The 72089-nt window shown below is 39.8% G+C and overlaps 1 protein-coding gene across 1 annotated transcript; it reads left to right on the forward strand.

The window, feature by feature from the left end:
* The first annotated feature begins 4027 nt into the window (after nt 1–4027).
* Nucleotides 4028–44351, forward strand: LONRF2 (LON peptidase N-terminal domain and ring finger 2). Its single transcript, XM_014067539.2, has 12 exons — nt 4028–4829; nt 20292–20410; nt 20976–21098; nt 21803–21964; nt 23744–23963; nt 24718–24817; nt 27823–27937; nt 28743–28864; nt 36192–36350; nt 36908–37070; nt 38625–38774; nt 40802–44351. Exons 1-12 carry the CDS (start codon nt 4067–4069, stop codon nt 40958–40960), a joined length of 2355 nt encoding a protein of 784 aa, XP_013923014.2. The 5' UTR covers nt 4028–4066; the 3' UTR covers nt 40961–44351.
* Nucleotides 44352–72089: the final 27738 nt, after the last annotated feature.

A 72089-nucleotide genomic window follows, 5' to 3' on the forward strand; every position in this document is an offset into this window, starting at 1 on the left:
CTTCAGGAAGACAGGTGTTGCCTAAGCCATTTGGAAAGGCAGATCAACAATGCATGTTGCCACTGTTTTCCATTCATGATGCAGAAATAAGACAGGTGATTGAAGTTCAATTCCAAGCAAAGAAGCAAAACCGCCAGCCTAACTCCAACAGTCCACTATCTTTCTAGTGACCTGAATTCAAAATTCCATGTTTTCACTGTTAAATGGTTCTTTTTTTCGGCTTAGGGATACATATCAGACTTGATAAATGTGTTATAAGGGGTATGAATGAACTGCTTCAAAAGTATTGATGTAATGGAAATCTCAAATCATAAAATACGCAGATAGTAAAGGTTAGTGAGAAGGATACATCTTGTTCTTAGTCTCCCGGGAAATACCCTCTATCAAAGTATCTTACTTTGTTGTTTTCTACAGCCTTCCACTGAAAGTACAGCCTTTTTTTTTAATGCCAGTGGGGGTTATATAGGGCTCAGAAGATTATTTGATGAGATGTTTTGAAAAAAATAAAAAGTTGTTGAAGAAAGTAATGCTCAGACCAGCATTCTTTTCATACTTAGGACTTTCTCAGTTGCCTTTTCAATAAAGAGAATGTGCAACCACTCCAATAATAGATGGTGGAAGGTAGACTCAGTAAGAAAACATTACACGAAATCCCAGTATATCATGGCCAGTACAATTATGTTGCCTTGGGTGCAGTGGAAACCATTCTCATAACGAAGTACAAAATAGGTTGTCCTTGACTTACGATCACAATTGAGCCTAAAATTTCTGTTGATAAGTGAGACATTTTATGACCTTTGTTGCCACAGTTATTAAGTGAATCACTGCCCTTGATAAATTAGTAACCCAGTTGTTAAGTGAATCTGGCTTCCCCATTGACTTTGTTTGTCAGAAGGTTGTAAAAAGTAATTACATGACCTTGGGAAACAGCAATCAATAGATTGCATCAGATTGTCAAATTGTCCATCATATGGTCAATCATATGATCGTCAAATCAAATCTATCATATGGCCCTCTGCAGCCTCCTCACATTCACTGTCGAACTGCTGGTTAGGTAGGGGCTCACTTACCTAAGCGTCTTAAGTATGATTCACTGAACTGTAGAAGGGATTAGCCACAAAACGACTTAAATATTAAAATGTCAAAAATCCGGTTTTGAGTACAGATGTCTATGATGCTGTATTAAATTGTATTGTCAAACAAATAAACCTTCCCTTCTCAAAATAAAACCATGAATGGAAGATATAAGAAAGAATATCTAAAATGGAATTTCATTGGCCTGGAATGGTCAAGTGCATGCATTATAGTTCAAAGTCCCTGGTTCAAAGTTTACTTTAGTCGATAATATATATTACCTAGCTTTTGATAAGCCAAACATCACATTTTAGTATACACCATAACACAAAATTAATACCATTCTAGATTTTGATGCTGCAGTATAGCTATTTCAATAAAATAAAGAGCTTTCATTATTTCCATCTTTCAAATCAGTTTACCAGATTAAATCTATGCTTCCACCTTTTAGTTTAAAACTACAGTATTTTATTATTTGGATTCACCACTAGATGTCCCTAACAAACAATTCTTATTAAAACAGAATTTTCAATATCTTCTAACCAATTTGGCAGTTGTCTATTAAACTAATTATTATACAAAATTAAAGGCATACAGGATGATTTTGTAGTAGGGATAATATATGAAAAAATCTCATCCCAGAGATGTTTTGCCAGGTATCTTCATGGTCCAAAGTTGTGAATAAATGGCTGGAAATGACTGTATTTCCATTGATTAACTGTTAATGTGAAACACATAAATATATTTTTTGTCTATCTTAGAAAGTCCAGAGAATTTTTTTTATCACGTTTTGAGAACTGTACTGCGAAATGTATCTAAAGCTCAATTTTATTAGTTTCACAATGAAATTCTTTATGTGACTTGGTGAAAATGTTTTAAGTGGATAAATGATAAAATACACTGTCTATTTTTAAAAAATCTGAAGATTACTTTTCAATACAAATTAACATTCTAGATAAGAAAGTGCTCTGTATTTAAAACAAAGATGACGGAAATTGTGATTGCATCTATGCAGGAAATTTTGCCAATATTACAGAAGCAATTTGTCTTTTACCAGGATTTTTTTTCAATTTCTCACTATTTAGTCTAACTATTAATCTTTTCTGGTGGTTCCATTACAGTAGGGTTTCTCAGACCATGGCGACTTTAAAACTTGGGGACTTTAACTTCCTGTCAGCTTCCCATGCTGGCTGCGGAATTTTCTAAGTTGAACTTCAGGTGTCTTAAAAAGTTTCCAAGATTGGAAAACCCTGCATTACAACATTTAAGAAGTGTGCAAATGGAGAGTCAAAAAACAAACAAACCAAACCCTCTTCCAGTTTAACCTAGTTAAAATGTGTCTCAATGGGATCACAATTTCTGACAATTATAACAGATTCATGCAAACTATAAGCAGACTTACAATGCTCAAATTCTGTCAGTACAATGGAAGGACTCAAATTGATATGTATAATCATAAAAACATTTCCCTGAAGCTGATGAAGTTTTCTGTCTGGCATAGAGGTAAGCATGCTTAGGTCCTCTGGCTATTTTACATAACCACTTGCATTATCCCAGATTATTAACCATGCTTGCCAAATGTATCAAGTTTTGACTCTCCCAGCCTAGTCAATTCAAATTGTAAGAAAATACGTTAAAAAGTGGGGGAAAGGTTTACCTTGATAACCTTGGATCCTGATCAATGTAAATGTCATGTCTAATTTTGGAAGCTACTATTCAACACTAATGTTTATAATAAAATATAATCGTTTTGATACTGAGGGGAGAGAATAGGTTCTTGCATAAGAAAAGAATGATAGAATACCCATGTAGTCTTTGTGAATATAATGCAAGCCGTTCTCATGAAAAGGTTAAAAAAAAAGGTTAGGCATAGGTTAATAAATTTGAGTAAGCTTGAATCTTGACTTTAGTGCAATTTTTAAACCCAGTGTATTTTGCATGGTATGATTTGATTCAGCAAACCCGGCCACAGTTGTGTATTTAACACATTATGCAAGCTCTTATAAATTGTCATCTTTTGTTCATTTCCTGCTAAAAAGTAATCTAGACTAGATTAAAAGTAATCCAGCATATGTTGAATTATTCGTCGAGGATCTCATTTTCATTACGTTCAATTTTTATGAAAACTGAATGGGTCCCGCTCCCATAAATGGATTGCAAGAACTCCGCTGTGCCTGATAACGCTGCTGAGAAAGTTGCTTTCGCTTCCCTCGGACGTTGCAAAGGAAGGCGGAACAAATTCGCCGAATACCTTTGTTTTCTCAAAAAAAAAAAAAAAAAAAAGCAAGCTACGTAAAACGTGTCTATCAAAATACGCCAGATTTACACCCAATGGTTGAGAAGGAAGTTATAAAAGCGCTGGGTAACTGAGACCGCCCCGTGGAGCTCTTTCGAAATCGATGTCACCTACCCAACTCGGCGAAAGAGCACAGTGAGCGGGCGAAAGAAGAAGAAGGCCGGCCAGAAGGGAGCCATTTAATTACCTGCGCTTCCCTTCCAGGAAGCCTCCGGACGGCGGGCCGACCTCTCTCCGGCCACGCACGTGCGCTGCGGCTGGCGGAGGGCATGTGCGCCCTGCTCACCAGGCTGGAGACTGGGCGGGCTCAGTAGGGCGGTGCTGCCCTCCGTCGGGGAGGATGAGTTATACAACGGCTCGGAGTTGCATAAGCGCCCGAGCCCAGAAATAGTCGCGGTCGCCTGCTCGAGTGGCTCCAGGGAGGGAGCGCGCGCCGTCCGATTCCTCCTCCCCCTGACCCCCGTCTCCACCGCCGGGGACCGCCCGAAGCAGGGCTGGCGGCGCTCCTGAGTGGCCCAGCCCTCTAGCGCGAGGGTCCGAGGCCGGGCTGGGCCGTGGGCGGAGGCGATGGAAGGCTACGCTGGGACGATTCCCCGCGCCGCCTGCCTTCGCGGAGCCTGACTTCGACCATGGAGCCATAGCAGCCGCAGCCCCCCGCTGCCGCCGCCACACCCACTTGGCTTCCTGGCAGCGACAATGGAGCTGGGGCCGGCCGCGCAACAGTATCCCCACCATCCCCAGGCCCTGTCGGGCGGAGGTCCCTGCCCGGAGATGCTGCAAGTGGCCGAGGAAGCTTTCCGAGGCGGGCAATTCGCGCTGGCGGCCGAAATCCTGAGCTCGCAGCTGGCCGATCTGCCGCAGCCTGAGCGGGGCCTGTGCCTCCGCCAAGGGGACGCGCTGGCCCGCGCGGGGCGCATGGCCGAAGCCTTGGACTCGTACAGCGTCGCCGCTAGATTGGCCCGCTTGCGTCCCGAGGAGTTACGCGAGCTAACCGAGAGTTTCGCCCTCCTCGTCCGCGACAAGGAGCTGCGGCTGCCTCCCTGGCAGGGCCCTGGAAACGGCGGGGGAGCCTCGGAGGCGGCTGACCCGCTGGGGGACCCCGCTTGCTGCCGCCCTCCGGAGCCGCTCTGCTGCCCTTCGTGCCTGCGTCTCCTCCACGAGCCGGTGACTCTGCACTGCGGGCACACCCACTGCAAGCGCTGCGCCCGGAGCGGCGGCGAGCAGTGTGTCGGCTGCGCCGTCCGGCGTCCCGTCTCCGCCTGTGCCTCTTCCGCGGCCCCCAGCGCGGCCGGACCAGCCCCCGCCGACCTCCGCGTCAATGTGGTGTTGGGCAGTTTGCTGGAAAAATGGTTCCCAGCCGAGAACAGAGCTCGCCGGCTGTGTGCCGAAGGGGATGCCTTGCGGGAGAAGCAGGATCTGGCGGCCGCTTTGGAGAAGTACAACCAGGCCCTTGAACTCGGTGAGTGTCCGTTCGCCTCGCCCCCCATTTACATCGTACTTGTCTTGCTGAGTTCCCTCGGTCGCCGGTATCAAGCCAATTTTAGAAGAGACTAGCGTGACATTTAAACCTCAGTGCTGTAACAGTCATAAGACGACTTTTTTGACTCACAAAGAACGGAGGAGGGGGTGCTGAAAAAATAGGCCAACTTGTATTATTGCATGTTTGCTCTTAGCTAGGAAGCAGGTTAGTGGGGGAGGAAGCACTGTGTACTGTAATCAGTCTCCCAGAGTGAGGTAGTATATCTTCTTAGACAACCATACCTTGGATAGGTAAAAGGCAGACTTGCAAAGTGTTAACAAAGTTGTTCTGTTACTCTGCTTCAAGAGTCTGCATTTTGGTGTTGTGTTTCAGATATAACCATTTCTTACAACTATTCTATACTGTTCTGTGAACCTCTGTACACTGTTGACTATTCTGTGCTCCTCTGTGTTAATTGCTGTAATTTAAAAGAAAATCCAAAGTTAGTTTAGATCACTTTTCCTGCAACATAGTATGATGAATTGTATTACAAAAGGGAATGCATCAGATAAATAAGGTTTCTAGTGCAATCCTGCTTAGAACTGTGACACAGATCTGAAAATGTGACATGAGAAGTTGATTCATTCCATCATATTTCACAATTCAATGACATTGGTAATGTTTTTAAAAATTTGAAGTGGGGAAGAGGTAAATGTGATCTTTTAAATTACGTTTACTGAATATCATAGGAGCCAGCATAAACTGATTTGCATTCTTCCACATACTACATCATAGAAACAGCCAAAGATTTTCCTAGTTATGCAAACAACTCTCTTTAGTCTGACGGTTGCAATTGTAGAATGGTTCCTTGTTAAATATAGTGTAAGGAATGTGCTGCTCCAAAACAGTCATGAACTTGTGTGTTATTTAAGCTGAAATCTTAAATCTTGTGTGAGTTGTTACATTTCTTGGTGTAGGTGATAGTAAGCTATTCTGGGTCTGATGTGTGAATTAAATGTGAATTAGTAAAAAAAAATTCTATTTGTATATTTGTCTGTTATATAAAACATAATTTTAGTACTGTTGTGAGAATTTTAGTGAAACAACACTGTGGAAAAGTTAGTATATTGGAAACTTGGGAATGATTTAGTACACCCAAAACAGTATGCATATTACTCTGGACAGCTTTTTACCTAACATCTTTTTCCTGCCAACTAATAATGGCCAATCTGATTTTCATTATCTGTGTTTCCGCTAGTCATAGAAGTAGCTGGAAATGAATGCCACAAGTATGGGTATCAGGGAGGGGGAGGAATTATGAAACATGCACAATGACATCAACACATAAGTGCCACAACTTACATACATGCATCAGATATTGAGTGCAAGGATGGCAAATGCTTTATGATACCATTATAGTGTGCTGTGTTAATTATTTTACTACCATTGCAGCTTGCTGCAAATGGTGTTTGGTCTCCTTCCTTTGGGGCAGAATTCCTAGAACAGCGTTTTGTCAACAGATATTCTCCAGATACATTATAAACAACCACTTACATCCCTAGATGAACGATCATGCTAGTGAAGATCATGGGAATTACAATCAAAAATATATAGGGACCAGTAGGTGGGAAATACCTGCTTTAAAATATGTGTGTCGCTGTATTAAGACATAACTTCATTGCCAGTCCTATTAATTCAGACCAAAAGATCTAAGAATTTCCTCAATATTTCTTAAAATTTGGTTGCAATAATATTTGTCATTATTTTTATTATATAGAACAGATCAGTATATTTAATTACAAATTCAGTTCCAATAACTCAAGAGTTGAAACAAGAAGTACAGAATTGCAGCTGACAAAAATCAAATAATTTGCACCATCATCATTGCAACACAGTAGGAAAGAGAAGAAAATAAGTTTAATATAGTTTAAAGTGCAAAATACAAGCATTTTGAATGTTTTGGTCTTGAATGCTGCTTATGAGTTTTGATGTATGCTACAATTATCCAGTCACTACTCCAAATTTTACATGTCAATCTACCCCTTGAAGTGCAAGTACAGAAAACATTTATAACAATGTTAGATTTTTTCAGTTTTGTAATTTGATCAGAAATATATGGATAAAGTTGGGAGGGGGGAAACTTAGTTAAAATGCTAAAACCTATGAAATTATCTCATTCTTTTTTCCAAATACACACTGAAGGGTGCCCCTTTTTTGATGAATGATTCATATATTCATTATGAAAACCATATACTCAAGCTAGGGTGATTTTGTGACTAATAGGTCATTCTTAAAATTCTGAAAGACACAATCACTTGTTTTCAGTAGTTTTATATCTTACTTGCAAAAAATATGGATTTTGAACAATTTTAGTGATTAGATGCTTGTGATACAAGAAAGATAAAGTTGCTAAAAAGTTGTTTCCAAAATGTTAGAGCCAAGTTGCAGCTGTACTCAGCCAGCTGTGAAGCCAGACCTCATTCTTTGCTTTGTTTTTCTGATCCTACCCTGTTTTCCCCAAAATAAGACCTCCCCGGATAATAAGCACAATGGAGCTTTTGAGCGCATATGCTAAAATAAGCCCTCCCCCAAAATATTGTAACACAGCAGCAACCATGAGGTGACCACGCTCGTCACCTCCAACTCAAAAATAAGACCTCCCCAAAAATAAGGTCAAGTGCTTATTTCGGGGGTGGGGGGGAAATAAGATTCTATCTTATTTTGGGGGAAACACGGTAGTATTCCTAACATATATTACCAGAAATGACTAGACAGGATTATACAATTTGTACCAAACATGGCTGTCCCAGAAACGTCATAAGTTCTTCTAAATACACACATGTTTCCTGTGCCAGGAGAGTGCTGCAATTTGGTCACTGATTGTATTGAGGTAGCTGTCATCTGACCTTTTTTTTTACCATATTTTGCAAACACCCCAGTCTACAATCCCACAGTACTGTAGAATTGGGTGATAGGAATTTATCTTTGTCATTGCTTTTCAGTGCAATTTATGTTTCAGATAATCTCCTTTCTTGCAATCATGTCAAGGTGGCCACTGATGCCCTCCAGTTGCTTCTTTACAAGGCCTTGCTAACATGGTTGCTGCAGCCAAGATATAAGTTGCTGTTGTTGCTTAGGATATAGCCATAGCATATTTTCTTAGTTGGGATTATAATGTGTTGGTTGGATTTGTCCCCCTTCTTATAGTTGTCCTTATGTTTAGATTTGTGGGGCTGTACTTCTGGGTAGATAACTCATGACAACTGTTCAGAATCAGATCCTTCAGTGGGAATTTTCTTTTTACTTATATATGTGGGACAGAGAAAGTTTAAAATTGGACCCCCATACTTCATTTTGAATTAAAGAAAAGCACAGATGCAGCTGCCTGCTTCATAGTGAAGCAGTGACTTGTAGATTCTCCCTATCTCAATTTTAGGCTACCAGGTATCTGATATAAACTCACAATCTTCTTTGAAAAAGGCGGCTGCTTATTAGATGAACAAAAGTTGAATTATCTCAGAATTGCAAATGGAATTGATTGTCAATGGCAGGGATTTCTTTTAAAATATGAAATAAGCTAGAAATAAACGTTTGCGCAGAAGAGATCGTGCAGAGCAGTTTCTCATTTGATTACTCAGGGTTGAAAGAATATAGTTTTAGTTAGATGTCGAAGTGATTTAAACTTAAGTTTAAAGAGCAAACCTAACTGTCTCATACAAAAATTTAGGCCAGTCAGTTGATAATGTATTTGACCTACCGTATTTATAGTGTTTGATGTTAAACATGCCACAGATCTGGGTTTTAAAAAAAAATACATAATGTGTCAGAGAAAGTCAATAAATCTTACCACACAACATTACCTAACTTTTATTTAAATGTGATTAGAGCTACCTTGTGTACATAAGATAGAGGATATGTGGAAATGCACATAATTTACGACAGGTTTTATCTACATTCTAGAGGAGTCTGTACTTTTAACATTGGAAGGCATTAGGTCTAGTAAATGGGATCCAATGGAAAACAAAGCCTGAATTAATCACTCTGTATCAAGTTATCAACAGTGAAATGCTTTACTGCCTTGCAGTTTATGACTCATCCTGCAGCATTTCTAGAAAAGCTTTTTCCGGTTTATGATGAAAACAGTCATATGTAAAATGTGTTGGTAATGCTGCTTTGAGACAAAATAGACAGATTCATTGCAGGACCATTACCTTTGTCCTCTGCTGGTGAAACATCCAGAGTGATTTATTTATTAATGATTTCATCCAAAGTTGTTAACCTTTGCAGGCTTATGTAACAAGTATACAGAGTAAGCAAGAGCCAGCTAAAGTCAGATAACAATTACACTTGAAATTTTTATTTATTCAGAAGGTAAAAAAAAACCTTTGTCCAGACTGTGTAAGAAGTATAGTTTCATATGCATTATGCAGAAGCAAAGCTAGAATTACTTCTGAGAATGGGGTTAGCAGGGCTTTATAGTTAAACAATATCCTAAGGTAAGTAATAATTCCTGAATGTTGGCATAGCTGTATTGTTATAGCTGTATATGTACTATATTTATCAAGAAGAATAAGGAGGTCAGATAGCTGCAAATAAAGTTGGATGCCTTTGAAGATCAGTTTTTGCTGTTATAGGAGAAAAGCATTCATTCATTCAATTTGTATAGCCATCCATCTCAAACCAGTAACATTGGGCAGAATATAATCATAAAGACAATTTAGACAATAGAAAAGAATAATTAAATTCAATTAGCAGCCAAGAGATACTATAATCCATCAGTGTCAACATAAATCAGGAAAGGGGGCCCTTCGCACTCTTGGGACCTCAGGCCTGGGTACATGGCCAAGTCTTGAAGTACTTTCAAAAGGCCATCAGGGTTGGGACCATCCTAGTCTCTAGAGGGAGACTGTTCCAGAGTGCAAGCGCTATGACAGAAGGCATTTATCCTGTCAGCCAATATTCCCTGGCCAATAGGACCTGAAGAATGCCCATCTTGTCAGATCAAATTGGACAGATAGAAGTAACTGGAGAAGAGTAACCTGGCTCAAGACATGAAAGACTTTAAAGACTGATAAAGAGCACATTGAATTGCTCCCAGAAACACATTGGCAACCAATACAGCCCCTGAAGCAGTGCTATATAGCCAACACCATTTACAACCTAGGCAGATGCATTTTGTACCAGCAGAAGCTTCCAAACGATCAAAGGCAGCCCATGTGGAGCATATTGCAATAGTCCAAATGGGAAATAACAAGTACAGTGAGCAGAGTTTGCTGGTGCTAGAATGGGCTCTTCCAGCAGGAGCCGTGAATCCAAGAGGACCCTCAGATTGTGCACCAAGCAGGACCAGAGGTGAAAAAACTTTGATACCAGAAGACCCAACATTCAAGGCCATTTCGCTGATTGACTTTCCTGTACAGCCTTGAGAAAGATTGCCCCTCTAGCCTTGAGGATGGTTGTTTTTTGCTAGCTTTCTAACTGAGCTTTGCATCAGTTGGGCACACCTGTCAGCAGGGAAAGGGAAAGGCAAATGGTCTTGGCAAGATGAGGCAAAAAGAAGGCCAGGCCTCTTGGTAATATGGGAAGGGAGAGAAGGGAGGGAGAAGGTCTGTATGTTACTGGGCCTAGTCAGCTGAGGTCTCCCATCTGCAGTGGGGAGGAGAAGGCTTTTGGAAATGGAGGTGGGAAGCCCACATGCTGTTGGGCCTAGCCAAGCGACGCTTTCTGACCCACATTACCATATACCAGTAAAACTTGTCAGCAAAGTCCTCTTGGCCGGACTGGGGATTGCAACACTCCTGTGGTTTGTAAGGGTGGGCACATTGCCAATCACCCAAACTTTGATCACATGACCGCAGGGGTGTTGCAATGATTAAAACTTTAGGGAGGGGTTGTAAGTCCCTACAGCACGGTTGTAATTTCAAATAGTTGTTTAATGAATGGTTGTAAGTTATCTGTACAATACGAGAAGCCCAGTTCCACTAGGATATTCCTGCTATTGTAACTGGCATGCCTTTCAGAAATTGTGTGACTGGACGGGATTGTCTGATAGTACTAAAGAACTTGCTGAGTACTTTTTAAGGATGTTTTTCTACCCATATTGCTATAAATAGGACCCCTGCTAGCTTTTGAATTCCTAGACAGCTTTGTGTAATTTGGACCTTGATTGTGTCTCCCAGCAGGCATTCCTGTTGCAAATACCAGTAACACTCTTCTCACAGGTTTTCTGCTCTTCAACCAGTTTGCTTTAAGAAACTCAATGTCTGAGCTACTTAGGAATTGATACAGCTTTCCTTTATGTTACTTGCATTGAACTAAAAACAATACTAGAGTATCAAAATGGTTAAGGGCAATGAAAATTGCATTCTTTTCCTCTTGAATTCTTTCAGGGAAGGTATTTGAATGAGTTTTTCTTTCTTTATTGTCTGACTATCTCTGCTGATCATTAAAATTAAGATTAATTTTCAGTATTAATTTCAATTCAGTCCCCTCTGCCCCCCGCCGCCATTTTGAAAACTGAACTAAATCTTGCTTGGTTTTGTCTGCTGTTGTGCATATAGCTATTCTTCCATTTTGGATGCCATTTTATTGGTTGCTATGTGAGAAATCCACACTCAATAAATCAAATGTAGTTCCCATATGAGAACTGCTACATTTAAACATTTAAAAATAGGTTCATACATAGGCCAAGTAGTCAAATAATTTAAAAACTATAGTTAGCAAAACTAGCTTCTCTTTTTTTTCTGAATAAGAATTCATGCTTTTGAGATTGTTTGCAAGAGTTGTGTGTGACAGTTGGTTTGTGACAAAATAGTGATTAAGCATGTAAAATTGAAATTGCTTTTGGTACGTCATACATTTGTTAAGTGAATTTTGCCCCATTTTACAACCTTTCTTGCCACAGTTATTAAGTGAAGCACTGCACTTGATAAGTTGATAAGTGAATCTGGCTTCATTGATTTTGCTTGTCAAAAGGAGATCACATGACTTTGGGACACAGAAACAGTCATAAGTATGAACCAGTTTGCCAAGCATCTGAATTTTGATCAAATGATCATGGGGATCTACAAAGGTCATAAGTGTGAAAAATGGTCATGAGTCACTTTATTCAGTGCCGTTTTAACTTTGGTCACTAAATGAACTTTGTAAGTCGACTATCTGTAATGGTAAACAACAATAAAAGTCAATTAACAATATACACTTTAGTAGACAATACCATGCATAAAATGGCTTTCTAATTCAGTTCTGACAGGACAATAGGCTTTGTTCTGTTAGCATACTAATACCATAAAGAAGCCTCAATTCTGAATCCATCCAATATCTTTGCTCCTAGATTTCTACTTTTTATTTTTTGATAGAGAAATGGCTCGCCACTGTCTTCTTCCAGGAAATTTTTGACTACTTCAGGGCTTAGCATTTTCTGATATAAACCAAGTCTTTATCCCATGTTGTCCCAATAGTATCAGTACCATTTCCTTCTGAAGCTAACCTGTTTCCTTCTGCTCTCCTGAATCCAGAGAGGCTTTACCATTTCAGTGGCCAGATTCTTCCATGGCTCTAAGGAGACAGTTTCCTTTGGTGTTGCCCTTTTTATTTTTTCCAATCTGCTGAAATCAGCTGAGTCAGACCTGTCTAGACTTACTGGACATAAAAGCTGCTAAATGGGGCACTTTTGAGAAGGCTACATTACTTTAGCTTTTTCTTCTCTCCAAAGCACATAGATTTAGTAGTGGGATATCTCTGCCTATTCCTGTTATTTAATTAAATTAGCTTAAGTATAAATCACCTTGCTTTATCCTTTTCTCTCAAGACAAGTCTCTGAAGAATCTTTTAGTAGGTGTCCAATTTTTTGTGGTAAATACTTTGTTGTGTATATGATGGCTTATAAATCTGAAAAGAGCATTAATGCTGAAATTTATAACCAACCCTTTTCCAGTCAGTATAATGAAATAATTATGCAAATAGTATTCCTGCTAGAGTTGAAACACACCAAAGTAGAGAAAAGAGAAGATACATACTTCCCTGAGAGTATTTCTCATGGTATTTATTAGAAATATTTTTGAGGGAGCATGTCTAGGATTGCCCAGTAAATAGAATATAAGCTTTCACTGTGATTTGTGATACTCTCAATAACCTATAAACTTCTTGAATGTTCCCTGCTAGTTGCCTGTTGCTGTACACCATGTGCTGTTAAAATATTATATATATATATCTATTATTACAGGTTCAGAACAAGCTTGATGTGAGTCCATTTGGAAGAGAATGTTTCAGTCTATTAAGTAATAATCTTTTGAATGAGATCTGTTGTCAAATATGAAATAATTATCTGTATCCATTACATTTATTGATGAGATTATGACAAGTATTTTTTCCTTCATCTCTGTCATCTTCTATGAACTTGTAGTGATGGTATGGAAATTATTATTTTGATGTTTTAATAGGTCTTGTATTGCAATTATTTGTTGTGACATTGTAGACTTAATTGTAGACTTGAGATGTGAATGGGATGCAATGTTTGATTGGATTTGATTAATATAGATGTCACCAATAATAGTACTCCAGGCATTTGTTTAATATCAGAAAAGATACCAGACATCTAGACCTGTTATGTAATATAGAGAATTTTTTTCTTTAGTTGTAGAAAAGGAGACAGATAACCTAGTCCTAGACTTTTGTTGACCAAGTAAGTGGACAAATATTAATCACTCTGTAAATACTTACTCCCCCCACTCCCGATTAACCAGCATTGATCCATTGGTTGTGACAGGAATTGACTGACCGGCTTGTCAACCAAGCCTGACATTGCTGTGAACATTGTGCTTGTTTGTAAATATCATAATGTTCTGTTGTTTACCTTGGAACCTGCTTCTCCTTGCTCTTTATCTGTTGCTTCTTGCGATTATGCTTTGCTACAACTTGAGGACATTATCCTCAAATACTTTGGCTACCTAATGAGAAGGAAGGACTCACTGGGAGAAGAGCCTAATGCTGGGAAAAATTGAGTGCAAAAGAAGAAGGGGGATGACAGAGAATGAGGTGGCTGGATGGAGTCACTGAAGCAGTGGGTGTGAGCCTAAATGGACTCCGGGGATGGTAGAAGACAAGAAGGCCTGGGGGAACATTGTCTGAAACTGAAAAAGCTGAAAAAGTATCCATGAGAAAGGGAATAGCTTTTGCTCCTTTTCATGGAGGTGGTTGTGTGTGTGTGTTTATCTCACTCTACTGTCTATTCTTACAAATCAGGACCCAATTTCTGTCTCACAGTCATGAGCAAAGTAGGAGGGCAGTTGATTTGCAATGCAATCCCTCTTTCCCTGTGGAATGGTTTGAACAGTGCTTTTTGTTGGGAGAGGGACAAAAAGATCATGACAGAGAGTGAGTTGTTTGAATTCCATAATTGTGACCAAGCCAGCTCCATCTTCTTTTTTGCTTCTTTTTAATCTAAAGACTTGATTAAAATATAACCTGGAAGTTTATACTTATATAATTTTGTTTTTCTTCCTTTGTTTGCTTTTATAGACTATATATAAACAGTAAGGCATTGACAAGGTGCCCCACAAAGGACTTTTGCATTCTTTGACCTAGTAATATGTCTTACCTTACTGCAGGTCACATCCGTTGGCCTAGTAAATATGTCTTACCTTACTTTAGGTTTAGGTTTAATAAGCTGTTTCAGCCTTTCTGTTCCTACTACCTTCTATGCAAATTCAGTGCACAGTCTTAGCCAACATCCTCAAGTCCTAACACATCTGGATGTTGCTAATTTGTGGAGGACTGTGTTGTTTGTCCACCCAGTACAAATAATTTACTTTGAGTAAATCTTACCCATTTGATAGAAAGTAGGTTTTATTAACTACAGCAGCCAGTTTAGAATGTATTGGTTCTTCTTTTCAAACAGAGTTTAAAAATTAAACTAGCTGGGTTCCACCACAAAACCGCGAAGCCCTTATCCGTGCCGACATAAGTGCGGAGGCAAATCCGCGGCGTCCGAACCGCTAAGAAAAAAACGACCCTACCGCCGTGACAACAGCGCGGCGACAGAAGGGCGTTCTATATGCTTCGTTCTTTGCCTCCTCCTCCAGCTGACAGCGGCAGTGGACACGGGGCAAAGCCCCATGGGCATTGCTCACCTGGGAGCCAGAATCAGGCTGGGTCAGAGCTGGGTCGCAGCCGCCCCAGCCGAAGCAGCCCCACGCTTCCCACGGCTCATAGCGGTGGTGCCGCTGGAATATGGTCCGGTCGCCGGGCGCTCCTGCCGCCCCCGCAGCGCTCTTGCCCGGCCTCCACAAGGACTTGGCCTCTGGGCGGCTCCTCGCTTTCTGCCCGGACAGTCCCCGGTTGCGCCCGCCGGCCCACCTGGGCGGGATCGCCGCTGCCGGGAGGGAGGAGGTGCCGGCGAGACTGGGCTGCCTCCGCGGAACTTGGTGGCTGAACTTGCACAACTTGCAACTTTGGAGTCTCCGCTTGGCGTGAGCAGCGACTCCCCAACCAACTGAAGCCTGTTGGGCGCTCACCGGCCGCCCCGCCCCACCCGCTCAGGCCCTCGGAAAGAGCGGGGGAGGGCTGAAGGCCGGTGCCTGCAAGAGAAGGGCCGGGCTGCCTGCCCAGAGCCAGCTGCGGAAAGGACTTGCAAGGCCAGCCTCAGCCAAGGAGATGCCACTGGCTTCTTTGGCCTTGAGGGAGGGGCGGGCTGGCTGGCTGGTTGGCCCAAGCAATGGAGCCCTTCATCACTGCCTTTCTGTCGCCGCGCTGTTGTCGCGGCGGTGATGACGCGCGGTGATGACATCACGGCTTTAGCGACGCGGTTTAATCACCGCTATGTTGACAAGCGCGGATTTGTCGTGCCACGACTAGCTGACCATTATCAGGGGCATAAGAAATATATTTGAAATGAAATGGCACATCATTTAGAAAGGAAGCAATTATCCTTTTCCTTTCCAAAAGCATCACATTTGTTTCTCTGAAATTGATTTTTATAGTTAGAAGACATGTAGAAGAAAGTATCATGCAGTGGGTGTCTAGTTACCTAGAGACTGTCAGTAGCTCACATTTTTATGAAGCAATTTAATTTTTTGTTATGATGACTCTTTTTCCAATCATTTTAATATAAACTTAGTAACTAATTGGGGTCTTACATTGTGAGTTATTGCTACAGGTATGTGCTGAATATTGGGGGGTGGGCTATATTTCTATTCCCCTTCCCTACTTGTCTCCCCCAATTCTATATGTCCAAGGATGCAGTATTCTGACAAAAGAGCCACCAACTCTTTATCCACCTTTTTAGTACATTGTAATTAGAATATTTACCATTGACATTACTGGAAAGAAGGAACCAGTGGGAAGGAAGGCAGCAATATTACAAGGATTCTACTTCCATTACCACCACTACCATAATTCTCTCAGATTACAATTTCATGATTCCATAAACTAGCCAGTCTCCAAAAAAGGAGGTACAAAGAGTCTATGTAAGGATTTCAGAGAAAGATAGATGGCTCAAAGTGACAGTAGATTCTGTGGTACCTCTGAATAGAACCTTGTAAGATTGCCTTCTTAAATTGTGAAGTGCTGTCCAGCATTTGTATTCCCAGTAACCAGGTACAACAAGTAATTATTTTACAAGACTCAAGGCTGGGAGAACATCCAAGTGAAGAGGAGAACTAAACCCAACCATCTGAATCTCAAGTTAGGTCAATAGAATATGCTAGTGAGCAAACTATCTATTGGACTTCAGTTGCATCAGACAAATTACTGTCTGGACATCCACCCTCCAAAAAAGTGAACATCATCTTTAGAGCCAAAGTAATCTAGATTTAAAAGCAGAAATCTTACAATCTATTTAATAATCCCACTAAGATGTACCTTATTTGTGTCAATTTCTGTCATTTGCAAGATATTGTTTTATGAATGACCTGAAGGCAACTTTTGTGTAAATTTTCATTTTTGTGGGAAAAAAATGTCTAAATTTTCATCATCACTACATGAATTACATAACATCATTGCATGAATTACATAAACATCATTACAGTACATGAATTACATAAACATCATTACATGAATTACATAAGTCACTGGGGATTGTATACTGTAATTTATTTAATAGACATTCAGGAAGAATGTACACCCCTTTCACCAAAAAACAAGCTTCACTTTGTTTTACTAACACTGTTTCATTTTCTCAGTACAATTCAGTCCTTTTCTTCATACAGACTAAAAAAAAAGTAAGCATAGGAACTGTGCTTTCACAGTTGTTTTATCTCACAGTTCCTTCTTTCTTGATGGTTTCTTTACTGAACCAAACTTATGATCTCTTAACTCTGACTTGAAAATGTTTCTGAGATATATAGAGTTCAGACAATTAACTAACAGTATGCAGCTCATATTTTTAATATTTAGCAAGAATGGATGATGGCTTTTCTTCTAGGTCACTTAGACTTTAAAAAAGGTTTTTATGAGTCATTATCATCATTAACGGAAATCCGGGATATAAATATTTCTAACCATATTGCTTGAGCTGAGGTTGCATTATTGACACACTTTAATATTAATGCTCATTGCACATATTTTATTTTATTGCTTTCCATAGCATTAACTGTATGTATTATTAAACAGACTTTTTAGGCATAGACTTTAAATCAACTTTCCCCAATTTGGTGCTGTTCAATTACCATCATCTTCAATCTGGCCAACCACAGGCTAGCAAGTTGAGGAAGACTAATTTAAATTGACCTCAACTATTAAAGTCTGAAAGTAAAGATAACGTGATCTTTATGTCATCCCCAGCTCCTAGTCAGTTCAGGCACAAGCCTAGTAGTTTTCTTGGTGGTATTGTTTGCAGTTGCTTTCATCCACAATAATTTCTATATTGTTATTCTTTGTATGTCCAGATATAACTCTGGGGTTCCTGGTGCTTTCCTATTCTAGGTTAGTTTAATATGATTTGGCCAGATGGTATATTGGGAAGTAGTCACATCTTGGGAAATGTCCATATTAGGGTATTAGGCGGGACAAAATATTATAATTGCAGGGAGTCCTTGATTTATAACCATTTGTTTAGTGACCATTCAAAGTTTCAACAACACTGAAAAGGTGACTTATAATTGTTTCTCTCACAACCTCACAACATCCCCATGATCAAAATTTGGGTTCCTGGCATTCAAGATGTATTTATAATGGTTGCAGCCTCCTGGAGTCATGTGATCACGATTTGCAATCTTCCCAGCTAACTTCCAACAAGCAAAGTCAGTGGGGGAAGCCATAATAAATTAACAACCACATGATTCACTTAACTGCAGTGATACACTTAACAGCCACCACAAATAGGTTGTAAAATTGGGTGTGACTCATCATCTTGCTTAGCAACCCAAACTCTAGTCTCAATTGTGGTTGTATCTCAAGGACTGCCTGTATGTGACAGTTTGTTTTTCTCTATGCTGCTGATTGTGTTGCATAATTTAGATTGTAACCACTTTGCCAGAGCATGATTTCATCATATTTGTTTCAATATCAAGCATTTAAGTTAATGTTGAAAATGAAAAAAAAATATATTAGCCATTTATCTTTTATCTCTGTACAGAATTAACACAATGCACACAGGAATGGGCTAGGATGAATACACTTTGAAAGAAGCATAACTTAACTGTTGGTTGGTAGATCAGCTTTCTCTAGTTACAAAGAGTGTGTATGTGTGTGTCCCCAGTCTGATTAATAAATTCCCAATGTAGCTTAACCATAAGAACATATTACCGGTGAAGGAATTCCAGATTGATTGTGTGTGTGTGTGTGTATGTGTGGTATATATATTGTAGTGATTAGAGCATTGCCTTTGACATGGAAAACCAAGGATTGAAATTCTGGCTGGTAACTATCTAACTAATAAAAGTCCTTGGATAAAATTCCCCTAATGTTTCATTTGCATATGTCGAATATAAGAGTGACATGAACTAGCAGAGTTGTGACAACTTGGACATCACTTAAATTAACAGGTTCATGTCAGATTTTGGGGAAGCAAGCCAATCTGACAACATTTGGGCTCCTGGAACAGATCATATATGGCAACAAGAGAACCTAGAATTGATGAAATGCTATTACAACAAGAGACCTAATGAGTAAGGATATATGAATAAGTGTGGATACATGATACATGAATAGGCATGAGTTTGCTTGATGCCCAACCAGGCAGAAATGGTATCACCTGTTAAGATTGAGAAGTATTATTCACACAGTGCATAGATCCATTTATTTGCCTTTTGATAAAAGATAGCAACATTTAAATTAAAAAATCTAGAATCTCCTTGTTACACAAGAACCTGACTCATTGTCTTATGAAATAAATCATACCCTGGACTTAACTTTCTGTACTAAATGAAATGGAAGTGATTTATAATTGGGGAAGGCTATTATCACTTCTATCATGGATGTATTACTAACAGCTTAAGATGTTCTGATTCATTTAGATTTCTAAGTGGCTTGTGATGTCATTGATCATAATATGTAGGCCACATTTGCATTGTTGTTTTGTAGGTTAGGTAAGATCCCAGTGGGTCTTTCCTAAATGAGGGCATTACTGAATTGGAAGATGGTAAAACATAGTTGAAATGGAGAGGCTGAAAGCAATGAAATATGATACAAAACCTTTTTCTAGATGTATATTCCTTCTGTTTCAAGAACAACATACTAATATTCCTGGATAGGGCCTTATTTCAGCATTTCCAGTAATAGCATCCATGACTTAAAAAATTGTTTTCCAACTTTCATTGATCATTATTTTTTAAACATTTTAGATCAGTTGTGTATTAAATGTTCACATTAAAGCCTGAAAAAAGGAAAGGCTGACTCCTGCAAGTCTTGAAGCACCTCTTGTGACTAATGTTGGAAACCGCTGTATGCCTGAATGTGTTGGGAAGTTTATAAGTAATAAAGAATGAACTGACTCGTTTGAATGAACTAGTTATTTTTTTAAAATGCAGTATGCTATAAGACAAGAAACTGCTTTATATTTGAAAGCAAAAAAAGGCTATTTGGTGCTACAAGGATTTGAATCTGGCATTTGTGTGCAATTTATAAAATAGCCACATCCTTTCCCAGATTATGTGGCTATTTCCTATAGTCGTCATGGCACCCTGACAAAAAAGTTGTTTGATTTAAGAAATTGCAGGTCAGTATGTATTCATGTTCTGTGCTTCAACATTCCTTCTTTGGCCTTAAACCAAAAGCACCATATGACCAGATTGTATTGCATTGGTTATATTTATATTTATTTATATTATCATACACATGGTATGGATTTTAATTTTGCAAGCTGTTTTTACTCAATCAAGTACAGTTTTAGTAACATACACATTTGTTCATATTACTTCATTTGTCGGCATTTTTGTTACAAAAGAATGAGTAGCTAATATTTAGTTAATTACAGTTTCAGAAAGTCATCCTTTGTCATTTACACACTTTCTTCTTGTGTTCCAGCTTCTTGTAAATGTTGGTTAATAGCACAGCGGGCAGAACTTTGTATAGCTATGAAGAATTATCAAAAAGCCCTTCATGATGCAGAAATACTGTGTCAGAATAAACGCCATTGGCCTAAGGTACAGTATCTGTTTGCAAGTTGGCAGTTAAGAAAAAAAACAAAATATCTCTTTGCATATAAGAAACAGGAATTATTTATCATGTATAATTTAAATCTCTTCAGTGAAGGTTTCTACCTTGGTGCCTTAACCATTACACAAAACTGGCTTTTCACTAGCTGCCCTCAATTCTTTGGGTATACATACTGTCTTTAAAAATATGTAAGAGGCATTAAATGATATTCAAAATAATTGCAGCATTACTTTTTATTCCCTTCTGTAATTTTTCAAAGTGTGCACGGCCTAGTTGTTTGACTTAGATGCATTTCCTACACTTAAATTTATCATGTGGGATTAAAATTTGCATCCATCAATGTTTCCCTTTGCACCTTTGTTTTTTACCTTTGTTTTCTGTTCTGTTTTGAAATACCGTCATGCCCAAGAGGTAAACATACTTTAGCTGATATTTCTTGAAATCACAAAGCTTTAACTCCTTATCTCCTTCCTTCCTTCCTTCCTTCCTTTTCTTTCTTTCTTTCTTTCTTTCTTTCTTTCTTTCTTTCTTTCTTTCTTTCTCTGCATGCAGGGTCATTATGTCAAAGCACAAGCTCTTTCTGGATTAGGAAGGATTGAAGAAGCATTGAAGGAATTTCTTTATTGTGTTGCCTTAAACCCTGAGTGGAACTCAATGAAGATGGAAGCCCAAAAGGTAGAATATTATACTTTTCATCCATAATCAAAACATGACACTTTTATGTACTTAGTTTTTAGCCTCTATAGCTATGTAATCTGACTCATGTAAAGTAGAAGTTGTAAGCATTAATTGTTTAATTATTCATTTTTTTAATTCTGCTTTTTGCTCACTGAAAGCCAGTGATTTGCTAAACGAAAATCAAAGCTATTGGGTAAACTAAATATTAGGGTGATTTTTTTAAATATCAAAACAAATGTTAATATTTAACATAGTAACATGAAAATTCTAATTAATATAATTTAGTCTAACTGGTGACTGGGTGACTTTGAGTCAATCACTTTTTCTCAACTCACCTCAGTTGGGGTGAGTTGTTGGGAAAATAGGAGGAAGGAAAAAGTATGCTCACCATCTTGAGTTATTCATAAAAATAATAAATGCATAATAAAAAATAAATAAGTAAATAAAGTAGCCAGTGAATTAGATATTCACATAATTATTAATCTGCATTTGTCAGCCTTCAAGCATCATTCAACCATGAATAAACTTCCAACTAGGAAGTATCATGACATTTGAAATGATTCTACATTTATTGGTCTTGTTTTCATTTTTCTTAGTTGGATAGTGGAGAGGACAACAGTTTGGCAAATGATTGCATATGAATGTGAAATCCTTTATGTATGAGCTGAATTTTATGATATTTCTATTTTTTTTTTATCTAGATAATGTGTGAGATGTTTTTTCCAGCATTTGAAAATGTTCCTGATAGTTTAACAACACCTTTTTGTAATCGGCCCTTTTACACAAGATTGAAACCTGCATTTCTAAGTAGCATAAATACACAGTCTTCTAGTGAAGATGGGCCAACAGCAGAGAGCTCAAAGGTACTTAACACGCGGGTCTGATCTTTATTTCAGGGCATTATATATGGCATTTTATATAGTCAGCATTATATTCAGAAGTGTACTATTATCTAATTTAATTTTAGCTTTAGTTTTAATTTAGTTTGGGAAGGACATACTGTATTTTTCAGAGTATAAGACAGCCCAGAGTATAAGACGCACCAAGGATTTGAAGAGGCAAATAAAAGTAGGTAGGTAGATAGAGGGAGAGAGAGGGAGAGAAAGAGAGAGAAATACAGTAGGTAGTGAGAAAGAGAGAGTGGTTAGGTAGGTAGAAGGTAGATAAACGGATATATATAGAGAGAGAAATAGAGAGAAATGCAGTAGGTAGGTAGGGAGAGAGAGGGGGTAGGTAGGTAGGTAGGTAGGTAGGTAGGTAGGTAGGTAGAGGGATAGAGAAATGGAGATATATATATAGAGAGAAATACAGTAGATAGGTAGGGAGAAAGTAGGTAGGTTGGTAGGTAGAGGGATACAGAGAGAAATACAGGAGAGAGAGAGAGAGAGAGAGAGAGAGAGAGTAGGTTGGTAGATGGGGGAGAGAGAGAGAGTAGGTAGGTAGGTAGGTAGATGTTTCCAGGTATATTTATCCATGTGCTGAAGAAGGAAATTGCTGACAATCTGTAGCACCTAAGACTTTGTTTCTACTGGCACAGCACTAGATCAGTGTAATTCTCATTAATCAGTTAAACAGCTTTCCAAAAGGGAAAAAAGTTTTTGCACTTTGCAAACCTCCATAAAAAAAACCGCCTGTTTTTTGTGAAAACGGGCCCGTTTTTTTTAAAGGCATGAATAGTCTTGGGGGGACTTGCAGAGTGCTCCTGGGGGGGGGGGCAAAAAACCAGCCCATTGATCATGAAAATGGGCCCGTTTTCGGTCAAAGAAATTGCATGCATAGCCTTATGGAGGCTTATAGAGTGCTGCTGGGGGCTGGGGGGGAGGGAAACAGCCCATTTTTTTCTCATTTCTGCCCTCCCCAGCCCCCAGGAGCTCTCTGAAAGCCTCCATAAGGGTCATTTTGGTTAAAGGGCGGGGCTTCGGGAGGCAAAAAATGCTGTATTCAATGTATAAGATGCACCCAGATTTTCAGCCTCTTTTTTGAGGGAAAAGAGTCTTATACTCTGAAAACTATGGTAGCTTTCCAAAAAAAACTGATTAGGAATGGAATGGAATGGAAACTAAAAGTAGTGACTGGTTAGTAAAATTATCAACATTGATGTATTATATAAAAATGATTATGATTTAATATAAGTTAAAATTTTCATATGTGGAGAGCTGTTTTTAAAATCAGACATTAGCTGTGAGCACTAGGTTCCCATTGCAACCGTGGAAGCTATCCTATCTCCCTATATTATACATTTTTGAAATCTCATGGATGTTTGACAAAATTTAAGGAAATGAGAACCTCAGCCATCGTTAAGTCCTAATTTAAGTACATACTTGGTAATTATGCTTTATGTTGAAACCATAATTCTAAAAAAACTGTATGAAAATATAGTCCATCCTTTGTGTTCAGGTAAAGTATGTAGAGAAAGCTTTACGAGAGCAGCTGATTCACTTAGTTTCTGAAATACCCATATAGGCTATCCATATTATTTATTATTATTTACATGATATAAAAATAATAGAGTTGATAAAAGCAGTCCCAGCAGAAGTCATGTAACAGGTTGCCAAACTGTTAGTTTTCAGTCATGGCTATGATAAACAAAGACATATTTTTGACTTTATTTATTTATATATAACCAAATGTTTTTATTGTAGGAGGCCATGTTGAGGTTAACAAGAAATCCTTCCCAAGAGAATGATGTCTATCACTGTATTGATTCTTCAATTTCCCATCATGATTTCTACTTTGAAGAGAATACGAAAACATTAGGAAAAGTCCTCTCCAGCCTACCCAGTGCAAACTTGAAAAGAAAATTTTCTGCTGATGGGAGAGACTTTCAGAATCTGGATGTTCCTAGCAAAATTCATAGAAAAGGTCTGTTGCAGCCGCTTACATGCTCTCAATTTTGTTTTTTGTTATTGCTTGTTGTTTTTATTTTAGAGGAAAAAAACTACAATTTTGAATCTTTTTGCTAGTTATGGAATATTTTGCCAAAGTCAATCTAGCAATTCCTATTTTAAACTGAATAAGTTAAATTGCTCAGTATTTTGTGTAAGGAAAAACATAAATCATTTCAACAATCAGTAATAACAATATGTTATAACTTTAAATGAAACAAATGTGACATTTGTTGTTCTTGCAGTTGTAAAGAATAAAACAAGTTATAATGATTAGGATAGACTAGAACAGGGGTGTCAAACTGGCGGCCCGCAGGCCAGATGCGTCACACGTAGGCCATAATCACCCCACCTCCGTGAAGGGGGAAAACGTTGCAAAACATCACTTTGTTTTCTTTGCTCTAAATAGCAGATTTCTTATAGAAGGGAATAGTTGTGGTATTTTGTCAGCATAGACTAAGATGAAACTTTCCAGTTGAATGTCTGGAATCTTTCTTTAATTTTTCAGAACAAAAGTTGAATTGAATATTTGTACTCATTTTAATTCTTCAGAAATGCAGAGTGTTTAGTCCTGTGTCCCTGTCTGATCATTTTAGAACTCACTGGAAATTATTAGTTTTTGAAAGACCTGTTACAGCCTCTTCCTCCTCCTTTTTTGATATTTTGAATTATCTATTGAGATTGTTCAGAAAAGGAGTCATTTATTTCAAATGTTCTTTTTTTATTTTAAGATGGAGATGCTGCTTGTGGAAACTCAGCTTCCCTTCCCATAAAAGAGATTCCTACAAATCTTATGGATCCATCTGACTTTGAGTGTTCCCTTTGTATGAGGTATTAACAAGCTGCACAAAATGTCTTATTCTATAGGATTTAAATTTCAGCAGCAGTTGCGTGTATCTTATTTCTCTGGACGTAGAAAATAAGTAGACTGAAGCCGGATTTATCACCACATAAATTCCATGATTTATCATCATTTCATTCATTTATCATTTATTGGGTTTGTATGCCGCCCACTCTCAAGAGACTCAGGGCGGCTTACAGATAAAAAGGGACGGGGGGCATAAAAAATTAAAAACAACATTAAAATACCACAACATTCATAACTTAGGATGGGGCTGGATAAATCAACAGCCCCAGGCCTGCCGGAACAGCCAGGTCTTGGTCGCTTTGTAGAAGGCCGGAAGGGTAGTAAGGGTCCGGATCTCCACGGGAAGATCGTTCCATAGGGCCGGAGCAGCTACAGAAAAGGCCCTCCCCCAGGAAGTTGCGAGCCGACATTGACCGCCAGATGGAATCCGGAGGAGGCCAATCTGTGAGATCTCATGGGTCTCTGGGAGGTAAATGGCAGGAGGTGGTCTCTCAGGTAGCCAGGTCCTATACCATGTAGGGCTTTAAAAGTAACGACTAGCACCTTGAAGCGTGTCCGGAGACCAATGGGAAGCCAGTGCAGCTCGCGGAGGATAGGTGTAACGTGGGTGTACCTAGGTACACCCACAATCGCTCGCGCTGGTGCATTCTGAACTAACTGAAGTCTTCGAACACTCTTCAAGGGCAACCCCATGTAGAGCGCGTTACAGTAATCCAGTCTTGAGATGACGAGGGCGTGAGTGACCATCCGAAGGGCCTCCTGGTCCAGATAGGGTTGCAACTGGTGCACCAGGCGAACCTAGGCAAAGGCCCCCCTAGTCACAGCTGACAAATGATGTTCTAGCGTCAGCTGCGGATCCAGGAGGACTCCCAGATTGCGAGCCCTCTCTGAGGGGCGTATAGTTCACCCCCCAGGTTAAGAGATGGAATAGCTGGACCATTCTTGGGAGAGAGCATCAATAGCCACTCAGTCTTGTCGGGATTGAGTGCAAGCTTGTTCGTTCCCATCCAAACTCTGACAGCCTCCAGGCACTGGCCCATCACTTCTACCACTTCGCTGAGTTGGCAGGGGTGGACAGATACAGTTGAGTATCGTCCGCGTATTGGTGGTATTTGATCCCGTGCCGGCGTATGATCTCACCCAGCGGCTTCATGTAGATATTAAATAGGAGGGGGGACAGGACCGAACCCTGCGGCACCCCATAATTGAGGGGCCTAGGGGTCAATCTCTGCCCTCCAACCAACACTGCGACCTGTCCGAGAGGTAGGAGGAGAACCACCGTAGAACGGTGCTTCCCACTCCCACCTCTCGCAACCGTCGCAGAAGGATACCATGGTCAATGGTATCGAAGGCCGCTGAGAGGTCAAGAAGCACAAGGATAGAGGAGTGACCTCTATCCCTGGCTCGCCAGAGATCATCAATCAGCGCGACCAAAGCAGTTTCCGTGCTGTAACCAGGCCTGAAACCCGACTGAAAGGAATCCAGATAATCAGTTTCATCCAAGGACTGTCGGAGTTGAAAGGCCACCACCTTCTCAACAGCCTTCCCTACAAAGGGGAGGTTGGAGACTGGACGATAGTTGTTCAAAATGGCAGGGTCCAGAGAAGATTTCTTCAGGAAGGGTCTCACCACCGCATCCTTTAGGAGGTGCGGGAAGGATCCCTCCCGGAGAGAGGTGTTAACTATCGTCTGGAGCCAGCCACGTGTCACCTCCCTACTGGTCGAGACCAGCCAGGAGGGGCACGGGTCCAGTATATAGGTGGAGGCACTCACCGCTCCCATGGCCTTGTCCACTTCTTCAGGAGCGACAAGTTGAAACTCGCTCCATAAAATCCGCTCAAGACCTTCCCCCGGTACCTCGGCTGGTACCGTGCAATTGGAGTCCAGGTCCGTCCGAATCCGAGCGACTTTATCCGTCAGAAACTGAACAAATTCCTCAGCTCTACCTTGTAAAGGGTCATCCACATCCCTTCCTTTCAAAAGGGAGCGGGCTATTCTAAACAAGGCGGCTGGGCGCGATTCGGCGGATGCAATAAGAGTGGAAAAATGCGCACATTTTGCCACCCGTATTGCCACGAGATAGGTCCTGATATAGGCTCTCATTTATGTTCTTGTGTCAGACATCATGATATAAGTATGTAAGTCATAGTATCCATGCGATGACACATTACAGTCATACAATTTTAATATTGTAATTTTCTTATAGGCACTGTTTGCTTAGGTTAATAGATGAAAAAACCCCAAACAATTCCACTCCCAAAAAAACCAAATGTCCATTCTCTGTTGCTAGGAAATTATATGTGTGTGTGTCTGTCTGTCTGTCTCCATGAAATTACAGCAAAATAATCTTCTATGCTGTTCATATTTTATGTTGCTTTTGATATTGTTATTTGATTTTGTTGATTATTTCTTGATGCATTATGGTAGAATTTTTTGCTTGATGAACATTTTATAATTTGTTATGTTGTAATGAAAGCTGCTGTGAGCTCTGAAGAGATATACAGTATGCTAATTTATTAAATAATTTTATAGTAAGAATTCATCATTTTTCTTACATAATTGTGCTCAGAAACAGTTTTTGAAAATGAATGAAAGAGTTCTATGTCATAACTTCAGAAATAAGCTTTTCTTTAGTAAGAATGGGCTAATTGTGTGATGGGTATATGATAATACCTCATACTGTACATTTCAAGAGCAGATTACATACATGATATGTGGTATTATGCAACATCTGTGGTGTTATGCAAAATGCTTTTAAATCGTTGATTTTAGAGTTCCAAATTCCAAAAACTGTTACAAATGCTTTTATGTTGCAAGGTAGAAGAAGCATTATTATTATTTTTGAAATAATCATGAAAAGCAATGCATTTAGAATTCAAGACAGTTTCAATGTAAAATATTTTGTACACTCATTCAAGATATACAGATGAACGGATATATGAAATTGTTATTTTCATGTCTTTTTCAGGTTATTCTACGAGCCTGTCACTACTCCTTGTGGGCATACGTTCTGCCTCAAATGCCTTGAACGTTGTCTGGATCATAATCCTCACTGTCCGCTTTGTAAAGAAAAGCTCTCAGATGTAAGTCTTCCTCATCCCATTTCCAAAAGCTGCTTAAATAAAAGGCTTGTGTTTCTTGAACCTTTAAGGGCCCATTTACACCCTTAAACCACCTCCAAAAAAAAGGGGAGAATTGATCTGAATTTTGGAGAGGGCTTCAGAATGTTTTTTTTAAAGGGTGCAATACAAAAGTTCAGTAAGCCAATTTAATGCTTGAAAATCAAAATTCCATGTGAAAATTAGAATCCTGCTGATTCTCGTGTCCTGAAATGAAGAGTGAACATATGTGACTCGCCCTAATACAGATAGGTAGTATTTAAATGTATGTGATGTTTGACTTCACATATATTTAAATTCTTGCCAAACAAGAATAAAAAGGGTAGCTTTCTTTTGCATCACCTCAATACAGTATTGTGCAACCTTGGGCACTTGATGTGTGAACTTCAATTCCCAGAATTCCCTAGATGGATAGAGAATTCCAAGAGTTGAAGTCTACATATCTTCAAGTGCCCAAGGATGGGAAACACTGCTATATATTTCAGAGATATTTTCTGAAGAAGCAGTGTAGAATAATTAAATGGCCACTCTTATGTGCTTATTATAGCCACTTAAAACCATAACAGTGAACTGCTAAATACAGTAGCGATTTAGTAGTTTTGGTTTTAAGTGCTTGACTGTAGTATTCTGTGCAAATTCCTGATTCCATTTTAAGGTGTTAAAACATAAAAACATTTACTTTACCCATTCTATTCTCGAGGCCAGTTTAATTACTGATTAGTAGAATAGCTAGAACTGAATAACGTGGATTCTTAAATTCCCTTTATAGTTTTTAGCAAGTCGAACTTACAAAAAGACCATCCTTACTGAAGAATTAATAGTTCGCTACTTTCCAGAAGAATTATCTGAAAGGAAAAAGGTTTATGAAGAAGAAATGAAGGAATTATCAAAGTAAGTGATGTTCATTTATAAAGAGAATATTAGTAAAATTAAGTGCATTGATTAAATAATGTGTATATTTTCATAATATTTATAATTCTTCTGTGATCGTGGAGACAGCAGCCAGACTGGGTTTACTCCGTCCAGTAAACAATTGGATTGAGTCTACACTTATGATGTCATCAGGTCCTTGTGGCTCCTCCCCAATTCAGACTCAGCCCAACCAGACTAGCAGTGAGAATTAATCTCTCCATTAATTAAAATCGCCATTAATTGGCAATTTTTTTACAAAGTTTTTTCCTTTAAATTGGCTTTTTAAATCATTTTTTTCTTCTGACCAAATTGGAGGTAAATTCAAAACTGCTTCCAGACTGCCTCTCTTCAGCCATTCTGACTGCCTGCGGCCACAAGTTCACTCAGGAAGCCTGCCTTGCAGTTGGATCGGCCAGCTCATGAGCTACGGCTCTGTAGCTGTTTCTCCAAGGCACTCCTGGACTCTGGGCACTCAAAGAGACGTGTGACCAGCCCTTTCGCATGCAGCAGTTCCATTCTGTGGAGCGCCCGGCCACTTTGAGTGTCAGTGGCCATTTTGTGGGTCGGAAAAGTCTGCGAAGATAGTGGCGACCATTTTGAGGCTTGGAAAAGCCTCGGAAGAAAAAAAAGTCGGCCATTTTGGACACTTTAAAAAAGGCGCGAACTCTGCTGCAACCGTTACAAGTGCCCAGCAACCCAGGATCATTCCAGGTAGACTGGATCAGGAGCGTCTGGCCATCAAACAGGTGAGACTGTTGCCTAGATTTATTGTGGCTTGATTTATGTCGGGGGAGATGACTGACCAAGCTATGTCTGCAGATAGAGGATTAGAGGAGGCAGGGCCATCGGGGGCGAAGTAGGAAGAGGCAAGCCAAAGAGGCTCCATCCTCAGGGATAAATCCCAAGGTCTCTAAAGCCACTACCAGGGCAGAAGAGCGAAGGCAGAAGGCTCTTGAGAAAGAATTTCAGAGGGCCCAAAAACAACAAGTTCTAACTGCTCAGCCCTCCCGAGGGTCTCCAGGTTGTCTCCTCAGATCCACCTGTCTTGTCTCCCATGAGACCTTGCCCTGCACTGGCAGATTCAGATGGGGAATTGTCATCTTCTGAGTCCTCTTCTTCTGTAGAACCTGACAACAGATGCAATTTCTTTAATGTCCCTCTCAATAGGGAACGCACCTTTGAGCAGTCTTCCCTCCCTATGGCGCATGGTTCAGGGATTCCCCAAGCCATGTACATCTCTCCTGCAGATGTGGCAACCATCATTGCTGAAACCATCAAACAGGTGATGGCTGCTGGCCTACAATAGCGCCCCCAACCTGCTCCATCACATAGCCACAAGCATAAATCTTCTGCAGCTGCTCAACAACCTGGTCCCTCTTCTTCTACTTCTCAGGCCTCGGTGGTGAACAAGATAATCTGTGGGATTCAGATCTGTCTGACGACGAAGTGGTCACCCCGGATGCCCCAGCCTTTGCCGGATTATTTAAAACTGAGCGTTTTAAGTCCCTACTGCTTAAGGCCACCTTCTGCTTCAGCTTCTACTTCACAGGAAAAACCAGCAGAACTGGCTACAACTGAGGGTCCCAGTATCCCATTCACCGAATCTCCTGTGGGAAAGGAGGTGATCCTTGTTCCCAAGATCTTCCTGAACGTGATCCAGAAGCAGTGGGAGTCCCCGGGCATGGGTCCATAGCCAACCAACCTCGACAAACGTCTTTATAATATTGCACCAGAACTCATCAAATTCCTCGAGTCCCCCCCAATGGACGCACCGGTTGCAGCACTTTTATCCCCTGCTGTGATCTCTGGAGCCCCTGAAGAGGTCCTCAAGCCTGAGGAGAAAAGGTTAGACCAAACCTTAGTCAAAAACTATTATGCAGGGGTCTGTGCTGTTAGGGCCTCCATTGCCACTTCCTTTTTCTCTAGAGCGGCCCTAATCTGGATTGAACAGCTTCAGGAGCACATTTCTCCTACTGACACTAGATCGCATAGGGACCTCAATGAGATTAGGGCAGCCATTGAATATGCGGCTGATTCTTCTCTTAATGCTGCCAGATTCGCTTCCAAAGCTATGGCCTCTTCAGTCACGGCCAGGTGTCTGCTTTGGTTCAAGCCATGGCAGGTGGATGTCCGTACCAAGTGGCCCTGGCAGCCTCTTCCTTCCGTGGCAGCCAATTATTTGGTACCCCTTTGGATCCGTACCTCATGGGATCTAAAGACAAGCACAAGGTCCTTTCAGCCATCTATGAAAAACAGGACAGTCGTCCCGCTCCTTACTACAGGAGTTTGCCCTTTCGGCCGGCGGACAGGGAGCATCATTCTCCCATCCGCAACGTCAGTCCTACACTCCCAGACAGGGATCTCACCAGGACAGATCTAACAGAAACGCACAGCGTTTCCCCCCCACCCCAAGAAGTCTTACTATGGAGGAAGCAACTGCCAATTTTCATGACGAAAATGACTATCTGGATTCTCTTCTGATCGGAGGCTGCCTGGCGTTCTTTGCCCACTGCTGGGAAGAGACGACAACAGACAATTGGATACTCAAAGCTGACAAATTTGGCCTCATGCTGGAATTCCTCTCCATCCCCCAGGAACACTTCATGCCATGCTCGGTCTCTTGGTGTCCTCTCAAGAGGGCACTGATGGAACAGGCCATTCAGCACCTGTTGGAGATCCAGGCCATCCAACCGGTTCCTCCCCATCAAGAAGGGCAGGGTTTTTATTCCCACCTGTTTGTGGTACCGAAGAATTCTGGGAGATGGAGAGCAATTTTGGATCTAAAATCGTTGAACCGCCATATTGTCTACCAGCAGTTCAAAATGCATTCTCTGCACACCATCCTGCAGGGAGTCAGGAAAGGTGACTTCCTCACGTTGGTAGACTTGACCGAAGCTTACCTTCATATTCCCATCTTCATAGACCACCAAAAATATCTCCGTTTCTCTTATTGGGGGGGAGGTACTTCCACTACCGAGCTCTTCCGGTTCATACTGTCCTCGGCCCCAGGGTATTCACAAAGGTGCTGGCTGCCCTAGCCGCCCACATCAGGTCATCTCCAGTTGGATTCTCTGTTACCTGGACTACATCCTCTTGTCATCCAGGTCTCCGACTCACGCAGAAAGGGATCTCGCTCTCACCATTCACACCCTGTGGAATCACGGGTTCGGGGTGAATCTCAAGAAGAGTCACCTCGTTCCCAGCACTCGCATTCTTCACTTCGGGGTCTTGATAGACACCGTGGTGGGGAGGGGTGTTTCTGTCCAGCAACCTCATTCTTCACTTCGGGGTCTTGATAGACACTATGGCAGGGAGGGGTGTTTCTGCCCAACGACCGCATTCTCAGTCTGAAGGAAATTGTCAGGAAGGTGCTGCGCCTACACAAGGCATCCCTTCTTCTTCTTCTCTCCCAAGTCTTGGGCAAGATGGTGTCTTGTTTCGGAGTTGTCCCATGGGCCAGGTTCCACAGCAGGACCCTTCAATGGTTCATGCTTCCCCTCTCCTCTCTGGGTTCCTCTTCCCAGTCAAGTCTTACAGTCCCTCAAATGGTGGCAATCCCTGGCAATTACCACTAATATGTTACACCGACAGGTGGCTGCTTTGGCTTCTGTCCTAGACGGCCTTGCCTCCGACCATCTACCTTCTCATCCCTTGATCTGGAGATTTCTCCATGGAGCATCCAACCTGCGTCCCCCTGCCATCCATAGGTATCCAACTTGGGACTTGCCTCATATCCTAGAGGCTCTGACTTCCTCGCCCTTTGAACCTATGAGATCCACTTCTTTGAAACTGTTGTCCTTTAAGATGTTGTTTTTGGTGGCTATAATATCTGCCAGATGCATTTCTGATTTGGCTGCCCTTTCAGTCAGGCATGGCTTATGCGTATTCCATCCAGACGGAGTCATTTTAAGACTGGACCCGACATTCATACCAAAGGTGAATAGCTGCTTCCACAGAGGTCAAGAGTTAACCTTGCCTGATTTCTGCCCGTCTTCTCATCATGAGAGGGAGTGTAAGTGGCACACTCTTAACGTATGACGTGCCCTCAAGATCTACATCGATCGCACTGCTTCATTCTGCCACTCGGAAGATCTCTTTGTATCCTTTCGCCGGGCCTCCTTGGGTAACAAGGCTTCGTCGTCGAGTCTGGGGCGGTGGATCAGAGCCTGTATTAAACTGTCTTATGAACTTCAGTCCTTGCAGGTTCCTCTAAACATTACAGCTCATTCTACATGGAGTGCTGTGACAACTGCTGCTTGGTCCATGCAAGCTACATTGGAAGAAGTCTGCCGGGCAGCCACATGGGCATCTCCCACAGTCTTCATACGTCATTAAAAGTTAAACAAGTATGCATCAATTGATGCAGCTTTTGGGCCCAAGGTGCTGGCAACAAGTGCTTGTGCCTTAACAGACTTTCTTTAGTATCCCCACCCTACTGGACATCCCAGTCTTTGGTACGTCCCAGTCTGGCTGCTGTCTCCACAATCACAGGAGAATGGGCGTTGGTTCTTACCTGATACGCTCATTCCCTGTTGAAGTGGAGACAGCAGCCAGCCCCACCCTGGGGTGCGTCACGCAATTCAGAACTTTTTTGTATGGAGGAGAGAGAGAGATATACAGAGGATAGGGACTTGACATATGTACGTTTTTGCTCACAATTCTCACTTGAGTCTACAGTTTTCCTTCGTCTGAACTGGGGCGGAGCCACAAGGGCCCGATGACATCATAAGTGTAGATTCAGTCCAATTGGTTATTGGACAGAGTAAACCCAGTCTGGCTGCTGTCTCCACTTCAACAGAGAATGAGTGTATCAGGTAAGAACCAACACCCATTCTCTGATCTTCAGACAAAAAACATTTTATTTTAGCATGCTGGTATGGTATATGTCCAGGATTGTGAATCTATGGCATGCGTGCCACAGGTGGCATGCGGAGCCATTTGTCAAGGTACGTGAGCCGTTGCCCTGTCAGGTGGCCAGCGCGTATGTGCGCACTGGCCAGCTGAGTTCAGCCTTTTTAAAACCATTTTTCGTCCTCCCCAGGCTCCAGAGGCTTTATAGGAGCCTGGGGAGGGCAGAAACAGCCCCCCCACCCCAGAGGTCCTCCGGAGGCTTCAGGAGCTTACCTGAAGCCTCTGGAGCGCAAAAAACTGACCTTATGGGCAAACCTGAAGTTTGGGAACAGACTTCTGGGTTGCTTGTAGGGCTGGTTTAAGCCTTCCAAAGCCTTCAGGGGCCTTCCAGAGGCTTGCCTGAAGGCTCCGGAGGACGAAAAATGACTTCCGGAGGGGCAGGGGAGGCTGTTTTCGCCCTCCCGAGGCTCCTATAAAGCCTCTGGAACCTAGGGAGTGTGAATAAAGCATGCAAAAAAATGAGGGGGTCGCATATTGCAGTATGGGTGTGGCACGCCTGTGCACAACCCCCCTGCACTCCCCCTGCTTATGTTATGCGAACCAAAAAAGGTTCGCCATCGCTGGTATATGTCAAAGAAGACATTTGACATCAATCTGTCAATTCTTCCTTTCTCTTGATTTTTCATAGAAAGTTTGATTAGAGCAGTGTTTCTCAACCTTGGCCACTTGAAGATGTCCGGACTTCAACTCCCAGAATTCCCCAGCCAGCAAATGCTGGCTGGGGAATTCTGGGAGTTGAAGTCCGGACATCTTCAAGTGGCCAAGGTTGAGAAACACTGGATTAGAGAACCTGCACTTTATTAACATTTGGAAACCAAGTTGTTGCTTTGCACAAACTTTACTCTGCCTTTATGAAAATAAATAAATAGAGAGTGGGCGGCATACAAACCCCATAAATAAAATAAAATAAAATAAGTGGGAAAATCACTGGAAGCAGTCCCAATCTCCTTTATACAATCAATATGCATGTGTAGGTCAGGGATATGCATGCCCTGAAAATGACTTGGAACACTAATGAAGTTGAAACAAAAGCCTCTGAATGAGACTTTTACAGAAATTCCATAAGTATATTCTGACATTTGTTCCAAAAACTATGTGGAGGGTCACGTAGTAAGTTTCTATAACAGATAAAGTTATTGTTTGGAGAAGCAGTCTCCAACCTTTCCACCTTGGTGGCGCTGGTGGAGGGTTTAAGTGGCAGGCCCATGTGCCAGAGATGAGTTGCTACTGGTTCACACCAGTTCAGGCAAACTGGTAGTGGAAATTGCAACTGGGTCACTGAACCGGTAGGGACAGTAGGCTCAATACGCCCCCGAACCAGTTCCTGGTCACCGCGGCTTTTGGGGGGGCCTTTTTAAAATGTTCTGCACATTCACAGACCTATTTACATGCAACAGCGCACACTCACGGAACACCGAACTGGCAGTAATGCTGGCAGCAACCCACCCATGCCATGTGCGCATGTACAGCTCTGGTGCCAGCGGCAGGCATGCCCGCCCTCTGTTCGTGCAAATGGAGCTTTGCATGTGAGCAGAGAATGCTTGTGTGAGCAGTGGGTACTTGAGTGGAGAGCTTTTGTGCTTGCATGCGAAACTCCACTTGCACCAGCGGAGAGTGCTCGTACATGAATTTTCATTTGCACAAATGGAGCTTTGCACATGTGTGGCCATCCCTCACATGAGTAGAGCTTCTTGTGCAAGCACAAATGACCTCCACTCAAGTGCCCTTGTGCGAATGGAGCTTCGCATGCGCACTTGCCCATCATTGGCACGGCATGGTTTTGAACCGGGGATTATGGACTCCTGATTTGGTGAATAAATAAGCAAGATTATATATGAAACTGCTGGTTACCTTGTACAGAGAAAGCTTTTGTAAAAGAATAAAATTAGAACAGAGTTGTTATAGGACCAAACTGTTGTTCATTTTATTCTAAATCCCATATTGTCTCTGTATGTATGCAATCAGATGTGTTTCTTGCTACATCTGATTTTAGTTGTGTAGTTGTTTGAAATAATAATTATGTACCAAGCAGGCATACTGCAGAATGAAACATAAATTTTCCCACAGCCAATGATACCAGTTCTATGAGAACTGTAGCATGTTCCAAATTTCCAATTTGTCCACCAGCCACAAATTTTTGCCAACTTCTCTCATATATATATGACAGCCTTTATCCTTTTAGCATGTACTGTACAGCTTGAAATATTTCAGCTGAGCATGGTCTTTGCTAGGTTTAGATAGTCTTCTCTTGTATTAGTAACAGAAGAGAGATTCAGGGAAGCTGAGTGAAAACACGTATACAATGTATTAAGTAGTTTTAAAAATGGATTTCAGTTATGTGTTTTAACAGATATTGACCTGCATAAGCATAAAATAAATCTTCCTTCTCTTGCAGTCTAAATAAAGATGTTCCCATTTTTGTATGTACCATGGCTTTCCCTACGATTCCTTGTCCTCTTCATGTCTTTGAGCCCCGTTATCGATTAATGATAAGAAGATGCATGGAAACAGGCACTAAACAATTCGGCATGTGTTTAACTGATGAACTGAAAGGGTAAGCTTTCAGAACTCCTTTATAAAATACTACATTTCTGGGTGCAAAAATGGAAGAAGGGTTTATGTCTATCAGATATGGGAAAGTGATCTCATCACGAAAATGGGGGTTGTTGTTTCTTCTCCAATGTTGGGGAATACACCAAGATCTAGCAGTTGGCTGATCAGTAACAATCTTAGGGTAAACTTTCCATTTAGGAGAAATGCAGTGTTTAGGGAAAAATCTGACCGTCTAGACAGGATTCCCAATTTATGTAGATCTTTGCTTCCCATATTCTTCTGGTGGGAATTTAATGGGATCTGAAATCCAGCTCATTTGAGGGTTATTAGATTTGGACAGCAGCATCAAAAGAACTCAAGTAGTAATTTCATAGCTTTTTACAGAACTGGAACAAGCAATATTTCTGCAAGCCTTTGTACCTCCTCTTACCACATTAGGCCTAATAATTCCTTTTACAACTTCATTCCAAATATATTTAGGCAGGCTATGGGAAATCTATAAGGCTGCTTCCTAAAATATATTTAGAATTACACCTTAACATGACTTTGTCCCTTCAGATTTGCAGATTACGGCTGCATGTTGGAAGTCAGGGATGTGAAGTTTTTCCCTGATGGGCGTTCAGTTGTTGATACAGTTGGTATTCGACGTTTTAGGGTCTTAAGCCATGGTCAGCGAGATGGATATAATACTGCAAACATTGAATATTTGGAAGACAAAAAGGTAACTTTTTAGTGTAGTAGTTTTTTTGATACCTCATCTATTGAAAAAAAAGTTTTGTGAGCCTTCCTTTGTCTTCTAAATTACAGGACAGCCATAATCTAACTTTTGTGGGGGGTTTTCTTTAGCTGTTGCACGAATTAATTTTTAAACCCAAAGCTGAAGTTACTTCTCCCCTTTTGTTTCCATTCCCTTACTAAAATGATCAGCACCAAACTCCTTTTATAAAACATCTTTTTAAAATCAAAATGTCATATTCTGAAGTTTTAAACACTCCGTTCAATACTAAATCCTACCATATTAAAATATATATTCCTGAGGAGATTTACAGCATTACTATGCAGTTGTTCAGTCACTCTTTTTTCCAGGGTAGTGTTTTAAATAAGAAAATGGCATTAAGAAGCATGCTCTAAAGGAAAATAGGAATTTGAAAAACAGATATTCCATCCGTGTGTGTGTGTGTGTGTGTGTGTGTTGTTTGTTTTTACACAGATGGGGGATTTTGAGCAGAAAATGTTAGGAATGCCACTTTCTAATCTGCTTGCAATTATATCAGATCTTCGAATGTGTAGCTCCAATTCTCTTCTTTAAACTGATGCAAAGGTATTAGCAAGCTCTATCAGATCACATGTTCCTTAAGCATGCTTTGGTCAGTGGCTTTTAATCCTATTAATTTATATGATTGGTTTCTCTAAGAGTGTAATGTAAAGCAGCTCTAAAGAGAAATAGACAAAGAATAGGCTCTCCTCAGTTAAAATTAAATGGATTGGCATTCTAGAAGAATAATGGTGTAATCCAGAGTTAGCATTTTACTGTCATTTCACAAATGTAATTCAAATATTCAAATAATTCTTATGTATCTGCAAACAGTTTTTATATCTGTACTGAAAAATGTTAGTTCCCATGTTCTGTACTTTTCCACATCAGTCTTCATCATTGATTGCGAATAGAAAACAATCCACTAAGTCAGGAGTGTCAAACTGGATTTCTTCGAGGGCTGGATCAGCATTGCAGTTCTCCTCCTCCGGGTGGAGAGACTGGATGGACGCCTCCTGCAGCAGCCCGCCAGTCAAAACTGGAGGCCCCATTAGGGCCCACACGCAGCCCCAACTGCGCCCCATTTTCAGCCTGGATGGCATGCAGCATTTTGCCAGCCAAAACAGGGTATAGGGCCCGCACGTGCCCCCCTGTGCCCCATTTTGGCTTTCAGAAGCACTATGGGCCAGTCCTTTGCTATTTCCAGGCCAGCCCTGTGGGCCAAATTTAAGCACCCCGAGGCTCACCGGCCTTGAGTTTGACACCCCTGAGTGATAAATTAGCAAACAGCCCTAGTAATCAGCTAGTAACTCAATTTTCACTATTATCCTATTGAATACTCAACACCTACCTGTGCTGCTTTCTTGGAATTTTGGGCTGATTAAAAAGGGAGATGATTAAAAAAAAGTTCCCTGTTTAGGATATTTAAAAGTAACTAAACTCTTTTTAGAATAGTATTTGCTTTTGTTACGCTGTACATAACATGCATTTATTTAAATCTATTTTCATAACTCAAATTAGGTTGAAGGGGCAGAGTATGAAGAGCTGGTCCGCATTCACGATTCCGTTTATGATCAAGCTGTGTCCTGGTTTACTTCTCTTAAAGACAATATGAAAGCACAAATTTTAAACCATTTTGGACCAATGCCAGGGAAAGAACGTGAGCCGCAGGTAAATATGCAATGTTATATCAATGCTAAAAATGAACAGGGTACAACAGCAAATAACTACAATGATTAATATATGCAACAATTCACATAAAGTAAGTGCTTAATTTAAAATCTGTGAAGCTAAAATGTTCATAAATTGTGTGAAAATACAGAGGATATGAATTTGAAAAATGTAATTCTTTCATTTTTTATATATATATATGGTATATATCCACTTATGGCTAGTTTTTAAACCAAATGTCATTGGCAGTGGCAAATGAGAGGAGAAAAGGAAGAGTTCAGTACCCCCATTCCCTCAATAGCTCCTAGTGCAGAATATCTGATTTGTTCCCATCTTCCAGCTCCTTCCCTACCATTTGTCTGCTTCTGTTAATATTTCATTGTGGCATCAGCTAGATTTCACCTATATCTCCAATCTCTTCCCTGACATCCCAATACGCCTTATTCTATCATCCTGTTCATTTACCACCATTCTCCCAGTGCCTTGCCTTCTTTCCTTTCCTCTCTGCTCTCTTTTGCTCTGATTTTTTTTTGAGGGGGGGGCAGGGGGAGAAAGCATAGGTAATGTTTATAATTGTACTTATAACTCCTATAAAGGAGATCAGAAGCCACTTCTTCGTACCTATTTTCTTTCTCTTCTATTTTTCATTTATTTTTTTCTTACACTTTTAGCTGTGATTTCTTTCTTTTTTTTTTCTTCTGTAGTCTGTATTAATTTAACCTTTGTTTTTCAAATTGTTAATAAAATTATATAAGCAATTATACACAGTCACTGGCAATCAGTTTGCTGTGTTACCTGAAGAGGGCTCCATGAGTAAATCTCAAAAGTTTAACCCCTTTACAGGTCAAAATCCAATAATGAGAGGTATCTTTCACAGTATGATAATTTAAAAAGTGATTATTGTAAAACTCTGCTGGTAGGAATCCATAATTTGGTTTTCAAACACATGCAACTCCTGAAAATTGGTGGCTATTTAAAATGTGCCCTGTTTGCATTTATTTTTAAATTTAAAAAGATCAATCCCAGTTGAATTAATCCAATTATATTTTTGTTTTTGAGATTGCATTTTGGGCTACAGTAAGATGCATTGTATTCCCTACTGGAACCATAGTTCCATTTCATTTTGCTCAAACAGACTAATATTTGTTTTTACAGCAGCATTTGGACAAATTGTGTATTAACATTTTAGACAGAGTTTTGTTTCCTTGGTTGCATTTACCTTTTCTTAGACTATGAGTCATACATTTATGTTACAGTGCATAATGAAATTACTCCCTTAAAACCAATAAGGCAGTTCTGCGAAAATAGTAATATAGAACGTACTTCAATGTTGTGTTTCTTCCTTATTTGTTTCTGTAAATTTGTTGCATTTCTATGGCCTTTACAATCCCTTTTGAAATGAAGTCATGCCCAAAATCATGGGTAAGAATTTGCTTTTGAGGTAGGGGCTACTTATTTTTGTTGGCCAAGTGTTCAAAGAGGAGAAAAATTATGTGCTTTCAGATAAACAGGGTGATTGTGTTTCAGGATTTTTAATTCCATGGGGGATTTAGTCACTTCAAGAACGTTTAATGTTTCTGAAGCCTCAAGTTTTCATACTGTAAATCTGCAGGAAATTACATTCATAATGCTTATGGTTTGCTATTGAATTTTGGCACCTTACCCACTGGACTATGGGAGCCAGAAAAAGCAGTTTAGAGTTTGTCATGTGTCTTTGTTCTATTGTTTTAGGTATTTTTCTATAATTGCAAAATATCAAGATAATGACAATAATGTTGGGGGACAGTCTTACTACATAAAATAGGCAGGACTGTGACTCTCTAGATCTTGCTGGACTGTAATTTTCTGCATTCTGTAGGTTCACTATAGAAATACTTTATGGGTGACCAAAAACTACTTTCAGTTTCTGCATTCTGTGAACAGCACAGAATGTTGTCTTCTTAGATTTTCTTACAGCAATAGATGGTGTTCTATCTGCTTGAATAATGTTACTAAAAACAGTTAATTTATTAATATTTTCTTTACAGAGTAATCCCAGTGGCCCAGCTTGGTACTGGTGGCTTTTGGCAGTATTACCACTAGAGAACAGAGCCCAATTGGCCATTCTTGCCATGACTTCACTTAAAGATCGTCTCATTGCCATTCGCCGCGTATTAATATTTGTGACCCGCAAAAGACCTAGATGACACAGTCTTATTTGTGAAGATACACTGAAAACAACTGGTTTCTAATGCTAATAAGAAAACAATTGGCAACTGAACAGTTCTTCCCTCTGCTCATTTACGCATTCATTCTTTTTTGCACTCACTGGACTCAATAGTTAATCATGTATACTGTGCCTCTTGTCCTGGAATAATCTGAGCCTTTTGGAAGTTATGCCACAACAGAGCATACAGTAGTTGCAGGCATCAACTGAGTACATAATCGCCATCTACTCATAGACAACTGAGTCAGAAGTACTAAAATATCTACAAATCCCCAGTTGACATTTTTATTTCTTTGTAGAAACAGACTTGGAGTAGTGGATTAGAAACTGAGGATATGCATTGTCAGAATTATCCTTGTGGTAGTCAGTTGAAAAGAAATTCTTAAATGTTCCTCTGGAAGAAAGCACCAAGGGCAACTTTGTATCTGCAACATGTGGACAGAAATATCAGAAGTAAATGGGATTGCCAGGATAAAATGTTCCACTTCCAAATAACACTGTCCAAAAGAGTATCTGATGAACAGCTTTGTGGTTGGTTATAAGCCAATTCCTTGTGTTTGTAATTTGCATGCTGTATGTATTGAGAAAACTGTTTCATAATATATCTAAGAAGATTGAGTCATTCTTCCTTCCCAAGCCCCCCTCCCTTCAGAATGACATCAGGAACCTACAGCAAGGAGTTACCTGTGGAGAGCCCTGTAGTTGGGACATGGAACTAAGAGCCTCTCATAGTGGACATAATTGTGTCTTAGGGAAAGCTTCTCTCTGCCATTAAATACTTGAGATTGCGAAGCTCCGTGGCTGGATCATGGCCAGCGTATTTAGTGTATATCTACACTGTTAATTTCAAGCTCTTCAGCAATTATCTTACTAAAGGCTGTTGAAAAATCGAATCACCATTTCAATTTTATCCTTCTAGTTTTGTCTGGAAGTAACACTTAAATAAAAACCATCTTTACTCACAACTGCCATAACCAGCCTAATAGGTTCTTCTACGAAAACTTAGTTAGATATACTTTTGAAAACCAAAACCTTAATATTACTTGTTATGTATCGAATACTGTTCGTGCTTGAAATTCTTGCTGACATAAAAGGAGACACAAATAGAATCCTGTACTGCAAATTTCAATGCAAGTTTAAATTAGATGTAAATATATCTGTATTATGATGTCTTCGTATATGTGGTTAACTTTTTAAAAATGGTCAAATTATGGGAAATAGTTTAGTAGTTTAGTTGTAAACATGAAACAGCAAATCAGTATTGCTAATTCAAACTGCTGGGATCTCTGAATTTCCGGAAACAAACGAACAGAACAGGAAACTAATAATAGTTTTGGTTTTAGAACATAGTACAAAGACACAGCAAGGTAAAAGATATCGGTTGTAAAAAATAATAATCTGGCAAGAAACTAATGACAATACCAAATTATTTCAAAAGTGCCTCCTTTATGAATTAGAAACAGCATGTGCTCTTTGGACAAAGGCATAGAAATTTCATATTCAGGAAGTCTAATCATCAAAAAGACTGCTTTTAGTAAGTGCTATAATTGGTGTGGTATTGGAAGATTGTCTAAAAAATCTTGACCAGATAACAGTTTCCTAAGACTGATCAACACAGCCTGAATGTACTGTAATTGCTTCTTCTTGGAATTCATCTTTTGTAGTTAAGTATTGACCTGTGACTGCTCTTTCAATTGTTAACTGTGCAACTTGCAAATGAAGCTCTAATAATTTCTGCCATAGCCTTCCTGCAAGTTCTTTACTAGAGTTTGTAGATTCTCTTTCAAGTATTTTTTAAAAGTTTGCACCTGGTCCTGGCTGACCTCGGTTGATCTTGAATACTAAACAAAGTCGGTTCTCATTACTACTTGGATGGGAAATCATCTGGCATCTCTAAAGCTGTATGTGAGACCAGGAAATTGAATTTTTTTTTAAAAAAAAATGCCAGAAGGAGGCCATGGCAAACCACTTCAGTATCATGCCAGGAACATCACATGAATTTCTCCAGGTAGTTACCTGGTCAAGCATGATATTACCTCTTTCAACATTGAAGCCAGAGAGAAGGAGGTTCTCACCCTGTTCTCCTTTCTATCCATTACCTGGGTGCTATCACACTTTTCTTCAACACAGCTGTCTTCCTGTTCATTCACTGGACTCTAAAAGCTTCCAAGTTTTATCAAGAAAGAGGTATTTCAAAATGAACGCTAGTGGGTTTTTTGCAGGGAACTTGGACCATCTTCATTATTTTTCACAGTTTTAGCTGTGATTGCTTGGACTGTCTCTGGCAAGATTTGGGCTCACCTCTTGGTTTTCTCTTTCTCTTTTCTATTTTTTGTTCCTAAGTTACTGTTTTGGCACTTCCCATTTTGAGGCAGAATTCTATATACTATCCCTGGGATTCCCCTCTAATCTTTTGGATGAGGAATTTTATGAGAGTCTTCAGTATGGTACTTTTGTGCTTTAAAATCAAAAGCCAGGCTGATGAGCTTTTCAGCCATCAGAATTGGTCACATCAGCAGGAATATTAACATAAGTATATGATGAAAGCAAAAAAAATTATGTTCTTTCACTTAGGCTGATCAATCTGGCAATTTAGAGAACTTTATGCTTTGCAGAAATAATATTCAGAACATACTTTTATTGAGTATAATAGGTCTGCAAAGGCATCCCAGCTACTCCTGTAAAAAGCAAACACAAAAACCTGAAATTCATAATAGGTTTGCATCCAAATAATAGGTGAAGCTTAGACCATTTTAAATTTCACCACTCATGAAATATTTGCTACAGTGGCCTTTATCTACTGTTTTCAAATATCCCTTTTTCTTTCAGTTGCTAAGGGTGCTTTGGGATTTTGATAAGCTGATAATCAGCAGATTTCTGCGCTCTGATTCATGCTGCAGTTCATTTTCAATGAAAAGGAATAAGATTTGTTCAGAAAACTGTATGCATTAGTCATACAGTGCCTTGCATAACTGAAGGTCTGGTGTTGGGTAGCGCCTTAATTTTGCAGCACTAGAATGATTGTATCAACAAAGCACCATAAAAACAAAATCTGGCACTCATGACCAGTTTTTAAAAAATATTTAATGTAGATAAAACTTGAAACAAATATACTCATGTTTTGAAACTAACTGACATGTGTATGTGGATAAGTGTAGATCATTGTACATATGTGTAAATATAAATTATTCCTTACTTTTTATACTTAGTAAAACAAAAGTCAGGTATGTGTTACAGCTATGTTTGGCACTTCGTTGCATAAAACCAAACCTTTTTTTAAAAAATTGCTGCAATGTTCTTTTTGTGTATATTTGGAATATTCATGGGAAAATGTATTTAAGTGACATTTCAAATAAATAATTTCGGTTTGCCATTGTCGTATTTAACTTTCCTAACTATAAAACATGAGCAGTTTTATCAAAAGTCAAATGTTGTACACATCTCTTTTGAAAGAAACACTAATCTTACTTTTTCAAGACATTGAAATTTAGTTACATCCAATATTAGTCTGTTATTTTCTTCATTGGTTGGATGCTGTTTACACATGCATATTAATGTGCAAGGCGTTATCTGAGATTAAGAACAACAGGAATAGAGCTTCTTATGTATTTGATTTCCAGGCATTTTCTCTTCAGAATTGCACTACCTCTTCCCAACTGTTTTCTTGCCTTACAGGAGGAGGAGAAAATGTTAACAAGCTCTTCTCTTCACTACTTTTTCCTGTTTCACATTTTTAAAAAAGTAGAAGTATTTTCAGCTTAAAATATTTCCTGCTGTCTAATCTCTAAAGAATTTACTTGCTACTAGTTACACACATTTTAAAGGCCTGTCACATTTTATCTCCATAATAGTCTAATGAAAACTACAGGTGGTCCTCGATTTGTGACTGTAATTGAGCCTGATAATTACAATCATAAGTTGCGGCAGTCATAAAAATGGGTCATCACACAGGACTGACAGAATTTTATGACCTTTATTTGCAGCTTTCGTTAAGTAAACAATATGGTATTAGTGAACACGTTGCTCACAAGGGAGCACTTTTGTCAGAACCTGGAAGTAAATGCCAGTTTTCAGCAAACACATTGTTAACCATAGTCTCATGATCTCAGAATGCTGTGAATGGCCATAAATGTCAGCCATCTACCAATTGCCCAAAATGTGATCAAATGTCCATTGGAACTACAGAACTGGGTTGAAAGTAACTTTTGGGAAGGTCCGTCATAACTTCTGGTCATAAGACAAGGACTATCTGTAATTTTAACATCGTTGGAGGAATTTTTCAGGCAGCATTTCACAGCACAGTCTATTGATATGATTTTTCTTAACGAACTTAATTTTTAAGCTACGTATATAGTTAATAAATTTTTATGTAAAGCTTTGCAGGTTTAAAGCATGTTAATTTTCATTAGTGGAATTATTTTTTTATCATATTATACTTTCATACAATATATCACGGAATGCTGAATCATCATCCAAACTGAATTTAAATGCTGATGGTCATTTAGGAGTTTTAGATGTTAGTAATGGGTTTGGAACAAATTATACAATCAGAATGTAATTTCCAGTGATTCCCACTGCCTGGTGGTCATCCTGACCCAGTTCCAGGATAATTATATCACCATCCGCTGGGTGTTGAAATATTTATCACTACAAACAAAGAATGTTCCTGAAATAATAATTCCAGTATGTTATTTTTTAAGTTAAAGGTTTTTTTAAGTAACATTCCAATTTGTACATACTCTTATTTTCATTGCAGTAAAGATTATAGAATATATATGAGATGTACTGTAATTAATTGAGTGAGCGGATACAGGTAGTTCTCGACATGACCAAAACCGACCCCAAATTTTCTGTTGATAAGCAAGACAGTTGTTAAGTGAGTTTTGACCCATTTTACACGCTTTCTTGCCACAATTGTTAAGTGATATTAACACTGCAGATGTTAATAACACAGTTATGTGAATCTATCTTCCCCATTAACTGTTTGTCAGAAGGTCTCAAAAGATAATCACATGACTATGGTATACTGCAATCATAAATATAGTTCATTTGCCAAACATCTGAATTGAAATGGAGATGCTACAACAGTTGTGTGAAAAACGGTCATAAGCTATTTTTCTCAGTTCCTTTCTAACTTCGAACAGTCCATAAACAAACTGTTGTAAATTAAGAACTACCTGTAATTTACCAAACTGCTGAACTATAGCAACGTTGGTATAGAGCATTCATAATCTTCATTGTCAATGATAGATCATTGACCTGTCAAATAATTATTTGTTAAATTGTATCAAATTCCAGTGGGGTTTAATTGTCTGATAAGACAGGACAGCTTTCAATATTAAAGAGATAAAAGGACATATTGTGACGTTCCACAAGATATTTTGATAGGATTTTAATAAGTCATTTGTAATAATCCTGGAGATATACAATCTTGATTTATTGCAATTCTCCATGGATCCAGCAGGACGGCTCAGACATGGGTTATTCTCATGTCCTGATTGGTCCAGAGACTGAGTCAATAATTCTGAAGCCACGCCTCTGACTCTTCTCTTCCTTAGCCCCAGTTTAACTCAGTCTGGTCAAGAGAGGATTAATTTTCCCTTGGCTCCACTTCTGAATTATTGATCAGTCCTTGGATTCAACTTGAACTAATTTGGTGGATAATTGGATAATCTAAAACTTTAAATTGGGAGATTTATACAGGGACAGTGTATTGCAGCCTCCTGATCCACAGGGGTCTCCCTTGCCTTAAGGGAGATTCCCTTGCCTTAAGGGAGATTCCCTTGCCTACCATTGCTTTTAGGAGCCAAGGAATCCTCTGGAGTAGCAGAGGTTATGAGGCTTCCTTAAAAAAACATTCTTTGGGCTTCACGGAGAGAAACGGAGCTTCGGAAGCATGCAGATCATCATGGCAGCCATTTCGAAGCTGCCAACAGCCTCTCCTCAGTGCAGCAGCAATTTTAAGCTGCCGACACATGGTGCACTTTGTGATCAGTTTGGAGATAAGCCAATCACTTTGAAATAGCCATGAAAGATGATTGTGAGCAGAGAGAGAGGTGAGCAGCTGCCACACTCCAGGATTAACTTCATATCTTTGCAGCAGCGCAAAGGGCAGTGAGTGGGGACATTAAGACCAATGCATGGCTAACAACAGCCCTGCAAGGGAGGCCGGCCCCTCTAGCAACCAGGATCATGGCAGTCCTACAAAATCCAAAGCAAGTGAGGCAGGGCGCCTGCGATCCAGCGCCTAATTGAGAGGGATAAGCAACTCAGGCAGAAGGCTCTAGAGAAGAGGATTGCCAGGGCTGAGAGACAATTAGCTGCTCACGGGATCAGTCCTTCTCCTTCTAGATCAAGATCTCCTAATAGGGGGCTTAGGGATCTCTCATCTTCTCTTTCCCCATCACGTTCCAAGAGAGGCAGGGATATTTCATTATCTCCTCCCCTATTTGGCAGGGATGTAGGTGAAATACAAGGGGATCCTTTCTCTTGTTCCACAACTGCCTTGGCTGACTTGGTCCCACATGCCCCCTTGGCTCCCCAGTGGCCCGTGATACCTAGGGATGTTTCCCCTTCTGGAGATTTTATGCAGGACATCCCTGAATGCATGCAGCGTATCATTGCGCAGGCCATATCACATGGCATTGCTTCAGCCCTACGCCAGAAAGACAAGGCCCCACCTAAGCAATCTGGGGACAAGGGGCACAGATCCAGTCATAGCAGGGAGGCCCAAGGTTCCCTGCCTGCTAGGCCTGTTTCTCCCTTGGTGGCTAGTGAAATTTCCTTTCTGGGGGAGGAGCCACAGAGGGATATGGATTTATCGGAAGATGAGGAGTCCTCTAAATTGGACCCTCCTGCCTTTTCGGGGTGTTTCCCTCCCTCCCTCTTTAAATCTCTCCTTCGTAAAGCTAGAGTGACGGCTGACCTGGAATCATCTGCCCAGGCTGCACTCAACCAGATCCCAGTGGCCCACCTTCCAAACCATCTAGGGCCCCACTTCTTTTCCCAGCCCCACTGGACAAGGAGGAGATTCCAGTTCCACAATTATCTGTGATGTAGTGAGGCCAGTGGGCCCGTCCAGGGATGTTTCCCAATCTGGGGGGCAATGACCGCAGATTCTATAATATGGATCAGACCTTTTCCCAGATTCTGCAAGTTCCAACAGTCGATGCACCAGTGGCAGCGCTGGCGACATCCTTCTCCCTCGTGGCAGGCGCTATAGCTGACAATCTTAAGCTAGAGGATAAAAAGGCGGAGCTGACCCTTCGGAAGAATTTCCAATCGGCTGCCTGGGCCATTAAGGCTGCCTCTGCTGCTTCATTCTTTAATAGAACCTGTCTATTGTGGCTCCAACAGATACAGGAAAGGATTCCCCCCCTTCCAGGATGCCTGCCTCCAGCAAGATTTCAATAAGCTGCTGTCTGCAACCCAATTTTCAGCGGACACCACCCTTACAGCGGTGAAGTTTTCGTCCCGGGCTTTGCCCTCCTCTGTTGCCACCAGACGACTGTGGCTAAGCAACTGGCAGGTGGATGCAAAATCCAAATGGAGGTTGGTGGCAGCGCCTTATTCAGGGGGATCATTATTCGGGGAATCTCTCAAACCTATATTAGTAGAGAATAAGGACAAGAAAAAGGTCCTTCCCACTTCGACCACCAAGCATTCGGAACAGCAACCGGTGTCCAACTACTGCAGACCAGCCTACCACCCACCTGATCAGGAGCAGTCCTCTCAGAGGTATTATCATCCCCGTTCAGATAGACAGGCAGATAGGGCGTTTCACAGGGATTGGCAGAGATACCACCCTTAGTAGCAACCCCAATATCAGCCCCAATCTAGGAGGCCCTTTCGAGCGAGCAGAGGCCGACCCTTCCAGAAAAGGAAGTGATTCCTTTTCTGGAAGGGTCCCTCTCATTGGCAGTCAACCCGCCATCTTTGCGGGATCTTGGGCGGCAATTACCATGGATGCTTGGGTACTTAGCACGGTGCATAAGGGACTTAGGCTCAAATTCTTCTCCATTCCCCCTAATTGCTTTAGAGCATTCCCCATGTCCAAGGTCATGGAGAAGCCTAAGCTTATGAGAACAGCCATCACTCATCTCCTTGACATTCAGGCAATAGAACCAGTTCCAGAGGCAGAAAAGGGTTTCGGGTTCTACTCCAACCTTTTTGTGGTTCCCAAAACCTCGGGGGGTTGTAGAGCCATTTTAGATCTAAAATTCCTCAACCACCACCTGGCATATCGCAGATTCAAGATGGCATCATTGAGACTAATTCTATCAGGTATTAAGGAAGGAGACTACCTAGGTTCCATTGATCTTACCGAGGCATACCTGCACATCATGATCTTTCCAGACCTTAGGAAATTTCTCAGATTTTCATATGCACGCACACATTACCAATAAAGAGTGTTCCCATTTGATTTAGCGTCAGCATCCAGGACCTTCACAAAGGTATTGGCAGTTGTAGCGGCTTACCTTTGGGCAGTTCCAGTGAGGATCCAGTGCTACCTGGACAACATCCTGATTCAAGCAACATCTGCAGCCCGGGCGAGACAAGACCTGCAATTGACAGTATAAATATTGCAAGATCTGAGGTTCTCAGTGAACTTTCAAAAGAGTCATCTGCAACCCATCATAAGACTTCAGCATCTGGGACACATTATCAACACCGTGCAGGAACAAATATTCTTGTCGCCGGATCAGTGAGACAGCCTCGTCCAGCTGATACATCAGGTAAGTCAGGCATAGTCGATGTCTGTCTTCCTGTTGTCCAGCCTCCTAGGGAAGATGATCTCCTGTATCAGCATTGTGCCTTGGGCTTGCCTGCATGCCAGAACCCTGCAGTGGGCACTAATTCCGTTTTAGCGCCAGGGTACCAGTGCATCCACATCACTGCTGCGGGTCTCTCCGCAAGTTCTTATGTCTCTGCGATGGTGGCTGTCCCCAGCCCTGAATGAGGGATCTGAAATTTGGGACCTGCTGCGTCTCATGCTCACCACAGACACAAACTTCTATGGCTGGGGAGCGGTGTTGGAGAATCAGATAGCACAGGGCCGATGGACAGAAGTCAACCTCTGCCCCAACATCAACTGGATGGAGCTCAAGGCGGCCCGCTTAGCCCTCCATCACTTCCAGAACCATCTCAGGAGACAACATATGCTGCTCCTAACAGACAACATGGCAGCAAAAGTCCATGTCAATCATCAGGAGGGCATTCACTTCAGAGCCATATGGGTCGAGGCTCTAAAACTGGGCACGTGGGCAGAAAGACAATAGTGTCAATAGTGGCAGAGCATATCTCGGGAATGGCGAATCTGCAGGCCGATTGGCTCAGCAGGGCCATGGTGGACCACAGGGAGTGGCAGTTGCAACCCGAGCTGTTCCAGAAGATTTGTCAGTGGTTTGGGATGCCAAAGATGGACCTCTTTGTGACTCCGGAAAACGCCCAGCTGCCCCGATTTGTCTCCTGGTTCCCGAAGTGGGGAGCAGAGGACACAGACACCCTCCAATGCTGCTGGCCATCGGGCCTTCTCTATGCCTTCCCTCCCTTCCCCTCCGACTCCTTCTTTCAGAATTATTGACTCAGTCTCTGCACCAATCAGGGCATGAGAATAACCCACACCTGAGCCGTCCTGATCCATGAGAAACAACGTTCTGGTAAGACAACGTATGTTCTCTGTACATAGTTTCCCTAGAAGACACTGCTGGTTCTGAATGTAGCAAGGTAATTATGACCAAGTTGTGATGTCTCATGTAACACCTCTGATTCATACTTGCACTGGTTACTCATAGGCTTTTGGGAGCAGTTGAAAATTCTGGGTATCATCTATAAAGTCCTTCATCCATGTACGACCTGATCATTTGAAGAACTGCTGCCTCCTGTAGCTTTTGATTGTCCCATAAATTGTGACAAAGCTGTCATGCTCCAGATCCCATTGATTAAATAATGACTCCTGCAAGCAGGCCTTTACTATCATGGCACCTGCACTCTGGAACAACATTCCCCCTGAGATTTGTATGGCCTCACTGTGGCCTTATTTAAGTGATTTGTGAAGACTTGGCTGATCCTCTAGGCACTGAATTTGAAAGGATGATGGACCTTTTGTGTGGTGTTTTACTTTTTAATTGCATCTATTTTTATTGGGCACTACCTTCACAATATCTATTAACTAAATTCCTATTTTTGCAAGCTGCCCAGAATTGTGCTACATTGGGTTAACCTATAAATAAATATGAATTAGAATATAAATAAATGTTAGAATAATGTTAGTATAATCCAGTTATGCAAAAGGAACAAAAATCATTATTTTTTCCAAAGATGGCTCTAAAAATATCAACCGCACTGTATTAAATACCTCTCCCATATTTTATGAAGCTGCTACTATTCCAGTTTATCTGACTTTATATAAAAATATTAATAATATTTGAGGATTTTTTAAGAGACATTTTTAAAAGCATTAGTATAAGTGATGAACAACACAGGAGTTTTTTAAAACATCAGTGTGTGACTCATGCTATTCAATAGGATAATCATCAGAACCGGCATTTCCTGCTTTCATAGATTTAATAGTATCTATTTTTTTCCTGAAGAGATAAAGCTGAAGGCTGCTCATGTATAATCTTTCTAAGAGCTACATTATATTTTAAATGATTACTTTCTTCTCTCAATATAATTTGACTTAGTATTATAAAAATGAGTACAAGTTCTGGTTTTAAATTAGAGACATTATGGACTGTGTTCTGAGCATCCTTAGAAATAGAAATTATATTCCTTTGTCACTTCTTCAATCAAAAGACCAATGTTTTTCAGGTCTTTCCTCTTAGTCTCAGTATTTTTGTTTTTCACGATTCAATTAATTACTAGCAGATGCATAAAAGGAACTAAAACCCAATTTGGAAATATAAATAGTGTTATATAATTCACATACAATTATCCTACATAAGTATTGTTTATTAAATGGTCGACTCTTTTGAAAACAGATAGTTTCTCCATATATATTCAACATTACTTTTGACATTTATTATTTAGATGTTTTACTACTTTTACATGAAGTATATGTAATAATACAAACATGAATACATAAATATTTCCAAACAGAAACTAGGTTTGTGCATTGTATGTTCACTCTCTCTAGTCTTGTTTTGTCCATTTATAATGCATAAAATATCATGTTGAAAAAGCAGGATGACTTTTTTCTATAAGTGATAGTGTTACTAGAACACAATATTTCAATGTCTTCACCAATATAACTGTTTATCTGTCCAATCAACTAAGCCTAAATTATGATTAAAAAAAGTAACTAGGAAAAAAGTCTGATGCAAAATTGAAGAAAAAGTATAGTCTTATTACAAAGGACTTTAGTTACACAAAAACTTTAATACTGTCTAAAAAAAGGACCTTATATGTATATGTATATGTACACAACAAAGATTCATGCGTAGGCATAAATAGGTTTAATATGCCTTTTTGTATTTGTTTTACTTTTGTTTCTTGCATGTTTGCTTTTTTGTTAGATGGATGGTTATATAAATTTAATTAAAAAACAAATGCATGTATACAGTATAACTGTAGAAGCAAGAGGGAATATGTAATGTGTTTTATGAAATATAGAGGTTAAAAGCAGTCTAGTCTTCTCCAACCTAGTATCCTAGTCCAAATCATTGATTCTACATCACACAAGGTTCCTTAACCAGCAGGATTCTGAACACAGAGAACCTGAAATTATTTAACTGGTTTTAGGTTACTTCCTTTGTCAAGGATATATTTATTGGCAAAACATTAAAATAACAATTAAAATGGACAATGTATTTGGAAGGCTTCAGTGATATGGCTAACATATCAAGGTTGAAATACGAGTTTGAACATTCAGAAAAGCCTCTAATGCAGGTTTTTGATAGAGGATAGTACATGGATTGCAACACAAATAACAACAATATAATAACTTTTTGGGGATGTGTAAATATCAAGAATTTAAGTACTACTCAATCATTAAAAGTTGTTCGGTATGTGTGTATCTAATATACATACAGTCAACTATCCAATATTAATCTGAATTGCTATGAATAAGTAGTTACAGTTCAAGATCAGTTCATGTAGGTTGACAAGTGCATTTTATTCTGAAAGCAAATAGCTATGTTTGTAACTTAGGTTTTGCACATTATTATTGTCAATGCTGTTGACGTAGTACAAATGCAAATATATTTGTACAATGTTATTTGAGTTTCAGTTCTGATATGTGTTTGCATTCAATGCATAGTCTTCTTTCCCGTTGTTGATGAGCTTTAGAAGGCTCATTTAAAAATGCAGACAAGTATGATAGCTTGACTGGTTTATTTAGCTTTTGTATATGCATAATGCTTTCCTTTTTTGCAGGCAGCAGCCCTCTCTCTGAATAAAAAAAAAATCCTCTACAACCAAAATCAATACAGAAAAATAACCAGAATAGTAGCTTAATTTTATTGAGTAAGCAGAATGGCAGGATTTTTGAAAACATCAAGGAAACCTCATTGGCACCTTTAGAATTTAAAGATAGCTAGGATGAAGAAACCAGAACTTTGTTTATTGGGTCTTATGAGCAATGAACTAGAAAAGACTTGATTTATTTTATACATTGTAACTGCAGCATGACTATTGTATGCTCAATGAAGGACGACTCATGAAATTCCCACATTGGAGGAATAAATTATGAAAATGTTAGAACTTGCTGAGATGGCTCACCATTTGATCAGAGGAAAAAACCCACAAAAACTTTTCTCTAAGACTAGAAACTTTATATGGACTTTGCTGAAAAAAGAAAAAAAATAGATAAGATGGGTCTGAAGATAAAAAATGTGGACTAAAGGATTGAAGTGATTTGTATAACATCTAAGGAGAATAGAGAATTATATATAGTAGTTGTTAGATCAGCGAGAAGCAGCAGGCGAGAGGCGCGAGTGAGTTTCAGCACTTTTTATTACAAGAGTAAGTGACTGCGCTCTGCCCGCTGGGCTGCTGGAGCTCGCCTTTTAAGGAGCTCTGGCAGACCAGCTGGCCAATGGCAGTAGTTTAAACTTCCCAGGGTTTGGGCAACCAATCCCCGGTGAGCATGTGAAAACATGTAAATTTAACAACATCCATCGATATGTAACACCCCATCCTCCTAGAATGAACAATGTCCAATCCCCATCCTATGTAGGTGACGTAGTCTTTCAGGTAGGCGAGGCATGCCGGTCTCCTACTTGACCTGCGCAGATCACTTGTCCCTGAGAGCTCGGCCAGTGCGGTTGAGCCTGCTGTTCCTCCGGCTCCCTAGGAAGGAACCTTCTGGAGCTCCTTGGCCCGTGAGTCGAACTCTGGCCTGGTTCCTTCGGCTCCTGAGATGCCATTTCTTCGTGGGACAGCTTCGGACGCAGCTACATGTTCGCAGCTCGGATTCGACGGTCGTCCCTCGATCTCTTGGCTTGATGGGGCCGGTTCCTGCCAATCTGCTTCCCGGCTGGCGGTTGAGCACGCTTCACGGGGCGGAGACCTGGGGTTCTCCGGGAGTTGTTCTGAGCTGGTGGGTGCAGTCCAAATGCCCTGGTTCCTCAGTTCAGCATCCCCCAGGCGGTATCGGAGCTGGTCAATGTGCCTTCTCCAGATTCGTCCGTCCTTTAGCTCCACTCGGTACAACTTTGGCCCAGTGACGGCCACAATTCGGCCCACCAGCCAAGTGGGGTACCTGGTGTAGTTGTGGGCGAATACCTGGTTGTTTATGTTGAACTCCCAGGTTGGTCGATCAGAATCCAGGGGTTCTCTGGAAGGTAGTCCAGGTGGTACCGGTGAGTCTGGACCTCAGTCTTCTCCCCATCAACAGCTCTGCTGGGCTTTTGTTGATGGTCGCATGGGGGGATGATGTGTTGGGTGAGAAGGAATTGGTCGATCTTTTCCTGCCAGCTTCCTTGGTCCCATTCGGGTGAGGGTTTCTTTTGTGAGCCTCACCATTTGCTCAGCCTGTCCATTGCTTGCTGGATTGAATGGGGCGATGAGAACATCCTGGATCCCTTGCTCTGCAAGGGATGCCTCCATCGTCTTGGCGGTCAGTTGTGAGCCGTTGTCGGAGACCAGGGTGTCAGGTAGGCCATGGGTCATGAAAAGTTTCCAGAGAGCTCTGGTGGTGGCTTCTGCCATGGTCGATTGCATGATAACGACCTCCAGCCATTTGGAGTAAGCATTTACCACGATCAGGAATGTCTGCCCTTCCACTGGTCCTGCGAAGTCAATGTGGATGCGTGACCACGGCCCCTTGGCTGCTTCCCACTCTCACATGGGTGCCCGGGGTAGGGCTGGTCATGTCTCCTGGCAGGGTCTGCAAGTGACTACCCACTCAGTGACATCATTATCCATATTGGGCAACCAGATGTAGCTCCGGGCTAGTGCCTCCGCAGCCTCTGCAGTATGATGACTCTCTCCCCCCACAAGCAGCAACCCTTGATATTTGATAGTTCTGCTTGCTTACTCTGGTAGCTCTGGAACTCCTCACTCAGCTTCTCCTGTGGCCACCCCCTCAACACCCAATTCAGAACCTTTCGCAACCCGTTGTCCTTTTGTGTGTGCTCGGCGATGTCCCTGGCGGTGACTGGGCTGGCTAGATCAACATCAATTACCAGTACCGTGGCAGTGCGGGCGGGGTCTTCCACCAGCTCCGGTAATGGCTAAGTGCATCAGCGTGGCTGATATCCTTCCCTGGGCAGTGGATCAGCTCGTACGCCGTGAGAAAAATGGCCCATTTGGTCATCCTTGGGGACATGTATGGTGGGGTTTGTTGGTTCCCAGCTAGGAGCCCCAACAATTTGCATGCCTGGGCTTGCTTATCTTCAAAGCTGATTGTTTAATGGTCAGAACAAGGGTGGTGATGTTAAGTCATAGTATTATTCCAAAGAATAATTCTTTTGTTCAGTACTCTATTGAATCAGCAACCCTATTTTAAAAAATTGAAAATACTTCCCTATTAAAATTAGAAAAACCAGGAACTAACAACGTAATTTATTAAAATTATTTTCCAGATAGTGGAGTAGAGCTGCATTCTCATTGTTTCCAATCTGGATCTGTTTTAATGTTATTATGATTTTAAAATCCTTTGACCTATTTTTTTTCCAATTTAGCTGGCTAGTAGTAGCATGGATTGCCATCCAACAACTCCTTGGCTTTGGGGTGAAAACAAAGAGACCATAGTCTTGTTCCAATAGCATTGTTTCCTAAGTTGGGAACAAAATAGTTTTAGTTTTGGAACACACGTATGCTTTTGAGTTTTGTTCCATTAGAATATAGCAACTCAAAATGTATCCATGATGAAAATATATCTATGCTGAATACAAATCAGTGATGAAAAGTGACAAAACATGAGTCATGACCTATTAATGCAAATTGTAGCCTTTAAAGTTTTATCTTGAAGTTGTGTACAAGGACATATGTAAGTCATAGGGTGTTGAACTGCAAAGCACATTTTGTCATTTGTCATTTGTAGGTGTCATTCCCAACTAATTCAGAATAGTGTTTTTCAGCACCATATCATGAAGTTTGTATAATTCTTCAATCAAATTAAAATTATTTGGTTACCATTAATCTGCAAAAGATAAATTAATGTTCAAATAGCCACTGGATGATTGCACAACCACCTACTGTAATAATGTTCTGGAATTAAGTAGGTTTGGGATGACAGGGAATGGTAATCAGTCTTCTCTTCACAAGCATCAGAAAATTATGCTAATTTAAGAGAAGGATTTATGACATTGGATGTTGATCAGAAGGTTCTCCTCTTGTTCTCTGACCTGACCTAACCCCTAACCCTAACCCTAGCTCTCCTTAAAATCAAAATCCCTTTCAATTCAGTAAGAGTAGCTACATATTTATATATTTTCAGTGCAAGTAACCAAGATTAGATCAGGATAGTGGGTGGCCACACTATATTAGCTACAAAGTTCTGCCAACCTTTATATACCTGAGAACATGTTTCCCCTGCCAAAAGGTATCACTAGTTTAACATCCATATTTTGCACAGCCAAGTATCTAAAATAGCCTTTATATTTAAACACAAATTTTAAATAATTGGGTTTGTTTGTTTGAATGTTCTCATGTATTGTAAGATCAGGAGATAGAAATAGGTTTCACTTGTTATCATGAACCCAAAAGAGAATTGACAGTCTCTGCAAGTTGAAGTTCACAAAGTCTTAGGTACAAATAAATCAATTCCTTTAACAACAGCTCAATGTATTCATGTTACAGCAGACTGACACATTTTAATCCATAAACTCCAGATTGTTATCAAACAACAGATGTAGAACTAGGCACTATAAAGGAAAGGAAAGCATGCAAAACATTCTTTCTGGAATTCTTCCCATCCTCTTTATCAGCAGTGGCTATATGAGAGATCTGTATTTTTTTCTGTGTAACAAACATGCTCCATTTCTGAAATTTATACTTTCTTCCCAGAGAAAAGGGTGTCTATGTACATGTTCATGTATTTATGTGTAATAATGATCAGGATAGTGCATATGTGTTACCTATGTCTATGTAATAGGTTTGATCAGTGCAGTTATATATGTGTGTTGCCTATCTGTGGATATTCACAGAATTTATTTCCAATATGCGTTGCAAGGAATAAAAATGATTTTTTAATGGTAGAATCTCCTAATGTCAAGACCTCCAATTGCATTAAATTGTGGAAATTTATATTCCTACATATCTCAAGGAGAGCCCATTTGGTGTGAAGGTTAAGATATCAGGCTAGAAATAGGACCTTGTGATTGCTTTAGGATCAACTGGGTAACTTTGGGCCAGTCACTCTCTCTCAGCCTTAGCAAGAGGCAATGGTAAACCACTTCCAAAAACTTGCCAAAAAACCAGCTGGATCTAGTTCTGCCAGGATTAAAAAACGGTGGTACTTACAGTAGAAATGCACACATTTCTCTAGAACACCAGAATGGGGAAGCTGATGAAAAAGAAATGTTTCGCTTATGTGGTGGTGTTTGCTGCACATTTGCATTGTGACCATGAGGAAAAGAGGGGGCATCCCATTGTATACTGGCTGAATTTTGACACAGGTTTTATCGTTCCAAGAAGGATGTGAACTTCTCCCGCTTTCCTGACTTGCAACTCCCATCGGCCTTTGTAACAAAACTTTAGCGGAGTTTACCTCACAAACCGACGCCGTGCTTCTGAACCGTTTTACCCCAGAACGTGTTTTATCCCCAGCGCAGTGTAAAAGAAACCCTCCCTCCACCAAAAGAGCCACAGCCCTGAGGCTGAAAACCCCCAAAGGCGCCTTTTTCCTCTGCTTGGCAATTCAGTCCCAGGAACCATTAATCACAACTAGCAACGAGTTGTTATCTCCCGCCTCTTAACAGCAGGACCTGCGAGTGGGCTATTGTGCTGTAATCTAGCCTCCCTTGTTACCGCGACAGGTGCCTCGTTGGCAGCCCGCCCGGATCATTTTTTTCAACCCAAACGTAGAGGCCAGGAAGGACGCAAGAGAGAGATTTCCACCCACCCCTGTCTTGCGTCGTCGTCGTCCTCCCGCGGCCTCCGCACTTTGTCTGCTGCCCGAGCGGCGCTGTCATTCCCGCTGGCGGGAAAGAGTTAAGGGGGCCTCGCTGACTTGGAGCATGAGTCATCTGTCCCTGCTTGCGAGGCCGCCTGCTTTCTCTCACGTAGGGAGGCTGGAGAGGTTCCTGGAACACCAGCTCTCCGCTCACGTCTGACGCGCAGTGAGCGAGGCCGCCCGCATTAAGGAGCAACAACAAAAACACCTTGGGAGCCCTCAAATTGCAGGGAGGCGCCTCGGACTTTCTTCTGGGGGTTAGCTAAGGACATCTCCTACTGTTACTTCACTCTTGCCCCGGGAAAGGAGACTTGTGTTTTGTTGTGATTTTTTAAAAATCTATTGACTTTATCCATGCTTCTCCTCAACCCTTCCTAGTATCCACTAAAGTCTCAACCTGGAATTGGGGCGCCCTCAGCATCTGGTGGTAGATCACAGAGGCCGTAGACCCAGTTGGAGACTTTGCAGAAGAAAAGGAGCAGGCTAATTAAAGTGGGAAGCCACTAGAAGCCACAGGTGAACAGCTGTGGTTTTTGGAATGTGCTGTGAATAAAATATATCATAAGTACCTAATCTATTTAAAAATGAGTGGGAATAAAACTAAAGGAGCACTATTGTTGAGGAATTAAAACGTTCAACATCTGGCAGTTCAAGAGTTCAGCAGAATTATTATATGCTAGGACAAATCGTACTTGTGAATGTCTGCTGTTGTTCAGTTTTCAAAAATAGGAGGGGTTTTTGAGGTGAGAGTGCAAATAAATTACAGCGCTTTGTTTTAGTGCTGTAAAAATTGGCATGTAAATAAGCACGATGTTTTTAAATATAAAGAAAACGATTGTTACTGTTCACTTATGAATTTATGCCAGTGTTCCCAATCTTAGCAACCTTAAGAAGTGTGCAGTCCAATTCCAGAATGCCTTGGTGGCTGGGAAATTCTGGGAGGAATTCCTCACATCTTAAAATTGCTGAGGTTGAGAAACCCTGACATATCCCAATGTGTGTTTATATGTTCAAGGTAGAACGTAGTAAAATGAATGGATCTTAAATTTTGCCTTGGAGACATGAGACGGTGACTTGATGTTTTTCATATTGGTGTACATCCTTGTTCGCACTCTGGGCTGCCAGATATAGACTGCAAAATTCTGAAGAACCTTTTTCTTTTCTTCAGTTCTATAATGTCTATTTCTCAATGACTGCCTGGATAAATCCCTGCAGTACTCTTGGCAAGGTTTTTCAGATGGGGCTTGCCATTGCCTCTTTGCTGGGTCTGAGAGAAAATGGCTAGTCCAAGGTTACCAGCTGGATTTGTACCTAAGCCAGGCCTGTAATTCATAATTTCCCATTTCTAGCCTGATGCCTTAACCACCACACCAAACTGATTCTCTCAAAGAACCATTAGATGGCAGCAGAAAATTACAGAATTTGATGTCTTACGGGATTTTGTAATTCTATCTAGTAATATTGGGCTTCAAGTATCTTCACTGGGGATATGTAATGGGGTTTGTGGTCCCCAATACATCATCAATTTGGAGAAAAGCTTATTTAGGATCTCCTTTAAAATATATTTTATTTATTTATGTTTTATAAAGCTGACCATCTCTCTCAAATGACTCAATATTGCCACATCACCATCCTGCAAGGCCTTTAAAAAAAAAATGCCATCCACCTTTAGTGACCACACAGATTTTCTCCATAGAGATCTGTCCCTAACGTGGCCTTTCAGGTCTTCCAATAGTTTTTATATATATTCTTATGAAAAAATAACAAAAAATCTCAGTAATGCTAGTGGACAAATGGCAACAAATACTTAGGATTGCAAAATCACAATAATGAAAACGGCTACACAATAAAACCTCTTTGTTTTATCTTCTCACTTAAAGCAGCAACACAGGTTAACTATTAAAGTTAAAACTGTCTGAAACTGAAATGGACTATGTTTCTAGTACAATGTATGATAATATATTTCAAGCTAGCATAGCCAATGTTTAGGGGTATTAGGAGTTGTAGTTTACCAATACTGGTGAGACACAGTTTTATTTCCTGTGGAATATTTTCTTGGATTAGTAGCAAAATTGTAGGAAAAGTCTACTTCATAGTATACTTGGGTTACTCAATTCCTCTTTCTTTAAAGCGTGTTTGCTTGCATAATTGCACCATACCAATATCGTATTATTTTCTCTTCCCCAAATTTCTATATAAGAATCCTTTACATAACTCCAGTACTTCCTCTTTGATCTTGTTCCTTCTCTTCCATTTATTATCTTCACTTCTTCCTTTTTTATATGGTATTCTCTTAGTATTTTATTTCCTGAACCACTTTTATTTCCTTATTCCTTTCTCTAGCCTTGTTTCTGTGCTCCTATTACAAAATCTCAGATCCTAATTACATTCTCAACTATTAGTAGGCTTGTCTTGCTCTCTTTTTCCTGCCATTTTTGTGATTTATATTTATTAAATCAGAGTTAAATGTGATTTACAGTACCTGTCAGCCTTTAATGGCAATTTCTCTTCTGTTCTGTCAAGGCCTATAAAATATTTCGTAATAAATTTTGTATGTGTTTCAATAAATGTTTGTCTAATAAGGATCTTATCTAAATAATGGCACATTTGTATCTTAGGTTTGGCATACTGCGTTAGAAAAGTTCACACACACTCTTTATTCATTCTTTCCCACTTAATGCACAGCATGTAATGATTTATCTTCTGAGCTACACAACCTGGATGTTACGTGTCTACCTCTTTATAAACCAGATTTCTCACTGACCTTTCACTTCGTGACCGAGAATTTTAAGCAAAACTATTGGCTGGCTAAGTCTTAGGGACACAGTACGACACTTTGTACAAAGGATAATAGCAATTAGTGGCTATCTGCAAATATTTCTTTCTTGGATAAGAAGCTTCAATGGGTGACAGTCAGACAATTCTCCTTTAATTATTGTCTAGGTGAGTCTTTCTGTTTCCTCCAAATGTGACTAGATATAATCCTGTTATTTTAATCCAGCTGTTAATGGAGCATTACAGAATTTGCAGGTGGGAAGGCACATGTCTGAAGAAGGTTGATCTAAGAACAGTGATAGTGAATTATGCTATGCATGTTAAAGGTGACATGCCACAACATTTTGGGTGACATGTTAAAGTTTATCAACATCTAATTCTCAGTAGCCTGCCCCATTTTCACATTATTTTGGAGGCTGCAGATATGTGTGAGATTGGAGTTTGCTCTCGCATCGCCTCTGAATGCCCCCAGAAGCCATATGAGAGGCTGGCCTCTCACTCAGTCTCCTGGACCTTTGAAAATAAGTTTGTATTTATTTGAAATAAAGTGTTGAGTTTTCTGCTGTATTTGGATAGGTCTATTGTGGTTAATGCCAGATCTGTGATGGATCTAAAGCCAACAAGTAGGTTAAATGTGTAAGGGGAAGTTGATAACTATGCTAAAATTGTTTGCTTAAATAAAAATTAATGAATAGGTCACCAGATGGAACTGGGTTAACATTTCCAGCCAAGCTTTTTTGTTAAATATATGGTGCTGTGGTTCAAATGTGTTAACAACATTATTTTATGAATACAATAAATAAATACCATATTACTGAAACCTGGCAGTTGAGGTTTTTTCACATGATTACAATAGATATAAAAGCTTCAAGGGTTGAAATTGCTGGCTATTCTTGTCATGCTACAAGAATGAAGGTAAGGAATTTTTTTAGAGTATTGAGTATTGTGACATAATGATGAAACATAACTTCATAATTGTGAACAAGAAATGAGTTTCAGTCAATGGAATATTACCACAGAGCTTCACTTCAATTGATTTTGGATATTATAGATTATAGTTTTCTGAGAAATTGGTGATATTCACATTGATTTTCTGTTCAATAGGTACATGAAACCATTGGGTGAGGTCATTGATTGGTTTGGAATCTGATATAATCAATATACAGAAGCCATCCAATTATACATATCAACCTCCAAGGCGATGTTGTTAATGTTCTTTAACTGTAGGCTATTATTACTTTTAAAGCTCTTCATAGCTGAGTATTTGAGGGACTGCTTACCTTCAGTAGCTTCTAATCATCCAGCGAGATTGTGCAGAGTGAGTAGGTGCACTTTGATTAAATAGTCTCACATATCAGGATCTAGAAAACATGCTTTCTCTGATATAGTATCTGCCACCCTCCCTCCCTGAGATCCATATGGGTCCCACCTTGATAATATTCTCAGTCTTTGAAAACCTGATTGTTCTCTCAAGCTTGAGTCTAAGGAGGGGATTGAGCCCATGTCAGGTTTTTGTCATATCTTATTTTTTTTCTAAATTTTATTATTCTTTTTTCTCGGTTTTATGTTTTTTTGCACTTACTTTTTAAACTGGAAGCTAACCAGAGTAATTCAGGTGGCCTTTACACTTAAACAAACAAACCTGGTGCTATTACTAATTTATAGTTGAAACCCTAAAAGTAAAATGCACATATATCCATAATTCGTTTGTAGGGATTGAAAAATAACCTGTATAAAAATCTCCCTTGCCCAGGTTTAAAACAAATGGAAAAACTGCCTTTCATTTTAAAGCCCCTTCCCAGCAAAAGAAGAAAAGAATACTGTTTAAAATCTCCACAAGAGGTCACTGTAATCACTAGTAATAGTTTAATTGGAATTTAAACTACTGCAGAATCAGTTTTCCCCCTCTTTTAATTGAAGACCAATCAAGAAAGAATCCTTTTAAAAAAAACCAATTACTTTTATTTGGAGTCTCATCTGCTTTCTAATGATTTGTCTAGAAAAGCTCTTGGGGTGTTTTAAACTTGCCAAGAGAAGGCATGCATGTAAAAACATGACCAAGGAAGCCATTTCTCCTCTTGCACCTCTCCCAGCCCCCAAATTATGACCTTTGTGAAAGAAGACATTTTAATTAAAAGGATTTACAAGGCATGGCAGTGGCACAGCTGGCTATCTCTGAGAAAATGCATATGTAAAAGGGTCCTAACAAACCATATTGTACTCTCTAACTGAAAGCAATATCTAATATAACAGGAGAGTTATATATAATTCTTTAACAATATGCTATTCATCTGCTCTGGGTTTTTTTAAAAGGCAAATTCAAGGCAGTTAAGCAATTTATTTTAAACAATAAGCCACTGGAGGAAAACAAACATGAAAATATATTTATTTCAGATACACATAACATTTTACAGAATTGTAGCTAATTTCATGCTATTTTATATTATTTATGCTTTTCCAGGAAAATGTAAAATAGGGTACGCTATATTACATCAAACATTAATGTATATATTTCAATATTGTGAATGTATAGAATTTAGAGAAAACAAAATTAAGCCTACCAAGAATAGCATCTGTTTATGCACTAGATGTATGTGAAATTCAGCTAATACTAACAGTTTGAGAGTACTGTAATAATCCTATTAAGTAAGTTACCCAAAAGAGGAATATCATAAATAACATATTTTAGTGTATTTGGATATAAAACTAAATATATGCCACTTGCCCTTTTCCATAATAAACTTGTTCATTTTGATTGATTGATTATTGGGTCAGACATCTACCAGTAGATAGATTTTATCTTGCATAGTTTGTCCCCGTTTGGTCACTCAGCTCTTCCAATGGTCCTCTCATCACCATTGTAATTGAGTCCATCTTCCTTGCTGCTCATTATCCTCTTGTCTTTTCCTTCATGTTCTAGTATTACCTCTGAAAAATTATAACTGTCTAAAAATCTTCATTACGTCTCTTCTGAGTTGTTTGTATTTCTAAGCTATGGTTCTTCTCCTCTTCCTCTTCCTCTTCCTCCACCTCCTGATACCCAGTTTGCTTTTTGAAGCAACAATATCAAAAATGCCACCATAATATAGAGACAGTACAGGGTTGGCATGCTGCATTTCCACAAATCCATGAAAACTAACAACATCTCTCAGTGGATCAATTCTTTTGTTCACTGCTCCCCATGTCCATTGTACCATTTGATAAAGTTTGATTGATAAAAGGTTGAAGGTTTATTGCATTTATATGCCGCCCTATTCCCGGAGGGACTCAGGGCGGCTAACAAACCCAGGAAGGGGGGTAGTACAAACAAGGTAACACAACAAACAAGATACAAAGGAAATTTAAAAACAATCAACAGTCACACAATTCGAGGGGGGGAAGGGAACTCGTCAACCCCAGGCCTGCCGGAACAGCCAGGTTTTAACGGCTTTATGGAAAGCCTGGAAGGAGGTGAGGGTCTGAATCTCCGCGGGGAGTTCGTTCCAGAGGGCCGGAGCAGCCACAGAAAAGGCCCTCCTCTGGGTAGTAGCCAGGCGACATTGGCCAGTAGATGGAATCCGGAGGAGGCCTAATCTGTGGGATCTAATGGGTCTTTGGGAGGTAATTGTCAGCAGGCGGTCTCTCAAGTACCCAGTATCAAGTAAGTCATATTTACCTATTCCAATTTACAAGTAGGAATTACAAGTATGCATATGCAAATTACAAGAGGTATTTTGTTCAGCTTCTGGTATTTGTTTATACACAAGGGGCAAAGGAAAAAAAGTGATAGGTACGGTAACTAACAGATGCCGTGCTAAGTGAGGGCTAGCAAGTTGAGTTAGGAGTGGTAACTGTGAAGGAAATATATTCCCCTGCATGGTAGGGTTTTGTGTTTTCTAAAGTGCTCTTGGCACAGTTTCTATGGTATAACAATGAAGGTGCCATTATCTTTTCATAACAGAGGCCATAGGAACTTGTTCAGCCCACAGCAAGAGTCCTTTATATCTCCACAAATGTCTTGGTTCTCAGACAAAACTAAAAGTCAGTTGTGATCTGAATAGCAATCAGGCTGCATCTGTACTGATTTAGTGCAGGAATGGGAATATAAATGTTCTGTGATAACTAGGAACTAACTGTATATACTAAGATCTGAAGATCTGAAACAATCTGGTTCATAAGAATTCATCAAGAATTTTAGAAATAGCTGATTCCAGAAAGAGTTTTATATAATTTAACATCCAGATCTGAAAAGAGGGATTCAGAGGAAAGGGCTATATTTTTCCTATCACAGAAGAAGGAAAAACACAAAGTATTATAATTATTTGTATTTTAAAAAAAGTGAGTAAAATGTGTAAGCACACTAGAAGATTAGGAGAGGATGAAATGCCAAATTTTATTTTAAAAACAATGGTATTTAAAACATTAAAGCCGCAGTAATGTGATTGATGAGAAAGAAGGTGAAGCAGTGTATGTTATTACTTACTTTTGCTGGGAACACATATGTCAAACTTGAAACCTGAAAGAAGTTTTTGCAATGAACATGGTTAGTTGCACTGTAAAGAAATATAACACCCTGTTGTGAACACAAGCCAGTTTCATATCTCAGTCCCTTAAAATGCGCATTTCAGTTAATTCACATTCCAAATTCAGAGCACTACAAATGCATTGGCTGCTATTCTGTTCTCTTTCTCTAGCTACCTTCCCCTCTCTCTGTTTCTCATCTTCAGTTATTTCTCCCCAATAATTGTTTCACTTTGGTATTTCCTTCTTCATATCCTGTAAAGTTTTTTTTCTTCAACAGGTTAATGCATAGTTGGTGTTAGGACTGATTTCTCTCATTTCTTACAGGATTCAGTACTGGCAAATTTTTATGTATTTTCTTGTTTAAGGTGCATATAAATAAATGACCTTACCTGTTTCTATGCGGTTCAAAGCTTAAATGCTGCTTTATTATTCTGTTTTCTGAAGAATATGAGAAGGGATTATTACAATTCATTACATCTTTTCCTCCTTCTGTTCAGTCATGTCCTATTCTTGGAGACTGTTTGAATCAGTCCATGCTGTTTTCTTGGCAGCTGGTGTGCCATTGCCTCCTTCCTAGGGCTGAGAAAATGTGACTGGCCCAAGGCCACCCACATGGTTATGTGGCTTAAAGTGAAATTAACACTTATGGTCTCTGGGTTTGTAGCCTGATGCTTTAACCACTGTACTAAACTGGCTGTAAATGATAACATCTATTTGCTAAATTGAAAAGTGAATTTAGATGTCTTCCCTCAATTAAGTTACTAAGGAAAGATACAATTTAAATCCTTGTGCTGTTCAATAGAACTGAATTTCCAATCTCTGACTTCCTTACTATAATGAAAAACAAGCAGTTACCGAACTTTCTATTTTCTTCTGATATATATATATATTCTTATTTAATATAGAAAAATAAAGAAAATAAATTAATGATCCTATATTCTTAATTCACATTTGCTGCTGATATCAGATATGTATGAGAGAAAGAGAGATCTTGAATATTTTAGACCTTATAAAATATAAATATATACATTTATATAGTTTATATTTTATATTTCTATCTTCTCTCTTTTCAGATGCAAATCTTTATTTCAGTTTATTCCCAGTGGAAAAATGTTGGTCTTCTGTTCAATTCCTGTCAGCATGGACAGTTTTGAGATGTGTGGGATTTGCATCAATATTGAAGGGTATAACTTCCCCAACTGTGCCTTAAATGGAAAAGTTAAAAGCATGTACTTGTAATGAAAGGACAGCTGTTATGTGTGCTATCGTGATTATATGTGAATATGATATGGTCAAACTCTGCAGGAACTATGAAAAGCACTTATGCAGGTAGTTTGGGCCTATGGAAATAAAACTATTATGTGGTTCATGCAATCACCAAATGTGACAAATTTAATTATTTTTAATTATTTGCTAGGAAAAGCAAAAATCCAGTGTGACTTGAAAACTATTGTATTTCCAGCTTCACAGATATATTTCTAACATTGCTGCTACTTGATGATGGTGCTTAATTGCACTGATGAAGCAGTATGTCTGTGTGTACTTGTCTGTATGTGTCTATGTCTGTGTCTGTGAATGAAAGGAAGTTACAAGACTTCAATATGGATAAAAGAGAGGGAAGTCTATAGTGAAATCTTTTACAAATAGGTTTACAGATTTATAGAAACACTTGTAGGAAACAAATATGTTTTGGAATGATTACTATAGAGGGTGTAATAGAGTTGCTATTTGACACAAAAGAAGTAGGCTTAGATGAAATATTCATGCATAAATTTTAAAAAATAGGTGGGACACTTAATAAATATGGAATAAGACTGTGTAGCCTAAATATGGGAAAAGATTGGTATATGAATTTAAAGAGTAATTACAAGGCAATTAAAAAATACTAAACTGTTGCTGAATTGATCTGTTGAAAATTAGCAAGGAAAAACTAAAATATTTTGGATATGTAATGATAAGCTATGGAAAATAGGGAAAAATAGATACATTATATGGACAGAATGGAATTTACTGTGAATTAATTGAAAATATAGAGAGTTTATCATCCAAATATTTATCTCAGAAAGAAGGAGAAGCTAAGAGAGAAGCATTATTCATTTATTTATTAGATTTAAAGGTTGCCCAGCTCCAGAATGGCTCTGGGTAGTTACAATTTAAAATAGAAAAATGATAAAAGTACCTAAAGTGTCTGAATAATAATATCCTATATCACAGAACACTGACTAGGATCCACAGCTACTCTAATCTACAAAGACTGTAAACCCAGATATATGTATCATTAGGAGGGATGGGAGCCATATATGTGTGCAAGAGTTTTCATTTCATATTCTTGGAAAGCTTAAAAGCCTTAATTATCCTTAATTATTAAGATTTTAATTGGAGCATCTTAAATATCCTACTGTATCTTTCATTATCTCTCTCAAAGTTTCTAAAAAATGAAATGTAATTTTAAAATTATATTAATTAAATTCATTCTTCCGCCATGTGTACTGAATATGAGTTAGCATATTTCAAGAAATATAGTTTCCAAACCAATGAAGTTAATAGTATTTTTCATGGTTTGAAATGAAAAACGTCCAGACATCTTTACAATGCAGAGAAACTGGAATGGATACAAAGAAAAATAATGAGGGTATGAGGATAAATCAAAGAACTGGACTATAGTTTGCCTTCAAAAAAAAAATGACCGTGGGAGTGGGGTGTGATGGGGAGAATGCCATCTCAAGTATCTGTTAACCAAAATAAGGTAATTTGTTCTTTGTTTTCTCCTTGGAATAGTGCTCTTAAATTAGATTCTGATTGAATGTAAAGTACATTCTACAACTTTAGTAGAACATTTTTACTGAAGTTTGGAGATGGCGAAACCACTATCCAATTGACATTGATTATTCACTGCTAAATTTATTTCCAAATAAATCAGACATAGGTACCATTATCCTGAAATTACCCTGTAATTTTAATCACATCTTACCATTGGCTGTGCCAGAGTTAATAACATCTGGAAGACAGCATATACCCAATTTTGATACAGTAGTAATACAATAGTATCTCATAACTTAAGAAGCTCAATCAGGCTACAGTTCATGTGCTTCAATTTTGAACCCTAATCTGGTTGTTCAGGATTGATTATGCCAAGAGATGCTCTGAAGCAAATTATGCAAGAGATTCAACAATCAGCTACTTTAAGGATTTTTGACTACTAAAATAATACAACAGTCATTGAAAGAGAAATTATTCTAAAGGAAGTTGAAGACAAACATAGCAGTGATTGGAATCTGTAATTTACATATTTACATATACCTAGAAAGTTGTGGAAGAAATCTCAGAAGGCATACCAACTGGTATGCCATACCAACTGGCATACCAGTTAAACAAAAATATATTTCCCGCTTTTCAAATAGAATAGCAATGCAATTTGGCATAGTCTTAATATGCTGTATTATGGCACTTTACATACAATCTCAGTACTTACTACTACTAAACAATAGTATATTAGATTCACATATCCAAGAATTTCAACCACTATAAACTCCTCTATGATAATTCCTAAAAAAAAATTACTCATCACTTTCCCAATATATAAGAAAGGAGATAGATGAGGTCCTGAGAGCTACAGTCCAATTAGTCTTTCCTCTGTAATTAGTAAACTTCATGTTAGATTTCTGTATGTCCAGATTTATTCTGAGAACATTATAGTGCCAGAACACTATTAGAGTGTTTAGATTTAGAGACAGGCACTCTACAACAATTCAGTGTCCAATATTACATTATTTGGTAGAGAAATATTAGAAACCTTTGAATCAAACTCTTTTTGCTGGCTGAATTCACTTTGACTCCATTCCTTGAGAAAAACTTGAGGAAATTGGCTAATTCAACAATTGATCACTGTCTTAATTTGATTATTCAATTAGACTGTGATAACACTTTGCTGGCTATTAGTTCAGTGATCTAACAGAGTCTATTCCCACCCATAAAGTAGTTGAGCAAGGATATATTTTAGACTCCTATTGTTTAACCTTTAGATTAATTGTATTGTTGAAGCTTTTCTAAAAAAAATAAAGACCAAGTTCTGAGACAGTATGGATTGTCAATATCAGTCCTACCTGCCTTAGGCCTAGAAAACCCTTGATAGAATATAATCAGAGGGCATTGAATTTAGACATTCAGGTGGATAAACCAAACTCTCCCATGTTTTAAATAGGCAAATTGTTCTGTCCCTCTGGACCCTCCCCAACTTTCTATTCGAAGATCAGATATGCACCTACTCGACTATAGATATTGTTTCTGTTTTGCATATCCATTTAAAGCACCCACTGTAAATACACTGGTGAGTAGAGCTAACATGCCCTTTAATTAGATAAATCCACTAATAATGAGGAAATTGAGGTGTTCATATTAACGATCAATATCCAGGTATTCTGAAGGCAGTAGCAACATCTTTATTAATAGCTCTAGCTTAGTCCCTTCCATACAATTTAAGATTTATAGGATGTCATGCACACACTGTGTGCATGCACACACACTGGTATATATTATGCCATTATTACAAGAATTATTCCCTAGATGTCAGATTAGGCCTGCACCACTGCATAATGTAAGTGTTAGAACCAGAGACTTTGTCGACTCATTAATTATTGGTTCTTTCATTTCATATGCAAAAAAAAATGTTGTTGCTTTTCTCAGAGAATAATCTCAGATTTTTTTAATTATCTCAACTGAGAAGTACTTCTATCTTAGTAAACGTTTTTTTAAAAAATTGCTTGAAGAGAATATTAGTGAATTTCATGTTTCTGCGAACTTAGCAGTGTGCTTTCTGATACTGGACATTTTTGATCTATTTTTAATTTTCTTTAGTCTATAGGCCGGGAGCCTGCCAGCCTTCTTTTCTTGATTCCTAGTATGCCTGCCAGGTACAAGCTAATAGGAAATCACTTTCAAGGCATGTATTTTATTCATAGATCCTGGGTGCTGAACATGGCTATTTTTTAAGAGCCATAGGACAATGTTATACCTCCCAATTGAGAATAATTTGAGTTTCAACCTTTGAAGGTTCAGCCTTTGTTTTTTTTAAATGCGTCAAACAAAGTAACCTAGCTTAAAAAAACAACTCTCATTGTATCAAAATGAAGGAACATATTAATATTTCGTAAGTCATTATTTTCTTAGAAGGCCTGTATATCTAACATGATAGTTTGCATGGCATTATGATCCATCTTAATCTCAATGGCCCGCATTGAGATGCAGGTTCAAATCCCTTTTATTGGGAATTAAGGAGAAAGGAGACCAAGGAAAGCCTGAAGATCAATAAGCAGCAAACTGAGGTCTGTATCACATTATACTTCAGCCTTCTCTAAATGGCACCTTCAGATCTTTAGGGTTTACATTTCCTATAATTCCCAAATAGCATATCTAACAGGCTGGCTGGCAATTCAAGAAGTTATAGTCCTAACAGTCTACAAGGCAGTAGATCAAGAATAATTCATCTGGAGGTACATACCTTCTACATATCAGTTTAGATTCGAATTTTTGCAAATCCTATAGGGAGGTTGGGAGTGTTCCTTTACATAAGGTGACCAGATTTTCAGATTGGTAAAGAGGGACACCTTTGACCGGGGGGGGGGGGGGGGGCTTGATTAAAAATTTTATACGGAAAAATTATACAGAAAAATTATGGACTGTGCCGAAATGGATAAACTAACGAAAGAAATACAGCTGGGTGAGCTCTCCGGTGCCCCGCGCTTTCCTGCCTCCTTCCATCATGAACCAGATCACAGACAGTGGTCACATTGAGGAAATTGGGATTTTATAGTATCCTTAAGGTGACCAGATTTTAAAATTGGTAAAGCGGGACACCATTGACTGGGGGGAGGGGGTGTTCTTGATCAAAAATTTTGCTGCCCGGTGCTGCGGCTGAGGTGAAGCCGCCAAAGCTCCCGCTGACGCCCCTGCCCATGACAGCGGGGGCGCCGCCTCCCCCTCTGCTTGGAGCACCTGAGCTGGGCACCGCGTTACCCCTACCGCCGCCACCTCCTCCGCCGCCATGGCCTTTTTTTTCCTGCTCCTGCCCCCTCCGCCGCCTTCCTACTGGCTCCCACGGCCTCATGGCTCCTCAAAAGCACGGCGGAGGAGGAGGGGGCAGGGGTAATGCGGTGCCCAGCTCAGGTGCTCTGAGCGGAGGGGCTGCAAGGGTGGGGGTGCCAGCGGGGCGGCTTCACCTTTCAATGTTTTTATTGCAGAGATCCTCTGAAATCCTCTGTATTGTTTAAAACTC

Source organism: Thamnophis sirtalis, unplaced genomic scaffold (genome assembly GCF_051295495.1).
Source record: "Thamnophis sirtalis isolate CommonGarterSnake01/CBP01778 unplaced genomic scaffold, rThaSir2_p1.2 scaffold_12, whole genome shotgun sequence".
Lineage (NCBI taxonomy): Eukaryota > Metazoa > Chordata > Lepidosauria > Squamata > Natricidae > Thamnophis > Thamnophis sirtalis.

What these genes read in the sequence shown, in the direction of transcription:
- LONRF2 (XM_014067539.2), top strand. Translation starts at nt 4,067, where the DNA reads ATGGAGCTGGGGCCGGCCGCGCAACAGTATCCCCACCATCCCCAGGCC. An exon ending in GAAATGAAGGAATTATCAAA is followed by an intron (nt 28,865 to 36,191) that starts GTAAGTGATGTT and finishes CTTCTCTTGCAG; the next exon opens with TCTAAATAAAGATGTTCCCA. An exon ending in AATATTTGGAAGACAAAAAG is followed by an intron (nt 37,071 to 38,624) that starts GTAACTTTTTAG and finishes AACTCAAATTAG; the next exon opens with GTTGAAGGGGCAGAGTATGA.